A 72089-nucleotide genomic window follows, 5' to 3' on the forward strand; every position below is an offset into this window, starting at 1 on the left:
GCCCTTCCCTCTGTTTGCATACCCTGTGCCTCTTTCAGTAAGATTAGAATGGCTCCATCCTCATCACTCTCTGTGAACGTCAGAGTAGGACTCTACTGCAGGTGACAAGATTTGCTATGATTTGAATTAGCCTTTAGAATAATATTCCAGCAAGGCCCTGGTTTGGTAAAGAATGAGTGGGATTTCACTGTAGGTGCCATCTCATCTGAAATCATCATCAGAAATGGCCTTATCCAGGAGACATTTCAGAGGTTTGAACTGGTAGCAATATAACAACTTGATGCCCAGGTCCTACATTGTCCTTTGAGATTAGAACCCGGAGGATGCTAGGCTGAGGATACAGCTTAGTTGGTAGAGTGCCAGCCTCCTATACATAAGGTTCAATCCCCAGCAACACCCCTCCCCCCCAAAAAAAAAAAAAAAACAATGGGAGATGCTCAAAGGATTAATGCTATCTAGATCTAGGATAGCCCCTGAAATGCAGATTCAGCTTCTCCTGGATTTGGGAAAGATGTAGGAAAATTTGGTAGGTGAAAGAAATTTATTGCTCAGATGTCTATAATTTTCATTTCTTTATACCACCCTATAACATTCTTTCTTTCTCTTTCATCTTTATAAAGAAGAAGATTTGAATGGGTTGTGGGAAGGGAAATATTATTATCGTCATTATTTTTTCTTCTTTTTTTTTCTCCTACAAATCCCTGTTTATCAGTAGCCACACAATCTCATGAAACCATAAAATGTCAGACCTAGTCATTTCCTTAGAGTGCATCTAATTCATACTTCCATTTGACAGTTGAAAAACAAATTCTACTAAGAGAAAATAAATGACTTTGCCAAGGTCACATGATTTCCTCATGGTAGCAGAGATGTGAGAATCTGGCTCTCTAGATTCCAGGCCCAGCAGGAGTTCCTTAAAGGTCTGATACTAAAAGGATTAAGCATGTGAAGAGTTGCAGGCCCTGCAAAACTGTCTCCTTCCCACAGTCACCATGGATAAATTTCACTTTGTTGGATAAGACCTGATGATTCTCCATATAGCCCATATCAGTTCTCAAAGTGAGTAAGGAAGAAACCCACAAATGATGCCTTTGTATCCCTCATCCCATTCCATTATGGTCCAGAATTTGTTCAAATGCCCACCCGTTATAGAACAGCAGTGCCCTCCACCTTCAGTGCCCAATATCTACTGTTTTATTTTTCTCCTTAGCACTAAGGCATCACAGATGTGTTTGTTTACTTATTTATTTATTTGTTATCTTGTTTTTCCTCAGTATCAGAAAGAACCCAAAATGGAGAACACACTGAGAAGAACTGAAAGTTTCTATACTAATGTTAAGGTTGTTTGGTGTTGACTTAAAAGTGCAGCCAAAATAAACAAGTTCTGATAAAGGATGAATGTGAGGAAGAAAGAGAATAACGGTAAAGCAAAAGGATGGATTATGAACTCACAGGAGGTAAAGCACACCACCAGATGGGCTCACTAGCCAACACGCAGATGGATGACCCAAGAACAGAGGCCCAGAAATAGAACATTAAGCAGAATATCTGTATCAGTCATGTTTTGTGGCAATTATATCACATAAAAAACTACCCCCAAAATTCTGGCTCAAAGCAATAAGTTTTATTGAGCATATTTCTCTGTGGGTTAGGGATTTAGGCTGGGCTCACCCGGGACCATTCACATTTTCAGGGTTCAGTTAGCTGTTGGCTGATTTAGGATGGCCTTGGGTAGCACAGCTGGAATGACATGGGTCCTTCCCTCATGTCTCTCCTTCTAGAAGGCTATTTGGGGCATGTTGTCATGACTGTGACAGAAAACTATTGGATGACCAAATAGGAACACTCAAGGCATCTTGGGGAATAGACAGAACTGGTGCAGCAGAATTCTCACTATTGTGACCAGGCAGGTCACAATGTCCTCCAAGAATCAAGGAAGTCCCCCAGCCTGTTGATGGGAGGGGCATCAAAGAGCATAGATAGAGACAGATAAAGAATTGGGATCTTGGAGCTGGGTAGGGTGGCACACACCTGTAATCCCAGTGGTTTGGGAGGCAGAGATAAGAAGATCATGAGTTCAAAGCCAGCCTCAGAAAAAATAGTGAGGCGCTAAGCAATTCAGTGCGACCTTGTCTCTAAATAAAATACAAAATAGGGCTAGAGATGTGGCTCAGTGGCTGAGTGTCCCTGAGTTCAATCCCTGGTACAAGAAAGAAGAATTGGGATCTTAATATAGCAGACCAATCTCAGAGACACTATGAACAGAGAATTTCTAAAAAGCTCTCCAGTGCCTTTTTCTTGAGGAGAAGGGAGGTATTGGGGATTGAACCCAGGAGTGCAATAGCTATATTGCAACTATAATAGCTACTGAGCTACATTCCCAGCCCACTTTAATTTTTTATTTTGATACAGAGTCTTGCTAGGCTGCTCAGAGCCTCACTAAATTGCTGACACTAGCCTTGAACTTGAGATCTTCCTCCCTCAATCTCCTTAGTTGCTGGGATGAAAGGCATGTGTCTCTGCCTGGCAAGTGCCTCTTTTTAAAGGTAGGACTATTCCATGAAAGACCTGGGTTTGGGAATTTCAGTGCTTTTCTTTATTGTTGCTAAATATATATACACAGATGTATAGATAAATAGAAACATATAAATAGAACTTATTATTATGTAACAGTATAATAGCAATGTTTTACTCCTCTTTTTTAATTTATATATGACAGTGGAATGTTACTATTCTTATTACACATATAGAGCACAATTTTTCATTTTACTGGTTGTACACAAAATAGAGTCACACCAATTCGTGTCTTCATGCATATACTTTGGATAATAATGTCCATCATATTCCACCATAATTTCTAACTCCATGCCCCCTCCCTTCCCCTCCTACCCCTCAGCCCTATCTAGAGTTCATCTATTCCTCTCATGCCCCCGCTCACTACCCCACTATGAATCAGCCTCCTTATATTAGAGAAAACATTTGGCATTCGGTTTTTTGGGATTAGCTAACTTCACTTAGCATTATCTTTTCTGACTCCATCCATTTACCTGCAAATGCCATGATTTTATTCTCTTTTATTGCTGAGTAACATTCCATTGTGTAAACATTATCCATTCATCTACTGAAGGGCATCTAGGTTGATTCTACCGTTTAGCTATTTTGAATTGTGCTACTATAACCATTGATATGGCTGTGTCCCTGTAGCATGCTGTTTTTAAGTCCTTTGGGTATAGACTGAGGAGAGGGATAGCTGGGCGGTACTTACACATACACATTTATGTCCATTTATGTCACTCCCTTTAACACTGTTTTGCAAAAGCTCCTTAGAGTCCACTAGTGAGGTGGACTTCAAGTCCAGCACAAGGAAGTCTTAAGAAAAATGTAAGTTGGGTATATTTTGGTACCATCACCAGGGTGGCATGAATGACTGATCTCTTAAGTATTTCTTTTCCTCTACTTTATCCCACCCTAACCTATAGCAACTAGAACAACCCTCTTATTTCATTAAAGTCCTTGTAACTATATTGAATCAAAATCAAACTTGGGGTGAAAAGACCCATTCATTTTCCATGTCTGCACTGTGACTGGCCCCAGGACATACCCTGTGGTTCCAAGATATCCATCTGGCCACATTGTAATTGGGCCAAAACACAATATGCCCAACCATCCAGCCACCAGCATCCCTTGGGAACCCTCAGCTTGGTGGAGGGCTCATGATTATTCAGAGAGGAAAAAAACCTCATGTGGGCACCTCTGTCTCCTCCTCTCTGCACGCTTATTATTCTAGGTGCAAAATAAAATATAAAAAAGGAAAACCAGATGCTTGCTCATCTCCTATGACTCTACAGGGGAATTCCAATCACACAGAGAACACCCTGTCCCTTCCTCCCACCTTTTCCACCCTACACACCAGGAGGAACTAGCCTTGGGAGGGAATCCTTTTCCTGTTCCACTGTCTGTAAGCATGTTTTCCAGATCATTCCCGACTTTTCAATTTCAGAAAACCACTTCATCCAAGGGAGATCTAGGGTTGGACCAGCCTCACCATGTACTTCCTACTTCTTGTAGGTAAAATGTTTATTTGTCTGAAGGGAAATGGCCAATGCATGGGGCGGCAGAGAGAACATGCGCACTGTTGCCTGATAAACAGAGCTTCACACTCATGGCAGCTGGGGGTGGTGGGGGGAGGCGAGTGGTTATTTTCCATGGTCTGTTATCAACAGGAAATCTAACTGCAGCTAATGCAGCAGGAGATTTTGGCTGGGCTCTTGAAACAAACTTTTGAGAGCCCTTAAGATAACTGTTGCTCACCTTCCAGACTCATTAATCATTGGCTAGCTGAAGCTGTGGAGTCAGGAGGAAATGAAGAGGGGACCGTAGAATACATGTCAAACAAATCACACTCTTAAGCTGGCACCCAACTCATGAAACTCCAGGGAGAGACAAAATGTACACTAATGTGCCAAGTTAAATCCTAGCTCTGTGACTGTGTGTGTGTGTGTGTGTGTGTGTGTGTGTGTGAGAGAGAGAGAGAGAGAGAGAGAGAAGGAGACAAAGAGAAAGAGAGACTGCATGGTGGTGGAGGGGAATAGGTAAGGAGAGAGAGAGAAAAGTCTGAGGTCTAAAGAAATAACATGGCTATGAGATCAAAAACTTGGGCCCATCATTCTCAATTACCTTCCTTATACTCTCAACAATGAGAATTTATTGCCCTGTCTGTGAGAAGGTGGGAGAGATACAAAAAGAGATAAGCTGTAGGGCTGTTGTTCCTCACTTCCGCAAAGAGCAAGGTAGATCTTGAAGGACTCCACTTCTCTCCATTAACTTTATGAAGCCTGACTTGGCCGTAATGTTTCGTAAATGTTCGCTAGTTTCCAGCCAGGATTTTTCCAAGTGCATCTAATTGCCCACTTTATCACAGGCACTATCAGGTAAATGGTGTTCCACCTCCTCTAGGCCTGCCTGAGGCTGACACCCGGGACCTGTCAGGCAATGGATCACAGAGCCGGCTTGGGGGCCCCCTCACCCCACATTCCTGCATGAGGGTGACAGTAAATTATGACATCTGCCAGGAAGATCAGAACTCAGCAGTGCTACCGGATGTACCTAAGCCACACAAGGGGAAAGGCCTTTAGGATGTGACTGGAGATACGTCTGAGAGTTCTTAAAGGAACAAAAAGCCTCTTTCCACAACAGCAGCAAAAAGAGATCGTCCCTGGACATTTAGTTTACTCTTTGCTGATGCTTAATGACCAATTTTTATTTTGGAATGAATCATGTTGCCAGGCAATTTTAAAGTGTCCCAGAGAGTGCTTAGACACATCTCATCAAGGTCACTCAGAGAAACAGGCAGCATTGTGCCCATAGTCTGGGATAAAGAAACTGCTTCTGAGCCAGATAGGTGGTTGTTTGGCTTTGGTCAAAACACAATGTAATAGGAAGTGCATAGCAGGGTTCAAACGCCTGAAACATACGTTCTTCCTTTTACTAAGACCTTCTAAACTTTATCCCTTGTTTTGCTAATTGCTGCTTTGGGAGCATGAGTTATATTTTTGTACATGTATGACTTTTAGTTAAAATCTGTACAAGACTGATACTGAAACTTACTATCAAAACCAATTAACTAAACACACACACACACACACCCCAAAATGAAAGGGATTTTCATTTCAGTGGATTTTCACAAGGGAAGTCCCCAATATTTAAGTTTGCATATTAGACCTAAGAGGTATTTTCATAGGTATAGAGCCTGTGCATGCTGGTCTAACATGGCTGAAAGATCTTATTTGGTGACATTACAAATTGTCAATAAAGGGTTTAATGTTCAACACTCAGGAGTGTTTCCCTGGCACCTCCACTTGCAAATGACAGTTACACATTGGACTTATGGATGGTACACAGTAAGTAGATGATGCAAAAAGAGCAAGATTTAGTTTGATTCCCATCATGATGATTTATTCATTGATAACCCTGAGTATGGCATTTAACTTCTCTGGGCTCAAACTTCTCATCTTAAAATGTGGATAAAAATATTCAGTTTGTAAGGGTTAAATGAAAAACAGTATATTGCCAGGCATGGTGGCTCACACCTGTAATCCCAGAATCTCAGGAGGCTGGTATGAGGATCCTGAATTCAAAGAGACCCTGTCTCACAATAAAATATAAAAAGGACTGAAAATGTGGCTCAGTGGTTAAGCACCCCTAGCTGGGTTCAATCCCTAGTACCAAAACACACACTCACACACACACACACACAGTATATTAAAGCATTTTTTAAAAAATAAAATGTTTTGTTTCCAGTTGAAACAATCTAGTATTTATTGAAATGTATGTGATGCACTTAGGAACTAAAAAAGAAAATTCTAGTCAGCATCAGTGGTGCATGCTTACAATCCCGGATACTGGGGAGTGTGAGGCAGGAGAATCACAAGTTCAAGGCCAGCAAAAAGGGTTGGGGATGTAACTCAGTGGTAGAATGCTCCTGAATTGAATCCCCAGTGCCTCAAAAAATGTTATTGTTAATATCATCTGTAAATGAAGCAACAAGGAAAATGTGGTTTATATACAGTGGAATATTATTAAGCCATAAAAATTGTTTTCTCATTTGCAACAACATTTATGGAATTGGAGGACATTATAGTAACTGAAATAAGACAAGCATCAAAAGATAAATGGCACAATATCTTGCTCATATGTGAAAGATGATTTCATAGAAATAGAGAGTAGAATAGTGGTCACAAGAAGTTAGGAAGAATAAGGAGGAGAGGGTACAGGAGGTTGGATGACAGGTACCAAAATGCAGCTACATAAGTTTTAATGTTTCATAGTAAATTAGGGTGACTATCGATCACCATTTATTATATATTGTATGAAGAACTACAAGAAAGGAAATTGAAGTTTCCCAACACACACACACACACAAAATATTTAAGGAGAAGCAAATGCAAATTACCCTAATTGATCTTTCCATATAATATACATGTATTAAGTTGTTACATTGTACCTCATAAATATGTGGAAGTATTTCATATATTTCTTGAGAAAAAAAATTAAAAATCCACTGGGGTGGGGACAGATATAGAAGTTGGCAGTAGAAGGTTAAATTGGTCATTCACATATGCAAAGATATCTATTCCTTTCTTTCATTATTTATTGAAGAGCTTAAGAAATGTACAGAATAACAGCTACTGGCTGCATGTGGGGTGTGTGTATGTGTGTGTATGTGTGTGTGCACACACACAAATACAAATAAGCCAAATTATATTACATTGTGATATATAACATGAAAAAATAATCATACGAGCCTATTTAATGATAAAATTTTCTGGAAGGGAGATTCCAGAAACTTTAGTATATGCTCTTAGTTTTGCACCTGGAACTATTTATACCTAAATGCCAAATTTTTAAAATAATAATGGTTCAACATATAATGGCTTGGATAATGTTTTTCCACACTGTAGTTTTTGGCAATATTGGAGATAAGTAAATAGAGGGATGCACTTAAGCAGCCAGGAAATAGAAAAGCTGAGAAGTCATCGTAAGCATGCATGACAAGTAGAATGAGGTTGGTTCACCACAATTAGAAGCAGTAAAAATCCTAGAAAAAACATGAATGGATGAGGCATCTTCTAACCTTCCTTGCGTCATGGTCAATATTTCAAAATACCAATAAAATACCACCTATGCTCAAGTGCCTGGTGGAAAAATTGAAATAAATTGTTTTTAAAGATTCAGTGGTTTCCTTTCCCTTCATTCTCAGGTTGCAATCCTTAGGTCTAAAAGTGAAGCACTATTTTTTCTGTCTTCTATTAGCTAAACATTTTGTTTAGTTTTGTTTGAATTTGCTTTCTGGTACTGGAGATTGAATGGGGGGGTGCTCTACCACTGAGCTACATCTACATCTCCAGCCTTTTTTTTTAAATCAGGGTCTCCCTAAGTTGCCCAGGCTGCCCTTGAACTTGGGGTACTTCTGCCTCAGCCTCCAAAATCCCTGAGTTTATAAGCATAAACCCCTGTGCCTGGCTTTGCAAGCTTTTCTAAAAGAAATTATCATCATCATCATTTCTGAGATACATAGAAACCACACGATCAGTACTGAGAATTTGTGTCGATTAAGTATAAGTATAAACATAGTTAATATACAGTAAGTTTTATACTCTATCATAAACATTCATTTGTTTGAAATTCTACTAATAATTCATCTAGGTTCTTAGTTAAGGTAGCTGACGGGCATTATTTTCACGCTAAAGCACAGAGCTTCCTAATAGATTTTGTGAATCCTGTCATTTAGGATCCTGGAATTTCACTGAAAACATTCCATCCCAGTCCACAACTACTGATTTCTTGATTACAGTTGTTAACACATCACACCAAAGGAAAACACACACACACACACAATAACATGACCAGCATGGACACTTCAGTTTCTCAAGTGGTTTGAAAAAACATTGTCCCTTAATTCTTTTATGAGGATTCCATAATTTCTTGGGGTTTTCCAGCTGCCTTTTCATCACTGACCCTGCCAGCCACTCTTCCCAGGCAGAAACAGGGATACTTGATGGTGGTTGTGGTAAATTTACAAGGGGAAAAAAATAAACAGAAGGCCCTTTTCGTGTGTGCGTGTGCGCGTGCCTGCGTGCGCCTGTGTGTGTGTGTGTGTGTGTGTAACTTTGCAAAGCTGTTCACTGTAGAGTTAATTTGAAGCTTGCAATGCAGGGAGCCTGTCTGGCTTCTCTAATTGATCATTCTCTTCTGGTGTTATTTCTTCCTTAGAGAGTCCACAGTGGGGCTCGCAGCAGGCACGTGCATGGATGGCCCTCTCTCCAGGTTCCCACATTCCTCCAGGACATCTGGGCAGCAGGATGCAGGCAAAGCAAAACTTTCTAAGATTTCTACCATCCAATCCCATAGATTTAATATCATCTAAATGAGTGGTAGGGAAACATGTTCTATAAATAACCAGGTAGTAAATATTTTTGGCTTTTCAGGCCATATGGTCTCTATCATAATTACTCAGCTTTGCGTCTGCAGCATGAAAGTATCCACACATAAACGAAGGGGCATGGCCACATTCCAATAAAGCTTTATTTATGGACACTACAATTTGAGTTTCATCTAATTTTCAAGTGTCATGAAATAGTTTTTTGTTTTGTTTTGTTTTGATTTTTTTTCAACCATTTAAACATGAAAAAGCATTTATAGCTTTTAGAGCCATACAAAAATAGACAGTGACTGTATTTGGTCTATAAGCCTTAGTTCACTAACTCACTAACCTCTGGTCTAAATGTTTAGTTCTTCAAATTTATGCCTCAAGCCAATACCTGCTTTGTGGGACTCACAAAATATTATTGGTATTTATACTAACTTATCCCTCAAAAGTCTTCAGAGTCCAACTTGGAAGTTGCCATTCTCTTTTCTCATTGCTTGTTTGCCCGCTAATTTATTAATTGATTCATTTATGTATGTACAGGTCTTCTCCATCTGAGAAAAATACTTTTATATGTCCCACAGAGTGACAATAGTGAGGAGACTGTTAACCATTCTTGAACACTCTTTGCTTATACTCCAAATCTTGTCCATTATTAAATTCTATGAATAGTATTTGTAAAACATACCTCAAATCCATTTAATTCTCTTCATCCTGCTATGATATGAATGTGAACCCCAAATTCATGTCATAGAAGTCTGACCCTACTGCAGCAATGATGGAAAGCACAGCCTAGTGAGATGTAATTAGGTTAGATGAGAGCATGAGAGTAGGGCCCCTGTGATAAGATTGCAGGCTTTGTAAGAAAAGGAAGAGAGACATGAGTTTTATGCAGTGGTGCTTTCCTCCTGTGTGGTGTTATGACATGGAAAGAAAGCTTTCATCAGACACTAACACCTTGATATTAGGTTTCCCAGCCTTCAGAACATGAGTTGAATAAATTTCTATTATTATTATTATTATTATTATTACTATTATTAAATTATCCAGTCCATGGGATTCTATTACAGTAACAGAAAAGAGACTAAGGCATCATCCTGTTACTACCCTAGTACTTATTATAAGTTTCTATTTAAAACCTCTCTTTTTCTGAGTTTTCCATTAGCTTAATCTTTGCAAACTGAGTTGATTTTGTTTCTGAGATATGCAAAGACTGAGTAATCAATGACAATACCTATAAGCAATATAGAAGTTTTCACTCTTATCCTTCTCCCCCATCTCACTGTGCAGCATCTGATAGAAACACGATAACGCGTTGTTGTGCTTTGGATATGAGGTGTCGTCCAAAAGCTCCTGTGTTGATGCAGGTAGCAAAATGACTAAATTATGAAAGCCATAACCTAACTGGTAGATTAATTCTTTTGATGAATTAATAATTTAAATGGGCTAACTGGATGCTATCTGTAGGCAGCAAGAGTGTGGTTGGAGAAAGTAGGTCACAGGGGACATGCCCTTGGGGGTTACAGTTTTGTCCCTGGCTCCTCCTGCTTGCTCTGTTTCTCTCTCTCTTTCTCCCTCCCCATCCCCCCCTACTTTCTCTCTCTGTCTCTCTCTCCTCCTTCCCAGCTGTCATAAGCATAGGCAGAGCAGGTTTTCTCTTCCGTGCCTTTTTCCCATGATGTCCTGCCTCACCTCAGGTCCTGAGCAATGGATTCTGCTGTCTAAGGACTGAAACTCTGAAACCCTGAACCAAAATAAACTTTTTCCCTTCTAAATTGTTCTGGCCAAGTTTTCTTGTCGCAGAGACAGAAAGTTGACTAACACAAGCATTAATCACATGGTCACTGATGGCTTTCCTTTGTCATGAAAAATGATGCAAACTCCTAATTAAACTCTGCAGGTTCTACAAGAGACAAACCCCACTGTCATCTTCATCTTGTACCACTGCACGTCATTCTCACCCTTGTTTATTACATTCAGCCCAACAACTGACCTCCTTCTACCCTGCCTAAGTCATGCTTTCCTGGCTCATTGCCCTCCCCCCTTTTCTCTGTCTGGGTGGTCTTTCTCCAGTTCCTCAACAGCTGACTCATAGTCAACCTTTAAGATTCAACTGGATTTTTACCTCCCTGATTGACCACTCATATCCGACACAAGCATCTCCATCGTCTTCACCCTGGTGATTTCTTTTATAAGCTCTTCCAATATCTGACAGTTTTGATTACTCCTCACCCCACCATTAACCGGTTCATTATGTCTCTTACATATGGAATATACGTGATGTTAATGGTAGATAATTATCTGTTGGCTTCACAGTACACAAAGGCAGGTCTCACACAGAGTAGCTACATAATAAGTATTGAATAAATGTTCAAATAAAAAAATCCATTAATATAAAAATTGAGATCAACCCTGTGGCATAATTTTTAGCTTTTGTTTTTTCAAATTTTTAACCGATCAGTAAATGACACCAGGAAAAAATCTATCAATCATGACACAGTTTTCATTTTGTGTTTAAAGTTTTGTTGTATCTTCAAATTTATACAGGAAAATAAATAAATTGCTTTGTTATTAGAAGTAATAGAAATTATTAATAAAAGGAAATCCCATTCCACTAAAATTTGTGTCTTCAGTTTTCTAAATCGTGCCCTCGAAATCTGCATGATTGTATTGGAACACAGGAGTACTTTAATATTTAAGGTAAACAGAGAAAAGGTAATATACCATCATATGCTGACACTGAGACAAAGCTCAATTTAACCCTCAAATGGAGCTCTGGGGAAGGTCTTTGAGGGTTTTGGCTAAGGAACTATTCTTCTCTGTTGACTTGTACATCTCTCTGATTCTTTCTGCATTTCTAAAAACATCATTTAATCTGAAGGATTATTAGTAACAGAGATGATTTCTTAAATGTCCATGAATGGGGACTGTGGCATGAATTAAAATCCTCAATGAGTTTTTGTGGCTTGTGTAATGTCATCTCTGAGCCTCCTAGGTTCTTCTCTGTAAAATAGACCCCCAAAGTAATTTCTCATTAGGTTATTTTGAAACCTTCAAAGATATATAAGGACCTGTTGTGATATATTCCACAAATTAGACATGTAAAACTAAAATACCAGTATTAAAGGGAAAATAACAAGAACATCCTTCAGATGTATGTGGACTGATTCCTCAAAGTGAGATAAACCAATATTGAAAGACGAAATATTTCTTTGTGGAGTCAATGGATTCAGATGCTTAACGTAATAGAAAAAAACTGAGTATTAAAATAACAAATTAAATAGTACAGTCTAAGAATACAGTTTCCAATGATTAATATGATTTTAGTAGGGAAGGTCAAATAGGTGGATTTGGCACTAAATAGATGAGTCTGGGGAACACTGATCATCATTCTCCTGAGACAGAAGGACAGCTTTCACAACTGTGGTCAGCGTGATTATGTTGAGCTCTAGGCTAAATGATTTTCAGTCTCCTTTAGTCAAACCACAATATATTGATTAAATATTTGCCCAGAGTTTATTACATTTGTGCTCCCCAAATTGTCTGCTTAGTAGCCATCAGATTGAATATATTTTTCCGTGTCTTTAGTCATCAGGAAAGCATGGAAAACTCTTTTATCCCTTCATATTACTCATTTTAGCCATCATAAAAATTAAACAACATATTTTATCTCTGCAAGTGGTAAATTCTCTTTGGTGAATATTTGTCTGAATTTAGCCCATTTAGAAATACAACATGCCAAAGGTTACAGTTTCAATTAGATGGGATGAATTGTTCTGGAGATCTATCATACAGTGTGTTGACTGTAACTAATAATAATGCATTTTATATTTGAAAATTGCTAAGAGATCTTAAATGTTGTCACTGCAAAAACTGATAAAAATGTGAAATGGTGGATGTGTTCATTGGCTTGAGTTAATCATTTCACAGTATTTTTTCCAAAGAATAATTAATCAACGTAGATTTCCCTCAGAGAGACAGTTTTAACAAACACTTTTCCTGTTCTTATTGATATTATTGTTGTTGTTGTTTTGTTTTGTTTTGTTGTGGGGAGGGGAATTCAAAGAAACTCTGTTTGTAGGGAATGGACAATGCAGTTCAGTTAAGCCAAGCTAGTTTAAACCCTCAGTTAAAAACAGGAAACTATTGAAATGAATGATTGAGACATGACTGGTTTCTTAATGGAGTTTAATAGTTGTTTATTGAGTGAATTAAGATTCACTTCAATGAAAACATTTAAGTCAGTTGTTCACGTTGGATATAAACTATAATGACAGGAAATAGTAAAATGAACTTTACACAGGAGTATCCATATTCTTGTTTGAACAATGAGAAAAACATGAAAATACATGTGGAATATTTTCCTTTGAAGAAATTTACTTTGCATGTTAGTACAAAGTAATTAAATGCATGCAGAAAAGAACACACACACAAAAAAAATATATCAAAAAGCCTAAGAAAACTAACGATCTGTCTCTTCTGTGTCCTAGGCTCCCAATTCCCTCCCTGTAGAGTCACCAATTTCTCATGAAGACTCCCAGAAATAATGCCAGATATTAATATAAGTTACTGCTGTTATAACAGCAAGGAGTGCTGAAAGAAGGTAAGAAATAGAAAACCTTTTTTATGCTTTTCTATTTTTCCAAATGTTCCCATCAAAGACTGGGAAATGGGGGACCATAAATTCATAAGAAGAGGTAAAATTCATAAGAAACAGAAATATTCCCAAACATTTCTATGCCATCTGAGTCCCTTGGCACAAAATTAATTAATGTTATGATTTTTTAATTGCTTTTTCTAAAATCTCACAGAACTAGAGTTAAAGATGGTACTCTGCTAATCTCCATGGAGAGAACGAAGGATGGATAAAGGTACTCTTCAACTGAGAAAAATATTTTAAAACAAAAACTGCTTCCAACCTGAAAGGGCTTATCTCTGAGGTTAAGAATGAGTCTAAGCCTGTGTATTCATTCATAAAAGGAAATTTGTTGAACAACTAATATGTATCACATGCTAAAGATGTGAAGCTAAACAACAAAAACATAATCCCTTTTTTAAATTTTTTCATTTTCCTAGTGGTCACTTTTATAATCCATCTACTACATTGCACACAGTACTCATTAATGAAAAGAAACTTTTGATGAATTAATAATTTGAATGAATGGTCTTTGTATAAGACCATTTTTCAATATGCTTTCAGAAAGTAGATTATTCATTAAGTGGTGGTTGGCTGGTTGAACTTGGGAGACATCTGAAGCTTCAGAAAAAAAAAAAAAAGAATGATGAGACACCACCACACACCTACACACCTATTTAAATGGCTAACACTTACAAAAATGGATGATATCAATTGCTGGAAAGACTTTGGAGCAACAAAATCTCTCATTCATTGGTTATGTGAATGCAAACTGGTTAAACCACCTTAGAAGAGAGTTTGACATTTTCTTCCCAAAAAGAGTGTCCCTAGAGGTTTACTCAACAGAATTGAAAACTTACATTCATATCAAAACTTACATGTTAATAACAGCTTTTTTCATAATCTACCAAAATAATATTATATATAATTATCTGGGTGTCCAATGTGCTCTTTGCCATGAAAGTGTCATTGATTCTAGGTCCTTCCAGCTAACTGAGCAAGAAAATATAAGTGTGTGTGCCAGTATATATATGCACTTACCTCTATAAATATTTCCACATGCAACCATTTGTACCTACATTATGCTAAACATGATATCTCTAATCTACTACCATGGACCATTTTAGCTTCCTATCTTTGCCTATCTGCAACTTCACACTGGCTCCCACCATTTACTAAACCATTTAGTTTAGTTTGTATGGTGGTTTCAGAATTGTTAACATGTATACCTCCAGGAACACAGCCCCATCAAGTAGAATTCAGTGCTTATATATAGATTCTTCTCCTTTTATTGTCATGTTCAAAGTTACTATATGGATGCCTTTCCCCCATTCCAATGAGTGAGATTGTTTTATGCTTTTGTAACTGTTAGGTTATTTGATCCCATTTTGAATTCCTTGTTGGCATTGGTGGACCTAAATGGCTTCTGTTTTATTTTGTTTTTTAATGGGTGTAGACTGAGGTTCACCTTTTGCTCTTCTGTGAGAGTATCAGGACCAAAACAGAGTTTGTTCTTCATTCTTTTTTTTTATTGGTTGTTCAAAACATTACAAAGCTCTTGACATATCATATTTCATACATTAGATTCAAGTGGGTTATGAACTCCCATTTTTACCCCGTATACAGATTGCAGAATCTTCTTCATTCTTAATCTCTGGGTGACAAGACACATGGAGCAGTCCCCATCAGTGGACATAAAAGGTGAGCAAGACACAAACATTGTGGTTTAAGCCTCCTGAAATGTGAAGATCATTTGTTACCTTAGCAACATTGACTTAAGCAACTCTATTTGCATATAAAATGGTCAGTGATTGAGAATAGTTCATGAACCCCAAAAATAGAATTCTAAATAAATCTGCATTCAACTGAACTGCACTGTCATTGATAAGAGATGTGTAGAAAGTCAGTGATTCGAATTAAAGATCATGTGTGTGACTTTCAATTTAATTCACCTTAGAATAATGACATTTCCTTACCACTCCTTGAAAAGATCTGTTATGCATTTATGTACTTACTTATTTACTTACTAATTCCCTATACTTTGTAAAAAAAAAAAAAAAAAAAAAAAAAAAAGAAATGAGGTTTCAAGGCTGGGATAGAGCTCAGTGGCAGAGTACTGGCTAATATGTTTAAGTCCCTGGATTCAATCTCCAGTACCAGGGGAAATAATTAAGTTCAATTAAATTGGTTTTATTTAGTAGTTTTTCACAGACAATACAGAATGAAGCACAAAACATTTTCTCATTTTAAGACCCTTAGGTACTTTTTTTTTCCTTTGGTACTGGGTATTAAGCCCATGGGTGCTTACCCACTGAGTCACATCCGCAACTTTTTCTAGTTTTTATTTTGAGACAGGGTCATGCTAAGTTGCTTAGGGCCTCACTAAATTGCTCAGCCTGGCTTTGAACTTGCTTATTATCCTCTTGTTTCAGCCTCCCAAACTGCTGGGATTACAAGCATGCACCACCGAAGGGGACTTTAGGTACTTCTTAAATTATCAATGTTCATGTGCAAATTGGCTTTCCACAAATTGGCTATTGGTGAGTTTTTTTCATACGCTAACTTAAATTTCAGTGAATTGATATCTTTCCCAGTTTTAGCTACCCTAGGGCTTACATTATAGATTGAGGAAAGTCTGAGTTTAGCCCAGGGATTTTAAATCGCAAGAAATGTCTGATGTGTCTAATTGTCTATTTTTATTCATATTATCTTTAGAAGTATTTTCAAGAGAAACCAGCCTGCATTCCCAAAGAAAGTTGAGAATGATAAAAAAATGAAAATGTGAATTTTCTCTGAGTGGCTACACTAAAATAATTTTCCCAGACTAAGTCATCCAAATTTTTGCGTCAAGGACCTGATCAATACGATTGCACTGCAATGCTTCCCCCAGCATGAACTGAACAAGGTGATAAGGAACTAAAAGAGGTCAAGGACCACAGGTGAGAAGTAGAAATAAGTCATGCTAGACCATCCTCATTAGCCCCACAAGGTCACCGATGTGAGAAATGCTGTCAGCTAGGTTGAAGTCTTTGGGATACTGTTGGAATCCAGAGGCAGTATCTAATATTTCTATCAAGAGTATTTCCTAATGATGCTCTGACTTCACTCCAGACCCCAGGGGATGAGAAACTTGAGATGTGGTTGAAGTTGTTATAAACAATGTCTTTTGTAGGTTACTATGAATTCTAGATTACTATCTGATAACTGCACACTTCCTAGAATTCATAGGCCAGCAGTCCCGAATGAGCCCACATTGAATCTCAGAGGAAGATGACTTGAGAGAAACATGAGGTTCTCTCTCATTGATGTTAAGGCCCTCACATCTCTTTGTTGTGCAGTGACAGACTCAGAGACATGGTATTAAGAAGAGGTCTTAGAAAGGCAAGATTCAGCCAAAACATTTGAAAATCTTACAAAGGCAGGGAGGGCTGCCATTTTCTTGGACAATCTGTAGAGCTATGGAAGACAGGTCACTCATTACACCTGTGGCCAGTCACAACATCATGAGCCATTAGATGAACATTAGACTCCACTACCCTTGAGAGCCTGTCTAGGAATGGATTGTATTTCTTCTCAGGAAGGTTCTTAGGTGCTTAATTTAAATATTCAAAACATTTTGAGAATTGAACCTCAATCTAGATGATTGCATGGGCAATTCAGGATGACTAGTGGGGGAAAAATATTCCCAGGATATCTGAGCATCTAGATATTGCTTTTTTTGATGTTATCACTTATGGGTTTATGCTCAGTGGCTATGCACTGCAGGAAAGATTTAGATTAAGAACAGTCAGAAGCCACAAATTACAATGTATTTGGCCCATTGATATTGTCTTAAAAAAGAAAAATAAATGTAAGGACATACATGAGTATTCTGAAACCTCCAAGAATGATATATTTGATTTTGTTCTTGGAGATTGCAAAGATAAAATTCTCAGAATAAAAATCTACATTGGGGTTATTTTCACTTTGCTGATGCAATAGACACAGCTTTTGTCTACCCATGTGATGATCTAACAGTGAGATGGCTCATTAATCGAGGTCACTAGTCACATTTTCTGTGAATTTTATCTCCATAAATCACTGAGCTAGTGTTTCCTAAACTGTAAAATGAGGCCAAATCTTACTAGTGATTTCACAAGTCTTTAGAGAGAGACTGGAAAAAAGGAACCCATGATGTATAAAGTCAAACATGTTTCTGTAACAACCTGGATCAATTTCTAAACAGGAGAGGAACAGTAAGGTAATGGGCTACCTGGGAGAAAGAGGCAGGCAAGACTGACTCGCAATGACTTAGAGATGGGAATGAGCTCAGTCCAATCACATAATACTCCCTATTGTGCTCTGGCTTAGTTGAAAGTCAAATTCAGGAAGCACATTCCATTAGACTAAATAAAGCTTCGATCATGTGTAAAACGTCCAACTTGAATAGGCAGCTATCCTATCACTCATCAGACTAGATGCATTCAATGGGTATCATTTCTTCCTCATATTCCTATGTGTTTATTGTTTTGTTTTTAGTATAGGAATTTGGACATCTTATTAAGCTTATTATTTTCTGTTATGCCTAGGCTTACGTAAACACAATTCTACAGGGTGTACATGCAAATATGTTTCCTTTAGATTGTTAAAAGAATGGGACAATCTGATTCAACTTAACTATGAGATTAGAAGAAAGGAAAAGTGAAAAAAAAATCATTAAGAGCCCAGCCAATGTGATGTAACTTGCATAAGAAGGTGGAAATTATAAATTGTGAATTTCTCCACTCTAGAGGTTCTAATTTGGTAGACTCAAGATGAAAATGATGGGGAAACTGTGTTTTCAGGAAGGTTCATAATTTTTTTTTATTTTAGTATTGGTAAGCATTGTGTTGGTTCTTGGTAAACTAACTTGCCCTTAAATTGCTTAGAGCAAAAGGAAAAAAAGATGAAAAGTGGATTTTCCTTACTCTATTAAAGGCAATTATCTGAAAAAAATGAATGTTAAAAATTGTCCCTGCAAACTTTTAATATGAAGATTGAGCAGCATTTACCAGAGCTGTTGAACTGCACAGCTTTTGTAAATTATATGATCTGTGTCTTAGCTGGCTGCTGACCAGAGCTTCAGTCCTAAGCAAGTGTTCATTCATGACTGAAGTCAACTAAGCGTAATTCTCTATACTCTGGCAGATTTTGCAAGGTAATGATATGCCACATACAAAACACCAAAATCAAACAACAAACTGGAGAATACACCCCAAAGTGATAACTTAGCCCCAGAATAATTGGGAATGGGGGGTTAGCTTCTTTAGTTCTTTTAGGGGTAATAGTCAGATCAAAAGTGCTCATTTTCAAACTCTTTAGAAGTCCCCCAGTTGGAGACCCAGAAGTAGGACCTGAGGTAAAGATTAAAGAGCAAAGTCTTTGGGAGGTGATTTTAAGAAATACTGGTAGAGGAGCAGCAAGCAGTGAGACTGGCAAAAGACAAACAGCACTTTACCAAGCAAGTTACTGTGGACAACTGGGGCTCATTCCAAAAGGGAAACTATGGAAAACAATGTAGAACATGTCCTTCAGAGTGAGTTTTCCCAAGGGGAGAGGATGCTCATGAGAACTAAAGTGGTAACCAAGTAAGTGGGGAAAAGAGTTGTAGACCATGGAAAACATCAGCTAATAGGGTTTGGAAAAAGTGTCTTTGAAGTCAGCTACTTGGCCTGATATAAAGGACCATGTACAAGAGGTCTGGCTAAGCAAGAACCATATACCTTATCATATTTAAAATGTCTCTTTCATGAAAAAGTCAAACCAGGTTAAGGAGCAGAGAACAATTTCACCAAAAATAGTTTTCAAGTGAGTAGAAATTCTAAAACTGATTGGCACATGACAATGTCCTTCTCACCTGGCATCCATCATTTGTCTTATAAATGCCAGTGGTCTGATATGCCCCCTATTAAGTTATTTGGTTCCAAAAATGTACATAAGAAGTTATGCATTTTTCATTTAAAAGTAAAAAGAAATTTTATTTATTAATAGAAATGTTTCTATGCACTTTCACAAAGTAAATAACGATTGGATATGTAAGGAGGATCAGTATTTTATCCATCAGGAGAAATCTCACATGGCTTCATATGGCCCTTTAGAAAACAACCAAATGTGTTTAACAAAATGCATAGGAATCTAGCATTATTTTAAATTTACACAGTACCTCCCCTAAAAAGTAGGAGTATCCACAGCTACACAAACTACAGCTTTGCAAAGAATGAAATCCATTGCCTTGTTCATGGAGGTCAAACAATTGGAGTGCTGATGGATTTGATGCCCTAAAGCTATGTGAGTGGAATTGTAGACTTTCTTTTTTTTTTTTTAATTAGAGATTTGCAATCTCATCAGATGGAGACAGCATAGAAAATAGCATTCGAGAAATAGATTTTCTTAAATTTCTGATGAGTTCTGAAATTCAGAAGACTTCCTCTTGTGTGCTCTATAGAAATTATCTGGCTACCTTTAAGTTTGAGGCAAACAGATACATATACAAGGTATAATTGCACAGTGGATTAATTTTGCCTCTTAATTCAATTTTTTTCACTTCCACTTTTTTTCCCCCTCTAGCAGTATTTAAAGATTGTAGAGTTTCCTGGCTATAATCATTCCTGGGAATGCTTTCCAAAGTAACTTAGCTTAAAGCTACCAGTTTAGCAATGGGACAATTAACATCAAAATATCTTCTAAACAGAGTGTCAATTTCTTGAAGTTATCATATGTCTTGGTCTCTATTATACCTAAGGGATTCTTTGCTGTCATCGAAAACTATTGTTAAAAACATATTTTCTAACAGAAAAAAAGAATCCTACCATCAATGTGGTAATTTGAATATGGGTATATGTAATTTTGCAACTCAGATTTTACTCTACTGATTTGGGTAATTTTTCTTCTTTTTTTATTTGTGAGACTAAAAGCTAAATCTAGCACCTGTGAAATCCTGAAAATCACCACTATCAAAACCTTTATGTCTCTTAATGATAAAACCACATTAAAATTGTTCGAGTTTAAAAGGGTGAGCTATTAAGCTAAGTGGGGACAGAAAGAGTTGAGAAAGATACTGATTACAAGGTATGATCGAAGAAAATTGTATGTATAGTCCCCACATTTATGTTATATCTTTATGTGTCCCTTTGATGATGGAAGTAGAGAGTGACAGAGAAATACAGAGAGCAAGAAAGGGAAAAGAGAGATAAGAAGGTAAAACCAGAAGATAAATGTTTTAGGAGATGGAAATGCCAAGTACTCCAATTTGATCATTAAGCATTGGATACATGTTTCATATTATCATAGTATACCCCATAAGTGTGCATATTAAAAATAAAAAAAACTAAAATAATAAAAAGGAAGTCAGGAAGTCAAGGAAAGGAAAGAAAGAAGGAAAAAAGAAGAGAGGGAGGAAGTAAGGAAGGACAGACAGGAACCCTTTAAGGGTTGATAGACATAATGAAAGTCTCTTGGTCTTAGCTCCCTCATCTATAAAATGCTGGTGTTAAGGAAGAATGGTCTCTAAGGACTCAAATAATTCCAAAATGTTCTACTTCTCTGCTTATAAAGGGAGAATCTGACTGTAGCCACCAGCCAGCCAATGAAACATTTCAGAATGACTAGCTCTCATATCTTTGGATTAAAATAGCTCCTTCCTTGTAAAATGATTTGTGAGAACATAGTGTCTCTTAGTTTTTGTGCATTTTTTTCTACACAAAGATCAACTTACCAGGCCAAACTTCTGAAAGAACTCAAGGAAAATTGCCAAGTGGCAGAAACAGTCTCTAAGTCAACCAGATTTCTCCTTATACCAGGAGCTTTGGGGTCATGATGCCCACTGACGCTCACTGAGTTCAGCAACAATCAGTCTGCAGGTGGTGCTTTCTGGGGAACAGTCTGATAGCTTAATGGATAATCTGGAATTGAAGTGCAGAGGTTTATTTCCCATTGAAATAACAGACACTAACCAGGTATTTTGGTTCTAGAATCAATGCCAGTGCAGATGTAGAGGCATCTCTGCCTTCAGCCTCCACCTCTGATTCAGTATGAGGCACTGGTGCTTTGGACAAGGAGGAGCATTTTCACCTGGAAGTGGCAGAGGCCATTTGGAATAAGACAGATATGTTTCAAGGGATTTCCATCATGCAATATTCTGGAGAACTTGACCCAGAATCTGGGGCACCTCAGCAATTTCCCCCACCCAATAAGTACCTGCAAAATAAAAAGTCCCTTTTGGCATCTCCTTCTAGAGTACTTACTTGTCACAAGGAAAGTGACAGTTCCTGCATGGCCAGAGAGCTACTCTTGAATCAGCTGACCAAAAAATATGTCAGACTCATGGTCTAAATAAAGTTAATACACAGCTCTGACTCTAAAGTTTGGATATAGTAATCACTGTATGTCTAGGGACTTCTAAATCATTAGTCCTAAAAAGGAAGAGAGAGATATAGACTAAGTATATAGCATATTCCTTTTGCTGGTAAGTCACCAAATTCCCAGTCTAATGCTAAAAGCAAGGTGAGCTGGTGTACCCTATTAATACTGCAAAGAGCTCAAGTTAGGAGTCAGCATCTTGTCAAGTGAACCTGTCCTATTAAAGGTGTCTGATGAATGCACATTCCTGATGATGTTTGGTCACCTCTATACTTTCAAATTCCTAAAACCACCAGACCAGTTAATAATATCCACAGGACAATTAAAGGATAAAAATTTTTCAGAATTATACATTTTTATTAGTTCACTGTATAAATAAAACATGGTGCTCATAAATGTGTCAGACATTAAAATTAAAAAAAAAAAACAATGTGTATTCATAGTCTCCTCTCAGTCCCATATATCTGATTTGATTTGAAGTCAAATAAAAAAGAAACTAATTTGAACTACAGAAGTTGAATATTTTAAAAGTATTATTTGTAGACAGATACATTTGCTATATTGAGCTGTTCCTGTACGTTTCAGATAGGATTTAATTTGTTCAAATCTGATTTATATGCATGTTTTGCAAAAATATGTAACAAATTTTTTCAGGATCTTAGAAGGAATAAATTATTCTTTTACATTTAAGGTAATTCATAAAAGTAAAGCTCCAATGAATTGCAAATTCAAAAAAATAAAATTTGTTTCTGGTTCCAGTTGCATCTAGAAAGCAGGGGGTAAAAGTGGGTTACAATTATAGTCTATTGTCTTTATAAGCAAAGTCATTCTTGATATGGATTGAGAGAAACTTCCTTATATTTTGGCTTTCAAATAATGAATCTCTTATTGTCTAACAATGTACAGCATATCTGTTGAAGATCAGACAAGATGAATACAAGATTGAATAAAGCAACAGCTTGGGCAGAGATGCCTCAAGAAGAAGCCTGATGTCCACAGCATCTCATCAAAGGCAGAGAGCATGCTTAGGCAGGAAAAGGCATTCCATTTGGAATATTCTGGAGTACTGGAATCTTTGCATTTCTTATGCTCATTGGAGATTCTCCTCACCCCAAAGAAGGATGAGAACAAACAGTAATCTTGTTTTAGAAACGTTTCTAGGAGGAGCAGTAATAGAAAAGAAATCATAAGTGTCATTTGGTCATGTGTGTTTCAATTAGAATTAGCTAAATAAAGCTCATGAGATGTACAGATTGTGTGTGTATGTGTGTGTGTGTGTGTGTTGTGTGTGTGTGTGTGTGTGTGTGTGTGTGTTTTCCACTGTGGGTGTTTTTCTTTTGTTGTGAGTAACAACCAGTGAGGATTAAACAATGAGAAAGAAGAAATACTAATCCAAAAAGGATATAGTTTAATCAATGCAATGCAAAGAAAACCAGATCAACCTCCAAAGCAACACATTAAGCACATCAAAAGTATTAATAAGAGTTACTCTAGAAGGGAGTGTTTGGGGCTTGACTTTGCTTCTGTACAGTGATACTCATGTTAAAAGAAGCCAAAAGAAAGTCAGAATTATTATATATGAAAGGGAAGGTATAATAACAGACTTAGAGCACTCAGGAGATACAGGTTTTGTGGTTAATTTCAGGAACTAGGAGACTCATAAAAGAAAATATATGCCATATCGCAAAGAAAATGAAATAATGTACCATCTAATCAACAGGGGAAAATGATGGGCACCTTCTTTGTTCAGATACCTTCTCTGGTACACAAACAGTATAACTCTACATCTTGTTCAACCACAAGAAAGGGATCAAAATTGTAATCGGTTGCACCCCATGTATATATCATATGTCAAAAATACACTCTACTGTTATGTATATTTAAAAAATTATATTATCTTCTCAGTTACTTTGAATGACCATCCTATAGAAAATTTTCACTCATCCACCTACAGCCCTTGTCCCTTTTGTCCTACCCTGTTTTTACCCATAATACAACACTTCCTAATATACCATACTAGTTTCTCATTTCATTTATTGAATGACATTATTCCTTTAGCTACAGGGTAAGCCCACTGAAGGCAGACAGCTGCTTGTTCAAAGATGATCCCAAGCATCTAGAACTGTGTCTGGCACATTTCAGGCACTTGAAGGACATTTGTGAATGCACAAAAGGATGGAAAATACAATTTGAAAAATACATTTCACATGCTGAGCTTGAACTGGGAGGTTTTCCATTCTAAAATAGGTGCACTTGATATTGTTACAAAGAGGAAAGGAGCCCCACATTACCACTTGCCTACTCCATAGGATATTGGCAAACATTACAGAAAGCATGTAAAAATCCGTTACATATCATGGAGAACGAATTTCATGAGAATTGTGAGTGTCTGCTGCTGTGAGAACTAGAGGTTGAATTTGGGAATCTGGCTTTATGGAAGATGTTATAAACTACATAGATTCTTATATCCCCCAAATACAGTGAACTTGAGCATCCAACCTATGACACAGGTCCATCAAATTTTTGAAATTTCTTAGTATCATCTACCATCCACAACAATGTTTATCAATTGATGAGGCATAAATGCAGTGGTATTTAGTCTTGAACTATTTTAATTTTAGTCTACTAAGTTATTGCCTTAAGCTCCTTAAATTCCACAAGATAATAGTATAAATATATGTTTCATATTATCATTTACACCACTCTGAGTCATCAGCAACCAACAGATCAATTAATCAAACACATTGCTGCATGTTCCCTATAAGCTAGAAAGGAGGATTTGGATGCATTTAAGATACTTGTCTTCTTGAAGCTCAGGGTAGATGTCATAGAACTATCCATATCACCTCCACATTCATAGTCCTCATATCATTTCGATTTCTTAGTACAAATGCCCACATCTCTCGGCTTGAACACATTCTCTAGTAGGGGAAGTGTGCTTGGCCTCTACATAACAGAAGAGTCAGGGAGTTACAGGGAGTTACTTGCCCCCTCATTAATGATGGACAAGAATTGGATGATAAATGCCCCATTTTATCATCACCTGGGAGGTACAATTACAGATTTTCCTGGAAGACTTCTGTAGAATTAGGCTGTAGCCATTGACAGTGACAACCTTCTTGGGCAATGCACCTAGAGTTGCCTGCTGTCCCTTTGCTCTCACTTCCCCATTCTTCTATCAGTGCTCCCCAGAATCGCATCCATACAATCAAATCCTCAACTCAGGGTCTGCTTCTACAGAATCCCAACCTATGACAAACTCAGTCTATTTGTGAAGATAAGACAATTAATCTCTCATTAAATAATAGTCTCTGTGATGAGGGATACTTGTCACAAAAGAGAAAGGCTGCAGATGACAGATATGCTTCACATTTCAGAAAGGAATGGGGATATTTTGCTAAATCTAAGTGATACCATAGATTTTCAGTTAGATATGAGAAAGGAGAGATGTTTGGGTTTCAGGAAAAGAATACAAAGTATTTGTGGAATTAAGGGAGAAGCAGGCTTTTTTGCAGAAGAAGTTTGAAGAAAATTGACCAAATACCTATTAGTAAGCAAAAGGTACAACCATAAATTGTTGCCTGTTATTTATTTATTTATTCATTCATTTATGTGTTTATTTGGTACCAGGAGCCACATCCCCAGCCTTTTTTTGTATTTTATTTAGAGACAGGGTCTCACTGAGTTGCTTAGCAACTCGCTAAGTTACTAAGGCTGGCTTTGAACTCACGATCCTCCCGCCTCAACCTCCCCAGCTGCTGGGATTACTGACACATTTCACCATGCCCAGCTGCCTGTTATTTTTTGAATGGTCAACCAAATGTTTAGAGTTTTAAAAAAAAAAATGATCCCTCTACTCCCATCCCCTATGGTAAAATTTCTGGGAATCACAACTTGTGTGTAATAGCTGTTATTGTCCCCACCTGAGTCCCCTTCACTAGCCAGTGTATCCACCCCTCTCACCCTCTTTCCTAGCTCCTGTTGGCCACTAATTCCTCTCAGTTCCCTGTTTCTCTGTAGAAGTGCTGATGGTTGAATGGGAGTTTCCTTCCTAGGAGATTGCTCATGGGCATTCTGCAACTGACCACTAACTGACATAAATGACAAAGGGTTACAAAGTGCTGGGCCTCCACACCTCTGGGTGGTACAATTTATATTTCAAGAGTTTCCATAGGATCAGGCAAAATGATATACTTGTTTAGCATATTCCATTGCCTTTTTAAATTATCTCATTCCGATGCCCTTTCTCAGGAAAATATATCCTTGATAAACCATGTGCACCCAAATCTTTGTCTCAGGCTCTGCTTCCAAGACCCACCATGTTTAACGTGGACTATCTTCATATGCCCATTACAACTTGCTCAGGACTTCTCAGACCGCGATAGATTCTCTGGAAAATGTGAAAGGGGCTTCCCACTCTTCCCCGCTTCCCCCACCCATCTGCAGATTTTGTGAGGATCTTCTATTAATTTGAGCCTAATGCACTGCATAAAGCAGCTCTATCCATGTAAGGGCCAGAAGGCCACTAATTAATAACGTGGACGTGACCTCTGGCAGAAACGAAACTCCAATAATAGCAGCACAAAGACATGGGAATTGCCCTTTGGGCCAAACTACCCCACCCACATGCAATGGAAATAATGAGCAGGTGACTTTCTAAGAGGCCTAAAAATGGATCCTTCAGGAAGGCTTGGGAAGAAAAGAACCATAAAACTGTTTATGTACCAAATCTCACGATCAATTACAGGGACTAATGTCTGGGAGGCCCTTGCTTCAGGTTGTCTGCATCCTCATTTAAACTCAAAACAAATCAGAATTAAACACAGTCCCACCATGCCTAATATTCCCCAGATGACTTCACATGCGACTATTAGCAGAACATGGTGTTTTTCTTTCTTCCCTGCTTTTTATTTTTTTTTCTTTTATAAGGGCATTCTTTTTCAAACTCATTGTGACATTGGAGTGCCTATTGCCACTATGTAGTATAACTCTCCTTCTGTCATTGTGTGTTTGGTCTTCAATGAAAAAAAAAATCATGTGTTTCAACATTAGTATAGACTCACTTAAGCCAGAAGTGTGTCCGTAGCTCAGGTATGTATGAATGATTTCTTGATACATTTCTAACCTAAGAAGCAATGATTTGGCCCCTGGAGGGCTGGAGTATACTCGGGACCTCAGACAACCAGCAATAAACCTATTTTATTGAGATGCTCAAGATCAGCGTGCTATACCTCATGACCCAGCAATTCTTCTCTGAGGAATACACCCAACAGAAATGCAAATATAGGTCAATAAAAGACATGTACCAGAATGTTCATAGCAGCATTACTTGTAGAACCCCAAACTGGAAACTATTCAAATACTCATCAACATTAAGTTGTTCTATACACATACAATGGATTACTGTACAGAGCTAAGAATGAACAATGTCCACTACATATTACCATATGAATGAATTTCAAAACATAATGTTGATAGAAAGAAGACAGACACAAGCAGGCAAACATTAGTCTATAGCATTACAAGTGTGGATAGTGGCTTACCTTTGATGTGATGAGAAATGGTGATTGAAGTAAGTCTGTCTGGGCCATACCCAAAGCACTGTAATATTTTGTTTATTGATTTGAGTTCTGGTTACATGGATGTGTTCACTTTGGGGAAAAAAAAAACAATCATCAAACTGTAGGTAAATAATTTGTGCCCCTCTACATGTTATTATTAAGAACTAAATAAAAAGAATAACTTACTCGATTGAATGGAATGATCCATTATTGGGGGTCATTTGAATTTAATTTCCTTCCATGAATGTTGATCATTAAATGCCAAGTGGTTAAACTAAACACAGGGTATTAACAGGAAGACTCTTTCAGACTACATTGCAACATGATGGTGAACCAATACAGGTTACCTTGATTCATGAAATTCAGGGAGAATACAACAGCACCATTTTTGTATTGATCCCTACCCCACTCTCAGGGAGAATATTAACCTCATTAGTTATTTTAGAATTATTAAGAAATTCTATAGATTATATTTTTAAATCATAAAATTTTAAATTGGAAGTGAACTTGTCGAGTAATTTATACAGCCTATGCATTTCACAGATAAGAAAACTGACCTCAAAATTTTAAATAATTGGCCCAAGGTCACAAGTGTGGTTAGCAGCAGCTCTGGGAGGAGGTCCAAGGTCTTGATCCCTTCTTTCTAGACCACACAGCCTTCTTGTTTTCCAGACCTTCTGAGAAAGTCCATGAATACATTGGTCTGTTAGAGAACTTTTAAAGATCAACTCATGTACTCCCTGTTGGTCCAACATATAGGATGTGAACTGGCTCAAATCCTCCCACTTCAGTCTGTCAACAATCAACAAGTAGATTGCTGGCATTTCTGCTTCAACTTAATGGTTGATTTTAATTAACGTATTGTTTCTGTGCTCACTAAAATCCTGTAGCTCACACGAACAGACTTAAAAACCAAGAAATATTCTCAGGAACTAAGACAATTGAGGCCCTCAGGGTCACTTTTTCAAAGGCAATAACCTCTTGAGGGAATCAAAGTCCTTGGGACAAACCTCTCCTAATTGTCTTGTTTGCTATGGAGATTCCCAGCCCTGACTTCTTTTCAATGCTATTGTGGAGGGTTTTAAGAGAAACGATGTTGTACCTCCACTCCAGACTTCCCAAGTCAGATTCCCTAGGCCTAGATTCTGGGAATCTGGATGCTTTAAAATCTCATGGGTGATTCTGAGATAGACTTGGTTGGAAAAGGCTGGTCCACTGTACCTCTGTGGCATGACTTTCTCCATTCTCTCCGTAATCACTCATATATATAAATATAAAACAGTATCTGGCAAATGTTTATCTCTCAAATACTCCAAACCTCAGTGTTTATTCTTTTCCAAAAATTTCATTGATTGCATACGTAGGTTGGTATATTGCCCACTTGAATGTCTACTACATCCAGCAAATAAACAATTACTTTTGTGTTCATGCGTGCTTTGTATTTATAAGGCAACTAGGAAACTCAGGGATGCTATGGTTTGCATATGAGGTGTCCCCCAATTAGTTATGTGACAGACAATGCAGGAATGTTCAGAGGTGAAATTATCAGATTATGAAAGCAATAACCTAATTAGTGGATTAATCTATTTGATGGATTAATACTCTGAAAGGACTCCAGTACTAGGTGGTAACTGTAGTCAGGTAGGGCATGGCTGGAAGAAGTAGATCACTGGTGAGACATGCTTTTATGGCTTATACTTTGTCCCTGGACCTCTCTGTCTCTCTGTCTCTGTCCCTGTCTCCTCTCTCTGCTTGCTGTTCACCGTGAACTGAGCTGCTTTCCTCTGTCACACCCCTCTGCCAGGATGTTCTGCCTCACTACCTCAGACCCAGAACAATGGAGCCCACGAGCATGAACTGAACTCAAAATAACCTTTTGATCTCAAATAACCTTTTTTCTCCTCTAAGTTGTTCTTGTCAAATACTTTTGTCACAGCAATGAAAGACTGAATAACAAAGGGGATAACAGTAGCATTGATGAAGATCATACATACATTAGAAGGAAAGAAAATCCAAACAAGACATGAGAAGAGTCTTTGGAAACAATGCCAGAGGAGGCTGGAAGGCTCAGGAAAAGTTGTTTAGATGGAATAAAAGTGGATTGTCAAAGCAAAACTCATAGCATTTGATTTTCAGTTAAAAAGTAGAGAAAATTCTGCTGTAAGAGTCTGTCTTATATAACTGAATGAGTGTTACTGACCCACCTTGCTATAGAATAATTTGAACACTGTTAACAAGGAAATATAAAGTATCAACTTTAAAAATCAAGATATATTATATCTACCCGGCCATAGTTAAACATAGTTGAGATTTACAAAAATGACCCCAACCTAAATAATTTACATCTAATGGGATTGTAAATGAGTAAATAGAACTAATATGGTGCTGAGATAAAATTCAAGGACAATGACTATGGATATCCTGCCTTAGACAGTTCTAATCATTTGAAGCAACTCCTGAGGTTAAATCCTAAGGGATAAGCAGGAAAAAGAAAGAGAATTCACTTTATGCATAGACCAAGGTACCAAAGCATACAATGAGAAAGGTGCTACTGTGTTTACAGAACTTCACAAGTTCAATATGATATAAACATAGAGCACATGAATGTAGGAAAATCCTGTCTCCTTAGCTCACAAGTTCCTATTCCATTCATCTGTCATCCACACTGGACACACATATATGTGTTATGAGCTCCTATATATTTATACACTCATACAGACAGACAATGGTCCCCAATTTAGGATGTTTTGCCTTATCATCAGCTTTTGTTTGTTTTAACAATACTGGGGACTGAAACTGGAAACACTCTACCAAAGAGCTACATTACTAAGTCTTTTTAAAAAATATTTTGTGTTGAGACAGAGTCTCACTAAGTTGCTAGGGTGGACTTCAAACTTGAATCCTTCTGCCTCAGCCTCTTGAGAAGCTGAGATTTCAAGCATGTGCCTCCATTTCAGGAAAGATAAATTATAGGTGTGCACACTGCACCCCATGCCTTATGATTATTTTATTTTACTTTACTATGGTGCAAAAGCTATATATATGCATCCCATACAAACCTGACTTCAGATTTGAATTTTGATTTTTTTCCAACTCTAGCAATATGCAATGCAATACTGTTACAATAATGGACTGCAACAACACACTGCAGCTTCCAGTCAGTCACATTATCATGAGAGTAAGCAACTGATACTCCACAGTGCACTATATTGATGAGTTACACATTCAAGAGTGAGCATATTCAATGCATTTTATATTCTCAGTTTATGATGGGGTTCATCAAGACATAAATCCATTGTGAGTCAAGGAACACTTGTATATCTATCCCATGGTCTAGGGAAGGTTCTCAGATATACATCTGATTAAATAAATTTCTTCTAGTTTTATCATATTAAATTGAGGAAACTGAAGTCCAGAGAGACAAAATGGAAAATCTAAGATCACATACTATTTAGTGGTGGAATTAGATATTGAAACAAGATTTTGGGAGCTACTGTTTGTCTGCTTTGTCAAGACAGACCACATACAGGGTCCTGAATTGTGGGAATCTTTCCAGCTTCCTTTGAATACATCCAAAGAATGTTGGGAATGGAAAATTGATTTGAATCCTGATTTCCTAAAGTAGGTTGTGGCTGCTGGCATTATGAATTCACCATAGAGAATGACTCTGAACCGATGACTCAGTGATTCAGAGCCATTATAAAAATAACTGAACCAATCTTTAAAAGTTGGACACGTACATTAGTAGGTAAATAAGTGATGCATTAATAAAATTACAACTTTAAATTTTTATGGACATTTTTTTATGCCTGAGTAAATAGGCAATTTACTGAGACTGTAATGGGAAAAAATGGATCTTGACACACCTTTAGAGTGGTGAATTATTACACATTGGATTCCAAGGACCTACCAAAGACAGAAAAGGAAAAGAATTAGAAATCTTGTGTAAATATCATCATAGAGCTCTGAAGACAGAATCAACGGTGTCCTATCCACCCTCAAACAGTAACACTCAGACATGAATCGAATATTTCTCTCAGATCCATGGTGTTACAGAAAATACTTTTCAACCAATACTGTCTATAAAAAGAGAAAAGCTGCCAATAATTTCAATTGTTGCTTACAATTTTCAGTGTTGCTGCTCATTTTCTTTTTCTTTCAATTTTGAATTTAGTATGCACTGCTCTATTATTTACAACAAATTTCCCCCACCCCCCAAATTTCCAATGCGTTTTTTACTAAAACCATCCATCACACACAGTCATTTGCCTGGGCTTCACCATTAGACCAACCACTGTGGCCAAGGCCTGATTACTAAGAGTCTAAACAATTCATGTGAATCAGCATTTAGTGAGTCCTGGCACCTTTCTCAGCTCTGGGCTTAGACTGTGACAGCAAAAGGTAGATTCTCAATGAATTCTTCAGAGTACAAGAATGAGCAAACACCTGTAATTCATGAATGTAAAGAGATAAAAGAAGTAAAGAGAAGTACAAACTAGGAGCCCACATGCAGTGGGGTGATTAAGGCTGACAAGAGGAGGAGATTTTTGGAAGGGCAGTGTTTATCCAGTTGTTCCTTGCATATTTGGTATGATTTTTAAGGACCGGGCCTTGAATGCTGTATACAGGTGTTTGGAGTTTTTTTCCTTAAGTCATGGGGAGACATTACTGATAAATCAGCAGGATTATTTCTGGGAACAGCTGAGGGCAATTGAGGAAATGAAAATAAGAGGGCAAGAGAAGAGTCAATATGTTCTTTAAGAGATCTGTAGCCTTGCCCAGGCACGGCGGTACATGCCTGTAATCCCTGCAGCTCAGGAGGCTGCAACAGGAGGATTGCAAGTTCAAAGCCAGCCTCAGCAATGGCAAGGTGCTAAGCAACTCAGTGAGACCCTGCCTCCAAATAAAATACAAAATAGGCCTAGGGCTGTGGCTCATTGGTGAAAGGCTCAGAAATGAAAGGGCCACGGAAGTGTACATACAAGATGAGGTTATGGCTGGTGCTGGGACATCTGCAGATACTCTGAAGGGCAACTGATAGGGAAGAGGAACAGCAGTCAGGGAGGCAGTGAGTGAGGGGTGACTCAATGCAGAGTTACAAAAAAGGGGCTTGAGGGGATTGTTTGCATTGGATGGCAGGAAGTTCCAATTTGGGGGATAGAAAGAAGGCAATTTTAGTGTCACAGAAAAGTGATCTATAACTCTGAGTGACCAATTTTATGTATAAAGTAGGAAAGAAGATGCTCCAAATGACATTAAAGTGCTCAGCCTGTTAAATTGCAGAAAGGTGATACCAACTGCATATCAAGTTGAAGGCACGGTACCTGGAAAATATTACCTTGCTGAGGAATGAAACTCTAGAATCTTCTATTCAGAAAATGCACACAAGATGTCCTTGGTGGCTTTGGTGTCCCCTGAGTGCCATACATTTAAGAATAAACAAATAAGTGTTTACCAAGCAATTTCTGATTGAAAAAAATAGGATTTTATATGCTTAAAATGCCAACTCTGAACGTCACAAACCTAGGGAGTAGGATATTTATTATTATTCCTCTTTTTTACAGATGAGGAAACTGAGGCATGTAAAGGTTATTTAACCTGACCAAGGCAAAAATAAGTGTCTAGGTCAATATTAAAACCTGATTGGTGATGTCATAGTCAGTAATCTCAGCACCATGCTGGGTTCCCCTCTTCCACACAAAACTTAGTCCTGCCACAGAATATTCCCAAATTCAAATAGATACCTATTTTTAAAAATATTTATTTTTTAGTTGTAGTTGGACACAGCACCTTTATTTCACTTGTTTATTTTTGTATGTGGTGCTGAGGATCGAACCCAGGGTCTCCCAAGTGCGAGGCGAGCTATCTACCGCTGAGCCACAACCCCAGCCCTAGATACCTATTTTTTATATATGAAAAATTTTGGTGTACAAGATAGTTCAGTCACTGCATCTTTAATATTTTTTGTGGGGGTACTAGGGACTGAATCTAGAGGATCTTTACCACTAAGCTATATCACCAGCCTTTTTTATGTTTTATTTTGACACATGGTCTCACTAAGTTGCTTAGGGTCTCGCTAAGTCACTTGAACTTGTTTGTAATCCTCCTGCCTCAGCCTCTCAAGCTGCTGGGATTATGGGCATGCAACACTGCACCTCACTCAAACCACAGTTATGAATGAAAAAATTATTAAAAGGAAATATTTCTTGGAACTATTAAGATGGCTGCATATACTGGGATGGAATCAATATTGATTCCATCAATATTGGTGCTCATGGGTGGTAGTATTAGCGGAGACAATTCACATCCTCTAATATCTCATAAACTACTCTGAAGAGCCATGTCAGTGAGAGATCCTCTAACCTAAATCCAAGGTATTTTCAAAGGATAGTCTGTATCAGAAAGGAAAAAAGTGAAGAATATGATGAAAGAAAGGCGAAGATAATCATAATTTTGATAATGAATAGACATTGGATCCAGCCTTTCCACATTCAGATCGACCTTCTTTCTCCCTACTTTCCAGGTCTGTGTCCTTGGCAATTCACTCAATCTTCTATGTCATTTTCCCCATGCAAATTGGGGTCAGTTGTAGTATTTGCTTGTAAGTAATGCTGGAGGAAGCAGAATGACATAATTCATGAGGAGCAAGGAGTAAACACCAAAGGACATGACAATAATCCGATCAGTAATCATGACCAACCCATAAAAACTAAATTGAAAATGGCAACTCCTCTTCTGCAAATTGTCTACCAGACTGCTGCATATCTGTCTCTGTCTCCATCTCTCTCAATTGTGGGTTGAAAGATGAAGCCCAGGTTGGCAGGAAAAAGTCTCCTTCCAGTTTTCTTTAAATGAGCTCCAGAGGGCTTTTTTCCTTTGCCACTACTATTTACTCTGGCACTCAAACTTAGCAGCAAGAACTATTAGCAAATACCCCCAAATCACATGGATATCAATAGAATAAAAACCTTCCAAGATTCCATATCCTGCTTATGCCTCCAATCCAGAAACATCCACTGACCTCCTTTTAGCACCGGCTGATGACAATGCAGATATTTCAGGCTGCAGTTCCCAGCTCACTGCAGCCTGTCTGAGTTTGTTTTGCCCCTGGACTATTTTTGCTCACATGGTTGTTCTCAGCCGCAGACATTCAGATGGAAACCAGAGAGATCCAAATACTTGGGAGGAACCTAGAAACAAATGTAGGAAGAAGCATCCAGTCTGACCATGGCGCCCACAAAAGACTCTGTAGACAGAATATGAGGGGCTGGGAATCCATTCCCTGCTACTTGAGAATGTGCCTAAATCTTTCTTAGATATTTCGCTATATCCTACTGGGATGGAAGGGTGAATATTGAGAGCAGTAGATTGGAAAGAGCTTATTAATTTTGTTGTGTGAATGTGTTCTCACACATGCGTGCATGTATGAGTGTGTAACCAAAGATTTTTCTTGGGGGGGCAATAAAAACTAGGTGCCTGTTATTTTGTGCTTAGAGATAAAATACAAATTTGGCCTTATTTATTTTTTTTTAATTAGAAGTCAGGCAAAAACAAACAAACAAAAACCTATAAAGATCTTTGTGTTTAGAAATTTATAGATAAGCCAGGCATGCTGGCACATGCCTGTAATACCAGTGATTTGGGAGGCTGAGGAGGAAGAATCACAAATTCAAGGCCAGCTTCAGCAATTTAGTGAGGCCCTAAGTAATTTATCAAGGTCTTGTCTCAAAAATAAAAAATAAAAAGGGCTGGAGATGTGGCTCAGAGGTGAAGCATCCCTGGATTAAATCCCTTGTGTGTGCGTGTATATATATATATATATATATATATATATATATATATATATATATAAATACTACATGATATATATCATATATATCAGCATAAGTTAAGGTGTCTTTCAATTCAGGAGAAAGAATGCTTTTTAAAAAAGACTCTAAGCACTATATGAATAGTATCTATATTAAGGGGATTAATAAGTACTCCTAACCCCAGTTTGCAAATATCCAAATACCCTGAATGGAAGCAGAACTCTATACTTCTGTAGATCTCAAAAATGTGGGAAGTACATGGTACAGGAGCATCCAAACTTCTATTCTTTACCCAAAGCACTGGGTTCTTTCTTTTCTCCTTCCCACCCATCCCCCTTTGGACCAAAGTCAGCCAGAATTTGGGGATTCATAGTAAGGGAAGGAAGCATGACAGCATGAGGCCACTCTGCAAAGGTCCTCTAATTTGAGCATGAATCAAACTTACCAGCAAGCTTCATTCATCACAGTCCTGGATCATATTAACTCATCAGCTTATTGTCACCTTTGAAGGATTTCCAGCCAGAATCCCTCCAACTCTTGCATCCTAGAGAGAAACAGAGTACACATTGTTACCTGGGTCCCTTTTGTCCTTACTTAATAAGAAAGTTGAGCCACTAGATCTAGGCAAATAGAAATAAAAACACATATATCCCAGATGAAACCAATGAGAAAACTATAAGGAATACCTACTTTCACAAATGTCCAAATCTTTAAACATGTGTCTATTAAATGTATCTTTTAAAACTACCTAGAAAAATGTCGTGCAGCCTGCCAAAATAAAATCAGGTTATAGAACATTTTCACCTTTTCGCCTTCCAACAAATCGCTTGTTTTCCCATCTGAACAATAACCTTATTGTTTGCACGAAAGTACAGTACATGACTAGCCATGTTAGGAAGTGAATGAATTGTTGTGCTGTCAACATGATTTTTTTCCCACATACCTATTATATCTAGGAATTCCTTCCAAAGTTAGAAACTTTGAAGAAAATGCATGCTGAGTTTATCGGTTTTCATTATCCAGAGTTCTAGGGACATTTCCAGGAGGGTTGCTCAGCAGTGTGAAATTATCATCTTCATTTCTACTTGCATAAGTTTCTGAATATATATTGTTGAACCCTTGTCCAAGTCTGGGGAGAATTTTGATCCATCATATTTTGCATGTTGTATGTAAGCTCAGGTCGTAGCCCTCTGTAAGGGTTCATTTTACTTCCTAGTACAGAATTATATGAAGACATCATAAAGGTTTAGGCATGAAATAAGACACCCTTAATCTTTCACTTCCCTTCTCCATCTTAGCACTTCAGAACTCAGGAGTCTACTGGCAAAAAAAGAGGAGTTATCAGACCTCCAGCTATGTCTGATCTGGATGGTCCTCATTTTTTTTTTCTTAACTTGGCAAAAACAAAAATAAATCAAGTACTTCAACTATAAATCAGGGGGAAAAAATGTCTTGTGGATAACACATGAGCTGAGATGATGACTCCACATTCAGCCAAGCATAACACAAACAACAAGGCACTTAGAGCTTCCTATTCTGTTCCTCAGCAGCCACAAAGAGCAAATCAGGCCGATAAACTTGTAGTTGGGTGAAGTCAGTTCCATGCAGCATCTGTATTAGTCAGGTTTTCAACTCTGTGACCAAAATACCCAACAAGACCTACGCAGAGGAGGAAAAGCTTATTTTGGCTCACATGTTCAGAGGTTTAGTCCACGGTTGGCCAGTTCCATCACTCTGGGCTGGAGATGAGGCCAAAGGGACATGTGGCTGGGAAGCAAAAAGAAAAAGGAAGGGGCTACAGAGAATATAAATCCTTCCAGGGAATGCCCCCAGTGACACCTCCTCCAGCCACACCCTACCTGTGTAGGGTTACCACCCAGTCAGTCCACTCAAACTAGGATGGAGTGATTAGGTTAGAACTCTCATGATCTAATCATTGAACCTCTGAATATTCCTGCATTGACAGCTTATCCAAACCATAACAGCCTCATTTCCGGCCTCAGTCAAGGCCATGTCTGCATTAATGAACACCAAAATACTACTCACACTCAAATTAATTTGCTCACAAAACTCTTATCATACAGACCAACCAGTCTTCAGTACATATCCCTCATATTTATCTGCTCTTTATCCTACATTCTTACTTGTCTTTATTTTCTTTAAGTTTCAAAGGGATGATTCAGCATAAAAATTAAAATAAAATGTACCCTTAGGTCCTTGGTATGCTCTCAATTCTAGGGCCAGATCAGATTTGTGTTAAGACCGCCACATACGTGCATAAAAATATGCTGTCTTGGATTCTTGCCGATATCTATACATAAAAAAAAAAATGAGTAATCATTCTTCAATCTGATTATTTTTTTCTCTTGGGTGAGAGATGGGAATACACAGAGGCTAATGCGCTTCTCCACCTCACTCTGTCGTCCCTCCAAGAGGCTAGCCCAAGCATGCTCTCATAGCAGAGGCAGAGGTGTGCCATTGGAAGTGGAAACATGCAAGTGAAGTGGGACTTCAAGCCTCTACATGTGTTTCATCTGCTCACAACTTATTGGCTAATACTAGACTCCTGGGTGCAGTCAGTCAAGGGGCAGGGAAGTAGAATACACTACCTCACGTGTCAAAAGGTTGTTTGGCCATAGGAAGGAGGAAAAGGTGGGGTTAGTGCAATGAATCTGCAACAATTATAGGAATTGTCACAGTTAGGTGATAAGAAAGAGAACCAGAGATAGTTTGTGTCCTAAAGGATACTAGAACTCAGAGCTCTAACCTTAGGGTTTGTACAATTTATTGATGACACTCACTGCCTCTATTTGACTGAAGAGTAATGAAATGATTGGCAAAGTATTTCATGTATTTCTGCATTTTCAAATATAATCATACTATCTAAAATAGCGATTAAGGATCCTATATGTATAAAATATGTTTGAACAACTTTCAAATAAACATGAAAAACTGTATTACCTATCTGATGTTTTAGGAGTTAAGATTTTATGCTATTAGAAAGCATAATGCAGGCCAGGCAAGCAGGGGTGGGGGGATACAGACACATAAATAATGATAGCTGGAGAAGTTTAAAATCTACTTAAAGTGACCATATTTGGCAAATAAAAACATATGATACACAGTTAAATCTGAATTTCATAAACAAAGACTTATTTTTTAGTGTAAGTAAACCCTTTGTCTTTTGTTTTTTGTCTGAATTCAAATTTAACTGGGTATCCTCTATTTTGTCTGGCAATCCTAGCCTACTAAGAGATTTAAGATACATACAGATTATGGCTAACAAAGAATAATATGGAGAGATGGTGGGAGCTCTTTTACCATGACTGCTGGGCCGATATCCGAATGGAACTAGGATGCCACTGTGTACGTGGGGTTAGTGATGAGGTTAGTGAACCACTGCTCTGGGAACTCTTTCTCCAGGCAGGGCCCATGGTCAACACCCACATGCCAAAGGATAGAGTCACTGGCCAGCACCAAGGTTATGGCTTTTTATGAATTCTTGAGTGAGGAAGATGTTGACTATGCCATAAAGATCATGAACATGATCAAACTGTATGGACAGCCAATATGTATAAACAAGGCATCTGCTCACAGCAAAAACCTGGATGTAGGGGCCAACATTTTCACTGGGAACCTGGACTCAGAAATTGATGAGAAGCTGCTTGATGATACTTTTAGCGTCTTTGGAGTCATCTTACAAACACCTAAAATTATGCGGGACCCTGATACAGGCAACTCCAAAGGTAATGCCTTTATTAATTTTGCTTCGTTGGATGCTTCGGATGCAGCAATTGAGACCATGAATGGGCAGTACCTCTGTAGCCGCCCTATCACTGTATCTTACACATTCAAGAAGGACTCAAAGGGCCAGCGTCATGGCTCAGCAGCTGAACAACTTCTGGCAGCCAAGAACCCCCTCTCCCAGGCTGACTGTCCTCATCAGCTGTTCGCAGATGCGCCCCCTCAACCCACTGCCCCCAATCCTGTGGTGTCATCATTGGGATCTGGTCTTCCTCCACCAGGCAAGCCTCCTCCTGGCTCCTTCTCACCTCTGGTGCTGCCTCCTAGAGCCGTCCCACCTGGGATACCTCCAGCTATGCCCCCACCACCTATGCCGCCTGGGGCTGGAGGACATGGCCCTCCATCAGCAGGAACTCCAGGGGCTAGACATTCTGGTCATGGGCATTCTAATCCTCACCCGTTCCCACAAGGTGGGATGCCCCATCCAGGAATGTCTCAGATGCAGCTGGCCCACCATGGCCCTCATGGCTTAGGACACCCACATGCGTGGACCTCCAGGCTCAGGGGGGCAACCACCACCTTGACCACCACCTGGAATGCCTCATCCTGGACCTCCTCCAATGGGCATGCCCCCTGAGGACCTTTGTTTGGATCTCCCAGGGGTCACCCAGATCCTATGACTCCACATGGTATGTGTGGGCCTCCTCCACTGATGCCACCTCATGGATACACTGGTCCTCCACGACCCCCCCCCATGGCTACCACGGGGCCCCTCTCTGCACCCAGACCCATGCCCCAGCCTCCAGTTTTCCCTTGTGGCTCACTTCAGGCCCTCTCCCTCAGTAAATTCTCATTCTTCTTCCTCCTGTTCTATCTTTCCAATATCTTTTAGATTCCTTGGACTAATCAGAGTTGCTGTAGCTCCTTGGGGCGAGGGCACTAATCCCTCTCAGTCCCTCTGCCAATGCCACTTTTTTTTAAAGGAGCTCTTTCTCTCTCTCTTTTTTTTACATTGATCCTAAGTGTTTTTTTCAGATGCCCAGAGAAAATAAAACTTTGATCCTTGAAAAAAAAGAATAATATATACATACATGTATAAATTTAAAATATCAGTGTTGTTCATTCCTAAAGATTTTTTTCCAGAGGATTGCTGTAAGTATTCAGAATAAAAGTATAATTTTATAATAAATAATAAAGTGAATTTTGTATATCAGTTAACATCTCCCCCCAAAAAAAACTTCTTACCAAAATTGTATAAAAAAGAAAGTATAACAAGATTTTTGTTTCACATGTGTATAGGGCAATTAATTCCATGACAGAGTTTGAGTGAATGGGAGTTGAACTTTCCCATGTCAATGCAGTCACTAAACTTTCAGGGTTGTCATATGACTTTGATGGACTAAAAAGTGAAAACAAAGAGTAGGAACTCTGGATTCCACACACCACTGTGGAAAAGGCTGTCCCATGAAGATCTGATGCTATGGTCTAAATATGAGATAATCTTCAAAAACTCATGTGTGAAACAATGAAAGAATGTTCATAGGTGAAATGATTAGATTGAGAGTTGTAACCTAATCAGTGGATTAATCCACTGATATAGATCCTTTGGGTGCTAACCATAGGTAGGTTGGATATAACTGGAACTAGGTCACAGATGGTGTGCCTTTGGGGTATAAGTTTTGTCTCTAGTGAGCGGTTTGCTCTATGCTTCCTGGTTGCCATGTCCTGAGCTGCTGTCCTTCCCCACACCTTTCCACCATGATGTTATGCCTCAATTCAGGGCCAGAGCTATAGTCAGCTGACTGTGAACTGAATCTCTGAAACTATGAGCTTAAATAAAATTTTCCTCCTCTAAGTTGTTCTTGTCAAGTATTTTGGTCATAGTGACACAAAAGCTAACTAAAACATCTAGTAAACAGGTATAGATTTAGTGGATCATTTCTTCTAAATGTCTTTCTGAGAGTTCCAACTGGTGAGGAGATGATTACCAGTGGACTCAATTTTATACACCCCCTTTTTAGAAAACCCACCCGCAATGTCTAGGACACCCATATCAGAGCTTGACATATGAAGGCAAGAGATGAACAGTTAACTGGAAGAATTCAAAATTGTAAGTACAGTTAATAAATAAGGTAAAAGTTAAAATGAAGAATAAAATAGACATCAAAGATTTGTGGTGATCTGGACTAGTAGACAAGGTGAAGAGTTAATATGTGTGTGGTTCTATCAACAGCTGTCAGTGGGGAGGAATTTTAGAAAAAAACACTACTAACAAAAAAACTTTCCTTCTAAATCTGGACAACTTATCTGTTAAAGCTGGTTCCCATTAAATGTTTGTTAATTCAATTTATAAGAGCCCCAGCCCAGTGGCTGCTGTCTGCCGCACACAATAGGGGCAGTATGTGTACAGACTGGCACTCTGCCAGTATATAGTGTCATACAGACTGGTATCTTGTATGTAAACATTGTTTGAATCTCTAATAATCAAAAATTAAAAAAAAATCTTTATGGCTCTAGTATTCTTATAATGCAAAGCAAATATTGAACTTCCTGTGTTCAGTTCCTGTGTTCAGGCTGTGGGCTTTCTTGTTGGCAATTGAATTTGAGTGGCAGAGGTTTGTTTGAACATTTTCATAAGGTCAAAGTTTTTACTTCCGCTAGGAAGAGGAGAGGAAGTTGCTTCTAAAGGAGAATCAACTCCATGTGATAAGTTTCATTGTCACTGGACTAGGACATTGAATTAAAAGCTATTAAAAAATAGGATGTTTTTTTCCTAAGATAAATATTGAAAATGTAGAACTGATACACATAGTGTCTTATGGATATGTTGGGGATTACTTTTAAGACAAGCTATAATTATATACAAAATAAATGCAAAAATAGTGGTACATAAGATGGTGGTCTTATTTACTTTATAAATTGTATCACTATACAAATACTAATGATCACATTTATCAATATAAGCTACAAGAATAAAACAGAAGGGAAAGGTGAGAGAGAAATTATTCTTTCTGTTTTCCTGGTCTCCATTCACTTTATAAATATCTACCCAACACTCTTATTCCATTTTCCAGCCCACAAGTAGCCAAGCAATGAAGGAAGTTAGCATTGGTTCTCTCACACTACAAGTAAGGAAGTCTTTATTGGGAATCTTCCAGGTGCCCGCACTGTTATAGATGGAGTGGGTGATCAACAACAAATGCAAGATCTCCAGCACATTACAGTCCATTTAAGTTCCCCACAATGGCTTTCCCCTGAATTTTGTTATTTGCAACAAAAGCCTTTTCTTATGATCTGTACAGTAGTCAATAGCCAATGTGGATCCCATAGTGGATATGGTAAAAATGACTGAGAAAAAGAGAAATCTCATCAATCTTACTTCTTCAAGAATTATAAAGTATTTACCATGTCCCATTTTTTATATAAATATCTGTTCTTGAATGTATGTTTGTGTGCGTGTAGGAGAGAGAAGGAAAGGAAAATGGTGGAGGGGTGAGAGAGACGGAAAGGGAGGGGAGAGGGAGAACGAAACTGTATTTATTAGTTCAATTTAAATAGCTCCAACTGGAAAATCTCAATGTAGTCTTCCAAATGGTCCACCACTGGGCATCTATTCCACAAAGGAAGGAGGCAATTAAGAGATTAAAAATCAGAGTGGATGTTTGATTTAATGGGGAACAAACAACAGGTTAATGGACTGTTTGTTGTTGTTGCTTGTTTGGCTCAGTTTTGTTTTCTGGTGTTAACTGGTTGCCATGATACTCTGCAGATGTCACTCAATTCCCAGTGCCGAACGTCATTTAGGCATGGGTAGAATGTGGTTTGTTGATGAGAAACTTATCATGAAAGCTTCATTCCTATTAAAATAAAATGCTTTATTTAGCCAGTGAAGTGGAATTTTAAAAAAATTCTTTTATGCTAAAATCATCCCTATATCTCATTTCAAGACCAACCCAAATATCTCAGAACCAAAGAGAAACAATCAGCACTTTGTCAAATTTTAGCATGCTGATTTCTTAAAACAAATATGTTTTCCCCTTGCTTTCTTACACCTACCTTTTATTTAGCTATTATCAGCCAAGTAATCTTCCATTTGAACAGTTGGTAGATCCAAGAGGCTGTGACAAATAAAGCTATTCAGACCTATAATATGACTTCAAGTAAGCAAAAGACGGGAGCTGGAGTCGAGGAGGAACAATTGTGGATTAATTTCAGTCCCGTTTCTTTGATTGACATTGGACAGGTTGTTCGATGTCTTCTGAGGCCTCATCCTCAGTCATTTAGATAAAGATGAGGCAAAAGTTCTAGTGTTATGAGGCTGGTTGAGTAAGAGACAGTATTAAAAAGTGCTTTACAGGATAGTCACTATGAGAAGATAGAGATATGTTACAATATGGTATCTGAGATTTCGTGACAGTAGGCAGAATCAACTCATCAGTTTTGTGAAGATAACCCTGAAGGAGAAATAATCCTTGTTCTCTCTTGATCTCGGATCCTCATTACTTTGACTTGTAGTCACCCTGATGACAGAACCATTCCAAGATTTGTATTGCTGAACTATCCAGGAGAGACTGAATCAACCACAACAGTATTGAAGAACAATTCCAATTCAAAAAACAGTCATAAGAAGCTATGGATAGTTGAGAGAATTTAAGTCAATAATAAAAAAGCCATAATAATTTATTCACCTCCAGCTCTAAAAATGTAAGGTGCTTGATTTTTCATCATATATAAGTGGATTAACCTGAAAAGTTGAAATTAAATGCATATGAAAAAGTTGGAAAATTTAGCAAATATATTAAAAAATTATTCTAATAGAACTCACTATACTTACACATTTCATTTTGCTCTAAACTTCCTATCAATAAAGGGAAATTTTTTTAAAAAAGAAAATGATATAATTCTTATTTTAAAATATTACTGTAAGAACATCTTTGTTTCTCTGAAAAAGTTATACAGGGAGTTTATTCTTTATTTCTGTGATCCTAATTAAGATATAAAGCTACATTTCAAGTTGTAGAGCAAATAGCCCTAAGAGTACAGTGATATGCCAGGGTTTACCTAAGCCACAAATGACTTAGAGAATCCACTTAACAATTTAGGATAAAATTTACATAAGTTTGCATGTTTATAGTAATGCCAATACATGTCTATGAAATAGCAAAATTTGAATTTACTTTTCAATAAAGCATGTCAAGAAATGTTCTATTCTGGTCAACCTACAACCCAAACCACAGGAGCAATTCCTCTGCCAACAGGATTCTTTTACAGATTTTTCTGAAGTCTGACATAATGACAATATCTTCAATAACAGTTTTAGAGAAAATGCTAACGCTTTCCCATGCAGTCATATATATATATCCTTCATAAAAGTCCAGAGTAGAATATTAAAACATGACTCACTCACAAAGGTGCATAGTCAGAAAGCCCAAACAAGGAAGTCCAGGTCGCTTGGTCTATAACTCTAAGGAAATGGAACTTAACCTCAAAATGTGGTCCACAGAATAACTGCATCAGAAAACCCTGGGAATGTTTATTAAAATGAAGATTTTTAGGATATACCCAAGAACCAAGGAATGAATGATCATTTTTGAAATAGGCATCCAGAATCTTCCTGGGAACTCATTAGAGAACTGATATGCACATAGAGTGATGCATGAAGGTGGCAAGTAATTTCAGATGGCTGAGGGATTTAAATTTCATTAGTAGTATAGCAATCCTGCGTGCCACTTGTATTATCTGACCTTTGGACAGGAACATGGTGGCAACTAAACACCTAACAATTTTTAGAGCTGATTGAATAATAAAATGTAGGTGGAAAGTTTATTTTGACTGCTTAACATAGAATGTGGCTTATTTGGAAAACTGGTAACACTCACCAGAGATGGGTTACAAGAGTCATCATGATGAAGGCCAGGCACTTTCTGAAATCTCTCTTCCATCTGCCTAAATGCCTGGACAACTATTTGAATAGACACCAACCATCAGAATATTCTTTCCTTTCATAAAAATCAAATTCCCAAGCTTGTTAAGAGATAGTATATTGAAAAATGGTTCCATGGTGAATTAATTTGGAATCAAACTTCATCAGTGCAGATCCTCTCAGAATCTTAAACCTGTTCATTTGCAGAGTTTTGAAGACAAAGATACATTGCAAGTGTCATTGTTTTGTTTTGTTTTTTTCCTTGAACTCATTGGATGAGAAAGTCTTTGTATTGGACAACATCCTGCAAGACTTACTTTCTGTATCCCCCTGCTACTCAAAGAAGGATTTGGGGATCAACATAGATCAGCATCAGCATCCCCCTAGGAGCCTGTCAAAAATGCAGAATTTCAAGCCCCACCCTAGAACTACTGAAATTCAGCCTGCAGCTTAACAAAATCCCCAGGTGATCTGTGTGTACATTAAAATCTGAGAAGCAATGCTGTAGAACACATTTTGAGACCAGTGCCAAGGACAATGACAGAGATGGTTTTAACCTGGAAAACTTCAAGCATCAGTCTCACAGTTAATTCACCTTGGCCCCTGAAAGACGTCAGTGTTGTTTCCAAGAACATCTGCTCTGGGGCAGGATTTTTCACAAGGAAAATTACATGTGAAGACAGTATATAAAACAGCACTTTCTGCAATTGAGAATAACATGGATCTGTGCTATTGTTTGTAGCTTTCTTGGCCTATGCATGATTTTTATTTGCATCAAACCTGCCCTATGGAGTTGGGGATGTTGGAAGAATTAGAACCTTGTCTACCATTTGAAATTACTCCCCTGCAGAGAAATAGCCTATTTCCCAGCTGCAGCTGAGAATACATCATCCCATCTTAGCTGACAAATAATCAAAGATTTCCAAATTACTATTCCCAAGCTATTCTGAGTCCCAAGCACAGATCTGAATCAGGTGCGTGTGAAACACAAGCAGGGAAGGAAAAGATGAATCTCGAGCCTTAACAAGCAAAATCCTCATGTTAATAAAAGCCATGCACAGCCTCAAGTCCATGTAAGGTATGGATCAACCAGCAAGAACAACGTTCCCATCGGAATCTTCCCAGCGTACAGCCATGACTCATGCCCAGAGCCATCTTGTCCCTGCAAGAAAAGCATAAATCATCATCCATTCTTAAAAATGATGCCAAAAGTGCATTTTATTCAAATGCATTCCTTAAAATAATTGCTGAGAAAAATAATATAAGAGTATTCGACTGACAACTGACTCTTCAGTTTTCACATCTGGAGGGAAAATATGTCATGGAGTGTTTAAGTGGATTCTAGAGATGCTGGGAATTCCTTAACACAAAAAGGGCCAAGAATATCAGAGCTTGGTTTATTCTTTTCAAGAGGAAACTTGTGTGCCTCTATCACATCTAGAAAGAGATCTCTTAAGATTTCTAATGCAAACTTTAACATGTTTTGTTGTTGTTGTTGTTGTTCTCTCTTTTCTTCTCCTTTTGTATTTTAACCAACAATATCAAGGAAAAAAAAAAACAACTTTGTACACATGGATTCCTAAGATCTCTCTCTCTCTCTCTCCACTCACTCTCCTAAATCTCTTCCACCAGCTTCCAAACAAATACAGTATTCTTTCACAATGATTATAAACCACTACTGACTCTGTTTCTCCTCTTACCCCTCTTCAACTCTCCTTATTAAGTGTGTATTGATTGCTTTGCCCTCCGCCCCAACTTCTATATGGTTCTGCCTCCCCAGAAGCAGCCTCTGAAGCAAAAATTCAAGGGAGAGTAATTTGTCTGCTTGTTGATGCCCAGAAATACTGATCAGGAAGTACAGGAGTATATTATAGTAGGGCAGATAGTTTATGAAGATTATATCATCAAACGAGTTAGTTCCTCTGGAGAACTCAGAGATGATGTGAAACCATCAGTGTTATGCAGCTGAGGACCAAGGGTCTGAGACATTTAGTTATCAAATCCTTGTCAGTCACTGCATGAGGGTTATTTATGGGGGAATTAACTCTCGGTCACTTCGGCTTGGATGATGCACAGACTAAGGGTGCTCTTCAGCCAAAAACATAAAAACAAATAAAAGCCTCCAGTAAAAAGTTGCAGGTGTCCATAATAAACAGCCTTTGGAATACAGAATTGACTGCCAGAGGGATGTGGGCAGGATACCAACAACATCGACTCCATCTTTAAATGTCTCCACTCTAACCCCTGAAAGAGCTCTTGCGAAGTGCCAATGGGACTGTAGCCCTTAGGTTCTTTTCAGAATTTGTACTGCTTCAGTATTTTAAAGACTATCAGTCAGTGCTTCCTTCTGGAAGTTCCCTCTTCCCTTGGCTTCTATGACAACACAACCTTTTGGGTGTTCTCCTTTTTCTCCTACCATTCCTTATCATTCTTGCTGGCTCACTTTCCTTTAGCCAAACTTAGAGTTTGGGAATTCCTCAATTGTACTAAGGCCTGGCTGGGTAAGCTCATCTGCTTCTAGGTTTCTGTAACCTTGCATCTGCCAATGACGTGCAAATTTAGATCTGCAGTGACTCAGATCCCCTGGCCAATGAGTCTGTTGGCTTATATAACATCAGGCATCTCACAGTTGCTTTGAATGAAATGATTATACACTAAACTTTATCTGCTGTTTCTTCCTCTCTCTACAAGAAACAAAAGTCCTAGTATTTCCTATCTAAATAAATAGAACCACCTTCCACTCAATTAGCCAAGCTGGAAAACTAGAGTCAGCATTGACAAATGCACACCTATCTCCTGCCTCCACAAGATCAATTTAATTATTGGACTTCATTAATTGTATTATTTCTTCAATTCATCCTCTCCTGTCCACCTCCTGTTCCACTGTTATTTCTTGCCTTAGCTTCCTGAGTGGTGTCTACAGTCTGTACAGTACAGTTTAGGAACTTGTAACAATATTAGCTCTGATCATTGTCCAGCTCTGCTTATGATGACCTCTTTTTGGTCCTGGAAAGTGTCATCATGCTTCTGGTCTTGAAATCTTCATACTTTCAATACCTTAGAACTTGAAGTCACTTCTCCCACTAACTTCAAAGATAAACTAAAACACAACTACCTGCTTTTCCCGATACTTCCAAGAAAATGATTGTTCCCTCTAGGTTTCTGTTCTTTAAGACATTTTCCTGACACTCTGAACTCTTATTATAATCAATTATTTGTATAATTAGCTGTCTGCCTCCGTGTAAGCACCTTGAGAACAGGTACTGTGTCAATCTAATTCCTATCTGAATGTTCAGCAATTCCTGGCAGGTAAGATTCCTGTATTGTGTAAATACAATAATTCCTGGCATGTAAGATTATGAAAATTACTCAGTGAACTTTACTAGGCTCACTCACAATTCCAAAGAAAATCTAACTGTGCTTAACTCGTGTTATATTTGCTCTTTAGTTTTAAACAAATCCTCTGTTTCCAGGTATAGGACATGGGATATCAGCCTAAAAATAATGAAAAGGTATGTGTATTATTTTGTTTGCTACAAACAAGGAATATAAACTAGGTTGCTTAACATATGAAAATATTTGTATTACTTTATTTGCTATAATGAAATACTATAAACTGGGTTGCTTAAACAACAAAAATTATCTCATAATTTTGGAAGCTAGAAGTCTGAAATCAAGATGTCAATGATGTCTGCTCCCTCTAAGGCTGGTGACAGAAGGATACATTCCAGGCCTCTCTCCTTAGCTTGTAGATGACCATCTTCATGTTCACGTGGTATTCATGCACCTCTGTGTTCACATTTTCCTTTTTATAAGAACAGAGCCCTATTGGATTAGAGGTCACCCGAGTCACCTCTTCTACTTTGTTACATCTTCAATGACAAAATTTCCAAATAGGGTCATATTCTGAGCTATTGGGGGTTAGGACTTTGGCATATGAATTGAGGGAACACAATTCAATCCATAGCAGGTGAGAAGGGTTTTAAGCAGGGGAGAGATAAATAACTAGATTCATAGTCTAGGTTATCTTGGTTATAGGTTGAAGGAAAGATTAGAGGAAACCAGAGTAAATAGAGGCCCAGTGAAAGCTAGAGGCCTAATACAATGCTCCTGGCAATGCCTGTGAGTACAAGTTCTCAATTATCATATCCCAGAGTCAAAGCTCTGCTTCACTGAATGCCAGCAGCAGGGACTTCTCTCCACCAGGGTCAATCTTCTTAAGTTTTCTTACCTGTAAAATGGCTATCTTTTTAGCATCGAATATTTTATAAAGCTGGAGGAAAGCTTCAAAACTAAATTTACCTGTGATCTGACTTAGAATCCCCCAATATCTCAACACAGCACTCAAAGTAAAACAAACAAGAAAAAAACCCCATCTTTCCTATATACATATTTAAATATATCAGAGTAAATTTCACCTTTATGTAAATCTATAATGCCCTAATTTTTTTAAAAAAAGAAAAGCAGTGTGAATAAATAGAAGAAAGATCTGCAGAATAAAGGAAAGGAAACAGAGGGAAGCAGGAGGGAAGGGAAAGGGGACTGAATTGGAAAAAATTATACTCCATGTTTGTACAGTGATGTCAAAATGAACCCCAATATGGTGAATAGCTACAATCCAATAATAATAAAAATGTTAAACTCAAGTATGGAAGGCAACAACAGATGTTAATATAATTCATGACTTAATTTTGTTCATACAAATATATTTCCCCCCCAAAAAAATATTATGTAGGTATTATTCATTATTGTTATGTTTCACTGTCATGGAGGGTGGTGATCTAATAGAATAGTAGATCCCAGAACTTTGGGAATGTAAGTATGTCTTAGAAGTCATTGTCTTTTATGTACCCTCTTTTCTATCTCTGTTCCACTCCAATCCATTCCTTTCCTTCCTTTCCCTTTCAGTGACTTATCCTAATCTCCACCCAAATTTTCATCACTACAAACGATGTAATAACTTTGGGCCTTATCCCGAGAGGAGAGTGGTCCAACTTAGTTTTTCCCTCCCTCCCAGCCCTTGGCAGTTCTGTTGTGTGACCCGCTGGGACACCTCAGAGGGTGGTGCCTCCCACCCCCTCAAGCCACAAGCAGCAAAGCCTTAGTCATTTCATGCTCCTGACTTTGTCATCATTTTGATTTCTTAAGCATCCCTTTGTCATTAACTCACTTCACTTATGTCAGGAGAACAAGCTGGGGAAATTAAGGAGTTCCCCTTGTTGTTCAGGAACAACAACAATAAAAAAGATAACATTTTATTGCCCACCGTCCAGTTCAAAATGACCATCTTGACAAGAGAGAATTCTGAATCACAGGACTACGTAATTGATTTGTTCTATGAATCGTCTCTTGCAGCAAGCCAAATCAGGCCATTCTTTTGCATAGGGTTTCAATTATTATAAATGTCAACAATTATTCTCTAACTTCCAAAAGGCCAAGGGAAAGGACATGAATCTTGAGGGGACACAGTTCTATCTATAAGAGTAGATAAGGGTTGTAGAGGAGAGAAAAGAGACTAGATTCACAGTACAGAGAAAGTACGCTGGCTATTATTTTATATAAGAAAAAAAAAGTGTATCTGAAGTTATTGGAAGGATGAACATATTCTAATATTAGGTATTGATTAACCAGAGGATATTTTAATTTTTTATAAGGCTGATGAATATCTAATTCCCTTAAGAATTGTATCGATAATAAGATATGAAAAATAAACAATGTTGGCATGGTAAAATTTTTGTTCATAAGAGGATTAGTTTATATTTTTCTTGTTTCATGATATTTAAAGGTCAGAGTGATAAAGAGGAGAATTACAGCATAGGTATCGGTTTAATAAGAGGAATGTAAGTATAATCTTATAAATCCCTTAGAAAATGAGAAAAGATTATTCCACTATTTTGGAGGAACAGGAGAGGTTAGTCCACAATTGCTGTCTTCTTCAGAGAATTTCCCTTGGCCTAGTGGGAAGCATTTGCCCAGGAGGTCATCTCCACCCCAATCCAGGTGCCAATGACCGACTAACATGAGGAATTCAAAAGACCCACCACCCATATCAAGGCTGGAACAATTCTGGGGTATCATTCACATGCCAGAGCTCCCTGTGAAATGAAGCTAAATCCAGACTGCAGAAAACAAAACACCTTAGCTCAGCTCCTTCCCCTACCTTTTCTGCTTCCTTCATTTCCATTTCTCCCAAGATTCCTGTCCCAATAAATTGCATGCACTTGAATCCCTTTCTGAGGCCCTACTTCCAGAATAGGACTTTATAATTCAAGTTATAGTTCTATATGTTTTATGGAGATAAACTGTTTTCATAAGCTGATACCATTTAATGCTCATAACTACCCAATTTAGGAAAGCCATTATAGTTCACAATAATAGAGATTAGGGATGAATCCTTTTTTTTCTGACTCCTAAACATGGTCTGTATTTACTATGCTAGACTAATTCCCTAGACATTTGCATAACACTTTTATTACATATCACCAATCAAGATATTAATCATAAAATTCATAAAGTGAATGAATTTGCCCTCTGCACATGTACATGTTCAGTAATGAACAGCTGTTGCATAGTGTCACCTTGACACAAAGTGAGATTTTTTTTCTATAAGGAATAAAGGAGAAGGAGAGAGGAATAACAAGAGAGAAGGAAAAGAAATGCAACAGAAAGATAAAGAGAGAAAAAGAAAGAAGAAAGGAAAAGAAGAGGGAGAGAGAAAGAGAAAGAGGTCAAGAGGGACGGAAAGTCAGAGAATGGAAAGGCCATGATGGATTTTTAATAGACTTTAGCCTCTTAGGTGACCTCTGGTCTTGCACCTTGGCTGCAAATGCATTGCTGGTCATTTTTCCTTTCTAATTCTTTTCAATGTGGAACAGTTGGAAATGTTTTAATTATGGGCTGAGCTTCAGTGTAAGACTTGGCTGGAAATCACTTTTCTACTAAGAACTATGAGCAGTTTCCAAGGGAGGGCTTGTAAACTAGTTATCTCTCTTGATGACCACATCTGTGTGCACATCTGTGGTACAGAAAGACGCCATGTAATAAAGTGTATCTTGTGTTCCATGACTTTCTGCCATGTGGGCTGGCCTTTCCCACCACATTCAAGACGCCCTTTCCTTATTAAAAAGAATTAGAATATAGTCGAGCAATACCCCACCCATAGGGTGAGAAGGAAGCTTTTCTGTTTTTCATTTTGTGTCCAAGCAAGGCAAACAGCACAGAATTGATGTTTAAGAGCTCAAAAGGAGGCCCACACCAAAGGCACTGAGGCTGCAGGATGCCTACTGTGAGCAACAGACAAAGCTGAACATTTTGTTTACTTTAATCGATTCTCTTAGGAAACAATAGATGGGTCATCCTGGTCTCTATTGTATAGATGGGCAAACTGAGTCAAGGAGGTAAAACAATTTTTCCAAATCAGGCATAGGAAATGGAGAAGCTGAGCTTCAAAGTCATGACTAAAGGACATCTGAGCTCTTAGTCTGCTTTACCATAATCAGTGACTCCCAGCACCATCTGAATAAGAGAATAGTTTGTCACTTGGAAAGGAGTATTCTCACAGTGGATACTGGCCTTTGAAAGATCTTCTCTGCCCAATTCGCCCAATTCTGAAGAGATCCATCAGACTTCCAAAAACTCAAAAAGACTCACTAGGTGAAAGAAAATACTCCAAATCACAAGACTAGGGGAGGGCTGAGATTCTACAATTCAAGCAACGTTTGAAATGTAATAAGGTGAGAAGGAATATACATGTATGCATGTGTGTGTGTGTGTGTGTGTGTGTGTGAGAGAGAGAGAGAGAGATGCAGTGTGTGTGTGTGTGTGTGTGTGTGTGTGTGTGTGTGTGTGTAAACTAGCAGGGAAAAAAAGCACAAAAAAATTACTTGCTATAACAAGGGAAAACATAACTGTATGCAAAAGAGAAATGCCTCAGAAGAAAATTTTTGTTCAAGCTCATGGAGCTAAAGAAACTGGAAATGAATGTGATTTCCCCCAAGGAATTTAGACCCTCCAAAGTTGTAACTTGCTCTTGTTAGGAATCTGATATCTATAAGCATCTGCCCAGGACAGAGATCTTTGAATTCATCATTCCTTTTAGTAAATATGGGAAGAGGATGATTTAAAGGATCTTGATGGGGAAAAAAAAACTTTAAAGAACAGAAACTATGTCAATGAGTCAAAGTAAAAGTATCTGGTTCCTAATTTAATCATCAAATAGGAATAGGAATAAATAATAAAAGATTTCAATGTTCACTTAAATAATATTGAAGACTTAAGATTTTTAGGATATACCAAGTAGAAAATACACCCAATAGATGGCAACAGATTATGTGGGGTTACAAACATTCCCAAAGAAACTTGATGGCCTTCTCTACCAAAAATATCAGGAAGTGCTTTTTATGTTTTTTTTTTTTTAACAGAAATTGTTTTATGTGACTTTCCCTCTTCTAGTTCCAAAAATAAGTGATATGATTCATAGGCTAAAGGACTCTAGTTAATATGTTATGGAAATAAAGAGTAGGGAACAAACTTTAAAAGATACATAAAGTTGACACTGTTGTTGTTGCAGAGATGATAGATGATCACTTTGGCATATACTTGTTAAAAGCTTCCACTGTTTATCATTACAAGTACAGGTAGAGGAGCCACTCCTGACATATTCTAGAAACAGTTGAATCATCTATTTTTAGGATGTCAAAATATCATGTTTTTAAACAACAATAATTACATACATTGCAACACCTGTTGCTTCTTGGCTTCATGACTCTGGATCTAATTTTATGTCACTATTGGAAGAGGATCTGGACATTTTAAATAGCTGAAATCTTCTGTCCATCAATCAGGATGACATGTATGCCAACAGTGAAACTTTTACCAACTACTTGGGAGCTCTATCTCCAACTGATGACTGATATCTATTGATAGTAATACCACATGGCTTTATCTGGGAGGCCATTGTGGAATATAGAAAGCATTAGGATAATAAAAAACATGTTCAAGAGAAATGTCTAGCCAGGCATAGTGGATTACTCACCTGTAATCCCAGTGACTCAGGAGGCTGAGGCAGGAGGATCTCAAGTTCAAATCCAGCATCAGCAACTTAGTGAGGCTCTAAACAACTTAGCCAAACCCTGTCTTAAAAAAAGGGGGGGGGGGCTGGGGATATAGCTCAGTGAAAAAGCATCCCTGGGTTCAATCCCCAGTTTAAAAACAAACAACAAAAAAGTGAAAGATCTAAAGAGGATCTCCTTGACTTTGCCCTGGGATTATTCTAGACACTCTGGGCATACCCCTAGGATTCCATGGTAGAAGGTGTTCACAGAAATAGCAGGGCTGTACTTTTAACCCCAACATAAACTTTTCCAGAAAGATACTAAGTTTCTTCCTTTCACAGATACAAAGTTAAAGCACAGAAAGGTTAAAGAATTTATCCTTGGAGGCAAAGTTAACAGAACCAGGATTCAACCAACCAGTCTGATGTCATGGTCTACATTCTTTCCCACTTCCTACCACTATTTGAAACAAATAGACTTGGAAATTTCCAAGGTATTTTACACAACTTACATGGAATTTCAGAGGACAGATTACCTTCTCATTGAAATACAGAGTTTGCTCATGAAAGGAAACAGATGCACCATTATCTATAATAAGGGATACCTATAGGATTCCAAAAATATCCAGGTCAAATTAAACCAGATGAGGAATATTTAAAGAGGAATATAAAGCTATGTTCTTTCCAGCTTGTTCTTAAACATTTGTGGGAACTACATTTTTGGAAGGAGATAAATGCCTCTGTAGATACTTTGTATCTCTTTAAAGCTGTTTGTAAGAACCCTGGTATCCTGCAGAGGTGTGTGTGTGTGTGTGTGTGTGTGTGTGTGTGTGTGTGTGTGTATTTGTTGTTGTTGTTTACAGTTCCCTTCTTGTATTTTTGAAAAAAATCAGCCTGTGTCTTTGGAAAAAATCATAATAACCAAAATGTCTTAAGAATGTTTTGCCCAACCCTTAGTTCAAATCTCACTTGTGTCAGTTGAGGAAAGAGAGGTTAGGTAATTTTCATACTGGATCCTCATTGGTACTGTGAACAGTACTGCTGAAGTCAACCATATGTGATTTTCATGATGTCAAAGGGACAGATAGAGGACTGCACTAGTGCCAAGGAAGGAAACTAAACTCTTGAGATATTAAGAGACTGAGCCTGGGCATTGGGTTTCTATAATGAGAATTTCTATTTTTCTCTGGAAAAAAAATGAAGCCTAATCATGAAATGCTAGAATAAATGCAGAGTGTTTTTCTATAGACATTCAACATTCATTCACTCAGCCATTTATATAAACAGTGGCATAACAGTGGCATCCTCAGGGAGAATAGTAGAGCTATTTTTCTAATATTCTTGTTTCCTATTCCTGTTGCCATGTATAGAATTGAAGTCTTGAATAAGAATGAATGATTCAAATAAAAATAAGGGTTCTGAAGGTGAGATCACAAACATCAAAAGGTAAGATAATAGTATACTATTGCTTTTTCTTCCTTCCAATAATTTTTTCCTTCCTTCCTTTTTTTTCCCCTCTTTTTGAGTCATCAGGCTCTCCTGACACACAAAACAATGCCCACCTCATTCTGTCCAGGTCCATCTGAGGCTTACGCATTAAGAGAGTCATATTCAGTGGAATGGGGACAACTCCATGATTCTCAGGTCACTTTCAGAATTATGCTACATTTTCACAAGACCCAGAGGGTGTCTCTTTTCCCCAAACAACAACCTCCCAAATGTCAACCCATTTTGTAAGTGTCTGAATTATTTCTTTTTTGTCTTATTTTCCAAACACTTTATTTTAGACAAGGAATAATATAGTTCTTTATGTATATCAGAAATCTGTCAATCAAATCGCATTCCTTAGATTATTCTTCATCCTTCACTGTCCAGACAAGTTTTAAATGAGTCAAACCCTGGTATTTTCTACTACATATTTCCCTAGGAATAATCTCCATACCATAGAATATTCTACTTACTGTATGTATTCAACTTATTTTTTCAGTTGCTCCATTTTGACTTTTCATTGTTGTCCAGCACCAGAAGAAGCAAAGAATAGCTACTGCTGATCATTCCCTGTTTGACTTTGAAGTATGTATCCAATCAAACCACATTACATAAATTGATGCTTTATCCCTAACACTATTCTATCTGCAGGTCCCCTTAAATTATCATTTTGATCTACCCATAGTGGTCTCAGTTTTTATTCTTGGCAAAGTCTTGAACAACACGAGCAAAAGGCCTAATTATTTCAGTTCTGGTGTGACTACCCCATGGACTTCCAGCAGATACATAAGCATTGCCAAATGCATGAGATTCATTTCCATGCATTCAAATGTTGAACTAAGCCCTTAATCTTACGTGATAGTGACTTACTTGTTTCCAACAACTGAGCAAATTCTAAAGATGTACACTTCAGGCAGAACATGGTAGATTTTCCAGGGTTTAGGCAATTTTTTTCTAAACTTTTAAATTTTAAAGAGCACATGAAAAGTTTTCCTTATACATAGTATGACTTGTATTTCTCCCAATACGTCTAAATAGAGAAAATGGGATAAAGGTGAAAAATGAAATAAAATGTTGACTTAAAGTCAAGAAGAAATTATCTGTTTGCTGTACAACAAAAGGGAACAAAATTCTGATTGGACATTAAGAAAGTCCTCATGGTAAGTGAATACTAGTTCCTGCAACAGAGCCCAATATAGAAGGAGAACAAGAACACAATTTTTAGTTATCTGTCCTAAAATTGAATGACAGAGTTAACACTAAAAGACAGCATTGATGCACACATAGGAAGTAGATATGTAAGTAATTTTATGTGTCTGCTGACTCCATTTAAATCAGTTATTTTCACTTTAAATGAACTAGGATAAGTTATATGTTGGCATGTAAGTGAAAAGGACATTAAGCAAAACCAGGAGCTTCCGAAAGTAAGTAGTATAACAAGAAAATTCTGCTCTGGGGACACAGGAGAGCTGGCATCTCTACTCAGCATCCAAGCAGAGAATAAATAATATAAGGGGTTGATCAAGATTTTGGGGTCTTATACTGTCGTACAACTTTAAAAAATAAAAATAATTTTTCATGCAAACTTTCTCTAGATTTCAACTCATACAAACCCATCTATATTCTTTTTTTATTTTTTTATTTTTTGGTTGTCAATGGACCTTTATTTAATTAATTTATTTATATGTGGTGCTGAGAATCGAACCGTGTGCCTCACACACGCTGGGTGAGTACTCTACCACTGAGCCATGACCCCAGCTTCACTCCCATCTATTTTCTTTAATCAAAGAAATTACCCTTATTTGGGCCATTCTACTACATATTGCTAGTTACAGGTAGAGATTATTTCATGATGAAAGACCATTTACCAGCTGTGTATATTTGGAAAAACATATAATTGTTCTGAACCTCATCTGTAAAATGAGACTAATTATTTGAGGATTCATTAAAGAAGATAAGTATGTGAAATCAATTGGTAACTTTTAAAAATTATTACTATTGCTAAATGTATTATCATTTGATAAGTAGAGGGTACAATTTTGTTATTTGTTTATAAAAAAAATAATTCACTTACAGAACAAAGGATAATAGCATGAAGGTAAGGATTTCCAATGCTTAAGAAATAATACTATTTTTATTTTGCCCTCATCCAAACCTTGCTCTAAGTCTTCCTCCTCTCTGAAAACTTCTGACCTCAATGAAAACAGAATTGAATGTCTTCAGATATAATGTACTGAGAACAGGTCAGCAAAGGAGCATGTCAGTTTGGCTGACTGCAAAGGAGAGCTTGTTGCAGACTCAGAGGCCTGAGGCAAAATGGTAGTCAAAAGGGAGGGAAAAAATGGAACAAAGGAAGTAGTTAGGGACAAGTCTTTTCCCACTCAAAGGAAAGAGCCAGAGAAAGGGAAGACATATTGGTGAGGTCCAGCGGCCCCTCATTCCATCTAAGGACATGGTGAATGAAGGAGCATCAACATCATTGTTCATAAAGTTTCTGGTGGTAAAGTGCTGCCTGTAGACAGGCTTCCTTCCTGCAATGACAGTTTCCCACGATAATGACAGATTCCATTTGAGCACACGTGGCCTTGTGCCTCTCTAAGTCCATTTGAGGAACATTCTCCCATGGTAGACTTTAACATCTTGACTAAAACCAAATTTCCTAATGTCCTAGATAGCTATTTTTCAAGGAGAGAAGTGTCTTCCAGCTGCCTGGGATTGAGCTTGCCTTTGGGAACAGAAATGGCAAAAAAAAAAAAAAAATTATTCAAAGGTCAGCAGAAGCAGGAAGTCTGAAAGAGAACAAGGAAGCAAAGAAAGGACTGCTTTTCCAATTGCAGCTAAAATTGCCTAGACTCGGGCACACTGTTAGTCCCTCACCTGAGCACAGCACTGGGCAGCCATTGTAGACTCAACCAACAGGACTTCCAAACACATTCTCCCTTGGGCTAATATTGCCCTTCTGGACTCTATTGCTGTTTCATTTCCAATCCATTTTATACATGTTATCCACTTACACAAAGTCTATAGGGTAGAGAGGAGGTTAAACACACTCAGTGATGAGCTTCTATCTCCCCCAAGATAGCTCATTACTGTAACCTCTGCTCCAACACTACCCCCAACTCTCTCTTTTATCAAGGGGTGGGAGAAGGCTATTTCCTGATGCCCTGGGTGGAGGCAGGCAATGGATCTTACTTCTATGTAGTCTCAGGAAACACATTAACAGTCACTTGGATCTCATCACATCCCTTTGGAAATCCCCAGGTGTGCCTTTTGCACAACTAAAAATAAATAGAGGAAATAAAGGTGGTTTCATTTCAAGATAGATAATAGGTAATTAGTTCACTTTGTCCTTATGGGTGATGCCAAGCTACATGTCTGTCCACAGACATGACTCAACTCTCCCCAAACCCACCTGTGGATATTTATCTCATTTCCACTGTTTCTGGTATCTCTACCAAGAGTCTGTAGGGCTATCATGGTCTTAATATTAAACTATCAGGTTTGTGGTCAGTGACAATAGTCATAAAAACAGACTTTTTGTTGTTCACCCAGAAAATTTTTATTCCTGTTCTTTTCCTACAGGGTTTGTAGATTTTAAAATTTAGGTATATATCTCAGTAGAATCTTTTATAAGATCTCAGTGTGATGTTCTACTAAGTGTATCTTTCCCTTTCTTAAGGTAACAGGATTCTGATAGTCTGGTATTAAACAATTTCAACCCTATTCTTATTCCATGAGTCTTGGAGAAGTCATGTGACTTGTCTGGCCAAACAGCATTTTCCACACAGGGCTACTATTTCTGGTTCATGGAAATCATGTGACTCAGGTCAATCTAAAGTTAATCTCATCATTTTTGTTAGGAAAACTTCTAAGAAGTAGTCTATTGCTTACTGAGAGTACTGAACCGGTAAGATGCACCTACAGAGGTACTGGAAGCCATTTTGCCACCATGGAGAAAGAGTCTGTGTAACAATGGAACCAACACAAAAGAACACAGAGGGTATTGATGGCGTTGTTTTGGTCTTCAAATCCATCTCTGCCTGAAGTCAAGCTCTCTCTGGTCTTTTAAGTTCTAAGTCAGTACAATTCTTTTTTGACTAAATTCTGAGTTAGACTTTCAGCCAACCTCTGACAGATTTTCTGTCACTTATCACTAAATATATTCTGTTTTAAAAATCTTCCTTCCTGTGCCAAGGATCACCCCATCTAGGACTTCATAAGCAATGTTCTCACTTTGTCACTTAAAGTTTTTCCTGAAAACCAGGTGATAGTAATGAAAATGGCCTGTACACTGAGAAATTCATTGCTAACTGAACTTTAGCTTCCAACAAATGGAGAAAGTTGGATCACAATGAAAGCACAATGAAAATCATTTCCAATGTGAATAATCTTTGGGACAACTCCATTCCACTTCACTCCAGAGACAGACAAGAGTCTCTTCACATTCGCTCAGATAGGTTAGCCAAAACACAACAGAACAAGACTACGAAGTTGGGACTACTACAGAAAATAATTCCCATAAATAAGAGCAGATCAAGAAAATGAATATTAACTGGATCTTTGTAAATCACCACTTGAGTGTTTATTAAGTGTTGGAGTTACATTTGATTATAATGGGTGAAGAATTTCCATGTGGTAAAAGTGAGACTAGGGTAGCCAAGAAGCAATTGGAAGTCACACCGATCTGTTCTTGGCTTTCCAATGGGTGTGGAAAGAGTAGACAGAACGAAAAACACAACTGGAACTCTGGCTCAGTTCCTAAATATTAGCATAGAGGGTGTGCTTGTTATGTTGAGGGGTGTCATCAAGTAACCAAAAGAAGAAATACTTGGGGAGAAGAAAGGCGGGTGGGGAAAGGAGGGACTTTCACTGTAGTTCTTCTCCAATGTCAAGGAGGCTGGCTAGGAATCAACAAAGATCCTCTAAGAATGCTCCTATTTCTTGGATTGAGGCCAGTTACCCAGAGCAGATGTGAAATGCTTGCTGAGATTAGGAAATATTTTACATGTGAGAATGTGAATGCTACAATCCTCAAGTTGGCCAAGAAGACTTAATAAATGGTGAAATTTTACATCTTTAGGGAGGAGCAACATATTTTTTTTTAAAGTGTTGGTTAAAATAAACACCAAATTCCCCAAGAAAGACCAAACTCTGATGATGTGCAGCTCTGGTCATTTTATTACTGTGGAAAAATGTGCTCAGAAAGTACAGCCCACTTCATTCTTTTGTTAATGTGCTCATTCTTCCAATGTAAATGGCATGTATGTGCTCACCCCTCACTATCTGAATTTTCTTTTGATGAAACAAAAATGGACCGATGAAATGTATTCCCTAGCAAATAATAAGTGAAGAAGTGATTTGATGTCACAGAAAAATAACAATCACTTATTTTACAAATGAAATCAAGGGCCAATCAGTTAGAGTGTTCCCATCACAATTGTTTAGAACATCATGACATATTAGGAAATATACTGCATCTGGTTTGCTGCAATAGCCAGCTGTCTGTCTCTCAGTAAGTAACTTGCTCTGCCCTTTGATTTCCTGCTGTGTCCAAGAAGAGAGTAGCAACCACATCTGCATTTCAGAAATTGCATATTGTAGAAACCCGTGAGATGTTAATAAATTGTCAAGGCAAAGATAGGAATTTACTGACCAAACAGGGAGAGGAAAGGCATTCAAGACAGGAAAAAAATAATGTGTGTGAAAATACACATGTGAGAAACCTTTTCACTCATTTGTTCTACAAGTATCTATTGACAACCTACTATGCGCCCAGGTACTGACTGTGTAAGGAATTCAGCAGTAAGCAAGGATAAGGAAAAAACTTTCCTTTGAAGAGTTTATATTCTTGTCAAGTGGGCGTATGATTAATACACAATCAAAGTAAAATCAAGTATTCTGACTAATTTGATGAAATTTTACAGAGGATCCTACAGAAGAGAGGAAAATGAAAGATTGGGGGAAGAAATTATATTTAAACCCAGACTTAAACGATAAATAAAATGAGCCACAAGCAGTAGCGCGCTTGCCTGGCATGCGTGCGGCCCGGGTTCGATCCTCAGCACCACATACAAACAAAGATGTTGTGTCCGCCGAAAACTAAAAATTAATAAATAAATATTGAAAAATTCTCTCTCTCTCTCTTTCTCTCTCTCTAAAAAAAAAAAAAAAAAATTAAAATGAGCCAGGCAGAGAGTAGAAGACCATTCCAGTCAATAGGCCCAATATGCATAAGGGCATGGGGGCTAAAGATGAAAGCAGTGAATTTGAAGAACTTGACCCCAAAATCTAATATTTGGTTGAATCAAGTGTGAGAGGGTAAAGGGAGGGAGTAAATGAACTTTACAAGGTAAATGGAGGAAAATCATAACTTATTTTAAGAACAATTCATATTGGTTTAGATTTCATCATGGAAAAAGTAGAAAATACTAAAGGTAGCAGCTGAGCAGAGTAACCATCTTTGTGTTTTGGCATGGAGACAGAGGCAGCAGTGAGATTTTTATTGGACAGGATCAAGATTAGGAAAAAAAAAATCATAGTAGTTGGGGAAACTCTTGCCTTCTGGCCATGGCAGCAGAAATGAAGAAAAGAGGAAGAATGTGAAAAACATTCAAAAGGTAGAGTTGAAAGGTTTGTGCCTGATTAGATGTTGGCAGTGAACAAGAAGGAGGAATCTTGGCTGACAGTCATGTATTCAGTCTGGGTCACGAGAGGGATGATGTTACCATAATCACAATAGGGATGACAAAACAAGGAGGTGAAAGAGGAAACTGAGAAATGAAACTGAAGTTCCTTTGGGGTATAAACATCTTTTTCATTCCACTGGCCATTTACATGGAAGCATTTGGATAGACACGTCTAGAACATGAAATGAGGGACTGAAGTCCGAGTATAGATTTGGATGCCATTCATTCATGGACAACCATCCAACCTGGTGTGGCTGAGATCACCCAGAGACTCTATGAGGAGTAAAACGAGAAAGAAGATGGGAGTAAAACCAACATTGAAGGAGTGAGAAGAATGATATAAAGAGGACCAAGAGGGAATGGTCAGAGAGATAACATTGTTTTCATTTTAAGCTATTGGCAATGATAAAAGGTGTTCAAACAAAGTAGACAAAATCATGCTATTGAAAATTCTTTACAACATCCACGCAACTGTTCTGGCATTTAAAAAATCATTATCTAAATTCTAGTTCTGAAATGAAGCCAATATTTGTCATGTTTCAGGATTTTTCTGAGATAAAGTTAATCTCAAACAATGAATTTTCAACAACTATTTTGTTTCTGATTCTTGAATACAGTGACAGAGGCATATGCCATAGTTCCATCCTTATGGCTCAAGTAGGTGAAATATATCAATTGTCAGTTAAGCTTCTCATAGCCTCTCCTGTGGAGACGCCTTTTAACTGATAAAAACACAATCCCATTGAATCACCATGAAGACAGACTCATCACTTTAAGCCATGTCCCTGTCTCCTAATTTCTTGGTTTTTTGAATAGCAATCTAGAAGCTATCTGAACAGCTAAGTAACCAAGCAAAATGATCAGAGTTAGTCCAAATAACAGATGAATACAACTGGAAATCAACACACAAACACACACTCACACACACACACACACAAACACACACACACACACGATTCCCCCTATACCACCAGTAAGTTTCAAACATTTGCAACTTTTGGAACTCGTTTTGCCTTCAGTCCATCTGATTTTCTGACTAAGCTACAGTCTTCTGGAGTTGATTTCATCAGCGGCTGGTGAAGCATGACTCTGTTTTTTATAAGCTTTTCTTCTTAAAACAACATTTTGATGAGCTAAGCATAAATTAATCAGAAACATATGGGTTAAATTGACTTCAAAATACATATGGGTTTAAAAAATAAGAAAAGTACTTGGGGCAAAAACACACTCAGGGTTTTATAAGCCCAATATGTTAGAAAACTGTAGCAAGAGAATTCCACAATATGACCTTCCCTTATCTCTTCTCATGGTCAGCAAAGTCTTTGCTATCTTCTCACAGAAAGAGGAAGTCGAGAAACAGATGAGCACTGTGAGATTGCTGGGCCTTACCATCCACATTCTAAGGCCAGATGTTACAGTTTCAGTCTGTCTGGCTGCTGACTCTGAGGGAAAGTGGGACCCTCCAGGAGACATCTTTTGGTTTCTGGGATACTGGTGTTACTTTTCTTCTATGTTTCTGTGCCATCACATCTATATCATATACTGTGGGAACCCTTAACAACCTGATGTTTAAGTGAATATCTGAGCAATGAAAAGAACTCAGCTCCTAGGAAAGTGTAGAAACTGGGATAGCCTGTTTCTATAGGGAACCTATGGATCAGGAGGAATCACTTTGTATATTTCAGAAATTGTAAAGAAGTCAGGCATGGTGGTGCATAACTGCAATCCCAGTGACTCAGGAGGCTGAAACAGGAGTATCTCAAGTTCAAAGCCAGTTTGCACAATTTAGTGAGACCCTGTCTCAAAATAAAAACTGAGGAAAAAAGGCTGAGGATATAACTCAGTGGTAGAGTGTCTTTGGGTTCAATCCCTAGTTCTGGAACAACAACAAAAAAGTCTAAAGAAATTAATTGTGTTTAAGAAAGTGTAAATGAACATTATAATTGACAGGCAGCATAGAAGGAACCAATGAATAGGCCACAAGTTTGCACAGTAGGCAGGACCTAGATTATGGAAGGCTGCTAATGAGTGGATTTTAGTCGAAATTCAAGCTACTATCAGATTATTTTATTTGTTTATTTATTTATTTATTTAAGCATTATAGTAATATATAGTAGTTGGGTTCATTTTGATAAAATCATACACATGGAATTTGATTTACTCTATTTCAGTCCCCTTTACTTCACCTTCTCCCTTTCCTCCTCCCTCCCCCCATTCTCTGCCCTCTACTGATCTTCCTTTTGATCATTTATTCATTTATTTTGATTAGTTCTTTCTACTTATATATAAAAGTGAAATTTCCTGTGTAGACTTATATATGCACATAACATGATTTTATTAAATTCATTCCAATTTCCTCTCATTTCTCATCCCTCCTCCCTCCCTTTTGATCTCCTTCTTCTATTCTAGTGATCTTCCCTGTATCTTTTACATTGAAAAGGAAGAGCACATTTATTAGAAGATAACTCTTGCTGCTCTGTGAAGAACTAAGGGTAGTAGGACAGGAACAGTGTGGACACCAGTGTGAAGGTGATTTCAGTGAAAAAGAAAACAAACAGGGTGGCTCAGAACTATTTGTAGTAATAAAGACCAAAAAAATTCAAAGAAGAACTGATGGGGCATACTTGTGAGCTGGACAGGAGATGAATGAGAAGGTGACCAAACAAGGGTGATTACTGTAATTCAAGTTTGAGGAATTTAGTAAAATTTCCTAAAATAGAAAAGACTGTAGCTATGAGAAAGTGGATTCATTGAATCAAGATTTTAGTTTTTATTTTAGCTCCAGGAAAAGATGGATTAATTAGTTCTGGTCATTTTCACTCCTTGAAAACAATAAGAGCTGGAGAGAATATTTTCAAATCCATTTAAATGTATTGAAGGTCTTTTAAGACACCGAGTATTTAGAGGATCACAATCCCAGAAAAAGAGGAAAGTCTAAAGAAATAATCCTGGCATTTGATTTCCACTTTTTCTTTTAAACCTTTTGAGATAAACACACCACGCACACACACACACACACACACACACACACACACACACACACACGTTTGAGTTGATACCTCAAAGATCATACCTAAGAAATATTTGAACTGGAAGTAGCTCAGACCTCACAGAGACTGGACCAATATTCAAATCATCTCAATCTCCAATTGGTTTAAGGTGATATAAAATTGTTACTAACTTTAATTTAGCTGCTTACCGGAAATAATAAGAAATTCTCTGGAGAAAGATCAAAATCAGCTAGGATGCCAAAATACCTCTAGAAATTAACAGATACAATTATCTAACATTCAACAAAAATACATAAGATAAAAATGAAACCAAAAATAAGATGACCAAAACACAAGAGGAAATACAGATAATATACAGACTTACAGGATATCTTAAATATGATATAAGACATGAAAATAACTGTGAGAAATATGCTGAAGAATTTTTTAAAGAAAAAATCTAGATGGAATATAAGTGTAGAAATTAAATGAAAAATTTTGAGCTGAAAAATACAGTAATAGATATTAAGAACTATAATTATTCTATAATACTATAGGCAGCTGAAGAAAGAATCAAAGAAATGAAACATAAATTGGAAGGAAATACACATATTAGAATTTCAAAAGAAAAATTTATGTGAAGAACAGAAGACAATGTGAAAACACTACAAGTTTCTCATATATAATTAATTGGAATTTCAGAAGGAAAAGAAAGAGAAAATATGACAGAAATCGTATTTGTAAGATAATAGCTAGGGTACTTTTTAAAGTGACAAAAGTCATCAAGTCCTAAAATCAAGAGACACAATACTAGCAAATAATCCGGAGATACACACAAAAAAAGGAGATAATTCATTAAGACTAAAAATAGAAAATTCATTTAACATTTTAAAAGTTAGTGTGTATTATATAAATTTTAACAGAACAAAACTGAAAATAATATAGCATTTAATAGATGTGGATATAGAATCTGATACAAATCAAATCTATAAGCAACAGATAGTGATAAAAAAAAAAGCATAGCTAAAAATTAGACCAAAAAATTAGAGTGGAGAATAGACTGATGGAACATAGTTAGCAAGCTTAATCTCACTGTGTTAAACTGCAGACCTTACACATTATTCAAATGTTTACAGATTATTTTTACAATGAACACATTGGGCTATATAGAAAATGTCATCAAATTAGAAAGAATTGGTAAAATACAGAGGTTATACTCTAGCCACAGTAAAAATAACTAGAAAATCAAAACCAAAAGATAATTAGATGATCTATCTATTTTAAAATTAAGCAGCACATCTCTAAGCAACCAATGGGTTAAACAAACAATGATAATTGGGAAAAAATGAATATAATTACAATGAAAACACTACATATTAAACTTAAGGGACTCAATTGAAATCTCACTTAAAATGCATATGGTAGAAGAGCAAAAATGGCTGAAAATAAATAAGCTAAGTGTTTATACCAAGAAGCCAGAAAAAAAGCATAGTGAATCCTAATAAAGTAGAAAAATAAAATAATAAACATAAAAACAAAAAAAAAAATCAATAAAAGAAATAAGCCAAATGATGGCTTATTTTAGTCAACGTTGTGTTGCTGTGACCAAAATACACACCAAGAACAACTTAGAGGAGTAAAAGTTTGTTTGGGGTTTGTGGTTTCAGAGGTCTTAGTTCACAGATAGCAACCTCCATTGCTCTGGGTCCAAAGTGAGACAGCACATAGAGGAAGGGCCCAGAGAGGAAAGTTTCTCAGTTCATGATGAGGTCAGGAAGCAAAGAGAGAGAGGAAGGGGCCACAGTGAAAATGCATTTTTAGAGCACTCCCCTTGTGACCCATCTCCTCCAGCCACACCCCTCTCGCCATAGTTACCATCCAGTCAGCCCATTCAAACTCGGACAGACATTAGGTTACAGCTCTCACAATTTAATCATTTCAACTCTGAATGTTCCTGCTTTAACAGGAACTTCGGGGGACACCTCATATCCAAACAGTAACACGGCTCTTTTAAAAGGATAATAGAACAAATCCCTGGCAGGACTGAGAAGAGAGAGAAGAAGAGAAAAAAATAACAAATAATTTGTCACCAATAATCCTATTGACAATAAAATAATAACAGGATATAATCAACTTTGTGCCACTACATTAAAATAGGGAAGTGGAAAATATGTTTATAAGTGAAATATTTAGGCTTATATGAATATATCCTAGCACTGTATTCTGATCACACACAAAGAGAATCAAAGAAGCTTCTATGTACTGCAAATCCTGAGTGATTCCACCTGGATCTTCTCAACTGCATGACTATGAGCAGGAAAACATTTTGCTCTTGTTGTTGTTTTGGGGGGTTTTTTGTTTGTTTTGTTTTTCTTTCTCCAAATTGCCTCTTCCTTCCTCAAGGGTGAACAGATTTTTAAACCATGGCCCTTTAAGAAAAGAATTGAATGCTAGCGTCATTAGCAAATGTCAATACCAAGTTCCCAGAACATTCCAGGGAACCTCATGCAGTTCTCAAAGTGTGGGATGAAACTTTGTAGGCTAAGGACTCAGAGCTTCCTCTGTGAATGTAATAGTGAAGTCATTAGAATGTCCCCCACAAAGAACCTCAAAGGCCAAATTATAATTTATCTGGGAACCAATAAATGATAAGTAACATCTAAACACTATAGCTCCTAGTGCTAGTCAATTTTGACCTATTTTTATATCCCAATATCTAGCAAAGTAAATAGCACATACGGTCTGATTAATTCCTTGTTGGATGAACAACATATATCACTGAGCATAAAGTATAAGCTAAGGAGTATTGAAGACAGACAGTATGGACTCAAAACTATAAATTTAAAATCAATTTATGTTTCAACTTGTTATATCCTGACATTAGTTTATTAAGTTTTGAACAAAATAAAACTAATCATATTTTCTCTGCCAGGAGTAATACATCTGTTGCCCCACAAAGCGCTAACTTGTCTAGAAGTTGATGGTTTGCCAATTTATGAGATTTTTATGTCAGTAAAGTTTCACTTAAATGTCTGAATGTACTCAAGTGAACTCAGAATTCTTTCAAACCCCATTTTTTCCAGACCCCAGAATACATTTCAAACTCAAGACTGTCATCATTTTTTTTTTTTTGCTCCACCCAGACTAATGAGACAATCCTTTCCATACTAACCAAAAAGTGGAATGGAAAGAAGTAAAATAGTCCATAAAAGTTAGCACAATTAGATGGATATGTGGGCATGAACAAAATTGGCAGTAGATGGATTAGCATAACTTTTAATACCACATCTTTTGGAGAACTCACTCTACTTTATCACAGCTCACCACTTGTGAACGATGTAGTCATTGCTGGTCTGTGGCACTGAATAAGCTTCATAGCACCCAAACACCATCAGTTTCTATATTTACCTTACATCTGCCAACAACCCATGTTCTCGCATTTTCTGTGTAAAAGAGCTCCATGTGGGCCAGATTTAATTTAATGCAGAAATACGATATGTCACTTCCAATAAAAGCAAAAAAGGAGAAAGAGATTCACACACTAACTTATCGAGGATGGCAGCTCATGCTGGTGTTTGGAATAGTTTGGAGGTATTGTTTTGTTTATGAAGCTGTTCAAGTTGGCTGGTCAAGTTCAAAGGAAGGTGGATGAGCCTGATTAAAATGGCCTCCTAGATCTGTTTTCCAAATAGAAAACATATGCCTCTGTGGGCTAAGCTCCTCATTCCCAGCTACAAGTGAATTTGAAACAGTTTGACTTGGGAACGAGAATGTAAAGTGGAGTCTTTATTTGAATATTACTGTTCTGATGTAGGTCCCAGGCAAATTTCTAATGGCTAAGGCAAAATGCATACCAACTGTGACCAAAGACTTTTTTTTACCTGATGTTCATGCCAATCGGAGCCTTAGATACCACTGTATTAAATCCTCTGTAGATTCCTGTAGGTGAAGATACTGACGCCTAAAAAGATTATGTGATTAGACCCAAAACCACACAGTAAATCCATGGCCAAGTTGGAACCCTAGTGATAGTCTCTTGATTTATGACTCAGCACTCAATATTACATCATGCTGGACATCAGTATTCATTTTAAAAACTTCATTTAGAGAAGACATTAGGGAAAAATAAACTATCATACTCAATGGCCATAAGACTGAAAAGGTATAGAGATAAGTCATTTTCCATTTAATCCAGAGGAAATGCTTATATATGAGTCAAATTAATATTTTTTCTATGATTCATATGTGACTCCAGGTGCAAGTAAGACAAATTGTGTCTTGTTTCCCACCAGAGCACTCTCATTCTTTTCCATGTAAACATGTGGGAAATAATATTCAAAATTAACTGGATTATCTTTTCCAGTTAAATGCAGAAATGTCAGCTTATTTTTTGTGTATTACAAAAAAAAATTTTCAAATGCTAACAATGATAAAATAGTTGTCTTGATCTCTGTTCTAGACACAATTGGCTTGCACACACACAAACACACATGCACACACAAATTACATCATGTTTTTTGTGAAATGTGCTTTTTTTTAAAATGAAAAACAATGATTTGGAGCAGTTTGAATATTTCAATACTAAAAGGAATGGTGCAGTTTTAGGCATCAAAAAATTATCCATTTTTTGTTTCTCTTCCTTTTGTAAGGCCCCTTCCAACCCAGGTCTTTTTTACAGGAGTTAGGGCTCTGGCTCTCTCCCTGGGTCTATAAGGCATTATAATCTACTGATAAACATTCTAAGATTTTTTTATTGCATCATTACCAAAAAAAAATGGGGGGCAAAGTGTGCATTTCAAACAACGCTTTGTTGCTAGAAATCAGACAGTCTCCATCCACATTCTGAGTAATGTCTGCCTCCATTCAGTTCAACAGCCCACAAAGAAAGTAATAGACAAAGACATGTCAGATGAAAAACATCGTGCTCAAAAGTGAACCTAGTGAAGAAACCACTTCATCCAAAACTAGCCTTCTGAAAGAGTTGGGAAGTGGAGTATTATTATAGTTCACCACTTATTTCTTTCTCTATGAAAAATTTGCATAGAAATTCCTTTAATGAAGATTTTACCCTCATCAAAATTTGGTTGCTGGGCTTTGGCTGCAGAGACACTCTGGGCTTTCCCAAGTTTAGATCCTGTAGAGATTAGCGTTGACTCAAAAGCCAACTTTTCCTTGGCACTTCCCCTACTGGATTCAGCCTTTGTCTGTGCCAGTACCCCCTGGCCCACACTGATGATATCACTCTGAGTCACCGAGGCTGTACACACATGGCTCAGACACAATAATGATGCTGCTGATGACAGCACCACTGTTAATAATATGAAGCATTACCTGGCTCTGTATCTTGATAATTAAAGTTTATCTGCTTCTTCCTAAGCACAGACCATCGAGAATTAGACCACACGTGCATTTGCTTTCTTTGTCTTGTCTCTGTCTTTGTTGTACACGCTTGGCCGATGTATGACGAGAAACCCTTTTGGACATCTTCTAGCCTTTGACTGACCTCTTCTGACTAAATGAACATGTCGAGGACAAACACAGTTCATGTTTGACACTATTTCCCCTTGGGGCATAAAGATGTATGTGGATGGTAAGAGATAAGTAAACACTAACCTGCACAAACCTCCTTTTGGAGATGTACTAAGTTTATGTATAATCTTGCCTGACAATTATATTGCTATGATGCTTTGCTGAGAAGTTTCAAAGGAAGAACTGTGTTCTTCAGATTTTATGTCTACACTGTTTGTATTTCCAAACTGCAAATGACTCTGGCATTTTCCAAAACTTCACACTAGTGAATAATAATAAGTAATGTTTGCAAGGATTTAATGTAAGATTATTGCATTTAATAAATGCAAATACAAATAATTAATCCTAAGCCAGAGGTGCCAACTGGAAGCTTGGTGGAAACGCAAAACATTAGAGTGAGCTCTACAGACAATATTAAGACTTAAGCCAATGGTCATGCCCGCTGAACTATAAAGTCAGATGAGCATTTCAGAGATTTTGGTTAACACAGGGCAAGGTACAGGCTCAAATCCTTTGAGAGGCAACTGGTGCTATGTAGATAAAGCTTTGTTGTTTAGCCTTAGATCACGGTCCGGTCTACTGGAGAGAGAGAAATACTATTCTATCAATTACAATCACAAATCAATATATAATGTATATAATTAATAAACCAATGAATTTAAGCACACAAATATCATTTAGGAGTACAGAACTTTAAAAGCAGAAGCAGTCAAAAGAGTTGAAAATGACCATGTGACTAAGGAGCCGGGAGACAGGCATGTCTTTTAATAATTGTTTTAAAATGCTTTCATCTGTGTACCTATTTCACCCCAAGAAAATATAACATAAAAAACACATCATGCAAAGAAAACATTCACACTTGCCATTGCTGGATGAGAAAAATAAATGGGGCAAGTAAGACATTTAGTACAACAATTCCCCAACTTAATTAGCTGAGAGAAACACCTCTTTGATGGTTACACTAAGCAAGAAGCAATTACTATGGGCCACGTATGGACTAGATATGATGAAACTATGCAATGAGTTTGTCTCCGTCTCTCTTCTTACAGACATCACAATTGAGCTGAATAAGAAAGATGTGTGCACAGTTTGCCATAAAACAAATACTTTTTTTTACAAGTTTTGTGATGGAGATTTGGTAATATGTATAAATGTAGTGAAAAAAATCCATTAATATTCATGGAGAAAATCAAGACAAACTTTACCTTTAGAGAAGGTAATTATCTGAATTCAGTCTTTAACAATAATAACCATAATAACATCTAATGTGTTATCGTGCTTTCTATGGGACAGGGTCTCCTAGAGGTGAAGCAAAGGTATTACAAACTGGGGTGAATAGCATGAAACAATGCACGAATATAAGTTTG

At 37.6% G+C, this 72089-nt stretch overlaps 1 long non-coding RNA gene and 1 pseudogene across 2 annotated transcripts; one reads left to right on the top strand and one right to left on the bottom strand.

The window, feature by feature from the left end:
- Positions 1-15124: 15124 nt before the first annotated feature.
- Positions 15125-36103, bottom strand: LOC139704583 (uncharacterized). Of its 2 annotated transcripts, XR_011706458.1 has the most exons (7): positions 36001-36103; positions 35756-35854; positions 34521-34689; positions 31366-31405; positions 28057-28176; positions 27482-27589; positions 15125-15297 (listed from the first exon to the last, which is right to left on the bottom strand). It is a non-coding gene; the product is annotated as an uncharacterized lncRNA (long non-coding RNA). The 2 variants fall into 2 exon arrangements; XR_011706459.1 differs by lacking the exon at positions 31366-31405.
- Positions 36104-38632: 2529 nt separating this feature from the next.
- On the top strand, positions 38633-39900 carry LOC114106786 (splicing factor 3B subunit 4 pseudogene; annotated as a pseudogene).
- Positions 39901-72089: the final 32189 nt, after the last annotated feature.

The sequence above is a fragment of the Marmota flaviventris genome, chromosome 2 (assembly GCF_047511675.1).
Source record: "Marmota flaviventris isolate mMarFla1 chromosome 2, mMarFla1.hap1, whole genome shotgun sequence".
NCBI lineage: Eukaryota > Metazoa > Chordata > Mammalia > Rodentia > Sciuridae > Marmota > Marmota flaviventris.